Here is a 72,089-nt window from a genome sequence, read left to right on the forward strand (position 1 = left end):
AACGTAGACAAACGTGTAGCATAAAATCGAAAAACAGAGATGTAAGAACATGGAAGTTAAGGAATGAGTCCACCTTAGTGATGGTGGCACCTCCTCCTTGAAGGACCAATGGCGTCCTTGAGCTCCTCTATGTCTCTTCCTTGCCTCTGTTGCTTGATTCCTAGTGATTTTGATGCTCCTATCCTTAGTTGCTCCCAATAATTATGTGGAGGAAAATGTATCCCCTGAGGTATCTCATGGATTTCTTGATGAGGGAATTCCTCATGCTCTGGTTGAGGTCCATGAGTGGGCTCTCTTGATGTGCAGTTAAATCCTCTACTACTGAGCTATGGACCCTTGAGATGAATCTCTCCATCTCCCATGACTCGGAGGTGGAAGCTTTTGTCTTCCCTTTCCTCTTTCTAGAGGTTTCTCCCGCCTTAGGTGCCATAAATGGTTATGGAAAAACAAAAAAGCTATGCTTTTACCATACCAAACTTAGAATGTTGCTCGCCCTCGAGCAAAAGAAGAAAGAATAGAAGAAAAAGAAGAAGATATGGAGGAGAGGGAGAGATATGTGGGTTTCGGCCAAGGGGGAGAAGAGAATGTAGTGTTTGGGTGGGAAAGAGATTTTGAATTTGAAGGTAGGTGGGGTTTTTGGGGAAGAATGGATGGATGTGAGTGGTGAAGAGGTGATGGGGAAGAGAAATTGAGGTAGGTGGGGATCCTGTGGGGTCCACAGATCTTGAGGTGATCCTGTGGGGTCCACAGATTCTGAGGTGTCAAGGATTTATCATCCCTGCACCAATTAGGCGTGTAAAACGCCTTCTGCATGCAATCCTGGCATTTAACGCTAGACTGATGCTTGTTTCTGGTGTTAAAGGCTTAGATGTAGCATGTTTCTAGCGTTTAACGCCAGCCTGATGCTTGTTGCTGGCGTTAAACGCAAGCTTTCCTCAGGGTGCAATCCTGGCATTTAAACGCCAGATTGCTGCTTGTTTCTGGCATTCAATGCCAGATTCATGCTCTGTTCTGGCGTTGAACGCCAGTAAGTTCTTCCTCCAGGGTGTGCTATTTCTTCTGCTGTTTTTGATTCTATTTTTAATTTTAGCAATTTTTTTGTGACTCCACATGATCATGAACCTAATAAAACATAAAAGAACAATAAAAATATAGATAAATAAAAATTGGGTTGCCTCCCAATAAGTGCTTCTTTAATGTCAATAGCTTGACAGTGGGCTCTCATGGAGCCTCATAGATGTTCAGAGCATTGTTGGGACCTCCCAACACCAAACTTAGTGTTTGAATGTGGGGGTTCAACATCAAACTTAGAGTTTGGTTGTGGCCTCCCAACACCAAACTTATAGTTTGATTGTGGGGGCTTTGTTTGACTCTGTATTGAGAGAAGCTTATCGTGCCTCTTTTCCATGTTTACAGAAGGATACCTTTGGGCCTTAAACACAAGGTATTCCCCATTCAATTGAAGGACTAATTCTCCTTTGTTAATGATGAGCAGATATTTTATACGCTTTTTGGGGGTAATTTCATGTAGATTTTAGTATGTTTTAATTAGTTTTTAGTTAAGTATTATTAGTTTTTAGGCAAAAATCATATTTCTGGACTTTACTACGAGTTTGTGTGTTTTTCTGTGATTTCAGGTATTTTCTGGCTGAAATTGAGGGAGCTGAGCAAAAATCTGAGTTAGGCTGAAAAAGGACTGCTGATGCTGTTGGATTCTGACCTCCCTGCACTCGAAATGGATTTTCTAGAGCTACAGGAGTCCAATTGGCGTGCTCTCAACGGCGTTGGAAAGTAGACATCCAGGGCTTTCCAGCAATATATAATAGTCCATACTTTGCGCGAAGATAGATGACGTAAACTGGTGTTCAACGCCAGTATCATGCTGCTGTCTAGCGTCTAGCGCCAGAAATAGGTTACAAGCTGGAGTTCAACGCCAGAAACAGGTTACAACCTGGCGTTGAACGCCCAAAACAGCCCCAGGCACGTGAGAAGCTTAAGTCTCAATCCCAGCACACACCAAGTGGGCCCCAGAAGTGGATTTCTGCACTATCTATCATAGTTTACTAATTTTCTGTAAACCTAAGTTACTAGTTTACTATTTAAACAACTTTTAGAGATTTACTTTGCACCTCATGACATTTTAGATCTGAAATTTGTACCTTTTGGCAGCATGAGTCTCTAAACTCCATTGTTGGGGGTGAGGAGCTCTGCAGCGTCTCGATGAATTAATACAATTACCTTTATTTTCCATTTAAACACGCTTGTTCCCATCTAAGATGTTCATTCGCGCTTAAACATGAAGAAGGTGATGACCCGTGACACTCATCACCTTCCTCAGATCCATGAATGTGTGCCTGACAACCACCTCCGTTCTACATCAGACTGAATGAGCTTCTCTTAGATTCCTTAATCAGAATCTTCGTGGTATAAGATAGAATTGATGGCGGCCACTCTTGAGAATCCGGAAGGTCTAAACCTTGTCTGTGGTATTCCGAGTAGGATTCAAGGATTGAATGGCTGTGACGAGCTTCAAACTTGCGATTGCTGGGCGTGATGACAAACGCAAAAGGATCAGTGGATCCTATTCCAACATGATCGAGAACCAACAGCTGATTAGCCGTGCTGTGACAGAGCATCTGGACCATTTTCACTGAGAAGATGGGAGGTAGCCACTGACAATGGTGACACCCTACATACAGCTTGCCATGGAAGGAGCCTTGCGTGTGGGAAAGGATTTCAAGGAAGAGTTGAAGTTCAAAGGACAAAGCATCTCCAAAACCCCAACATGTTCTTCATTAATAAAGTAACAATTACTTATTCCAAACACTTTTACTTCTTACAATTAAATCTAAATAACCTTATTGACATCCTGACTAAGATAAAATAAAATAAACATAGATTGCTTCAAACCAATAATCTCCGTGGGATCGACCCTTACTCACGTAAGGTATTACTTGGACGACCCAGTGCACTTGCTGGTTAGTTGTACGGATTGCAAATTCGTGCACCAAGTTTTTGGCGCCGTTGCCGGAGATTATTCGAGTTTGAACAACTAAAGGTTTATTTTATTTCTTAGATTAGGAATAATTTATTTTTGTTGCTATAGAGTCATTAAATTCTGATAGGATAATTTCTTTTCAAAAAAATTTTTCAAAAAAAATATTATTTTTCTTTATTAATTTGTATACTTTTTTTTCGTGAGTTTAGTGTCTTGTTCAAAGTTTGGTGTTAATTGCATATTTTATATTTTTCTTTAAATTTTCGAATTTGTGTTCTTTGTTCTTCATTGATCTTCAAGTTGTTCTTATTTATTTTTCTTGTTTGATCTTGAGTTTTTCTTGTTTTGTGCCTTTTCTTGTTTTTCTTGTGCTTTTTCAAAACATTAACTTTCAAAAATTATACTTTTATCCATAAAAATAATACATGTTTAAAATACATTACATTTTTAGCTCAGTTGGTTATAGCGTTGGCTTATGTTCTTGGCAATTGGGCACCTTCTTTTTTAAATCCTTTTTCAAAAATAATTTTTCTTGATTTAATCTTGTGCCAAACTCTAAGTTTGGTGTTCTGTTGTTAATTTTAATATAATTTTCGAAAATTTATCTTGGTTTTCTAAAAATTTTAAGTTTGGTGTTCTTTCTTTTGTTCTTGGTGTTCTTGTGAATCTTCAAGGTGTTCTTGAGTTTTTCTTGTGTCTTGATCTTAAAATTTTTAAGTTTGGTGTTCCTTGGTGTTTTCCCTCCAAAATTTTTGAAAATAAGGAGCATTAGATCTAAAAATTTTAAGTCTTGTGTCTTTTATGTGTTTTTCTCTTTCATCATAGAATTCAAAATTCAAAAAAAATTATCTTTTCTAACTAATTTTAAACAATAATTTCGAAATTTTTATATAAAAATTTCAGATTTCAATTTCAAAATTTTTCAAAAATCTTCACAAAATATTTTCAATTTTTTTATTTTATTTATTTCATTTTTATTTATTCCATTTTTATTTTATTTTTATAAAATAAATAATATCAACATACATATCATCTCCCTTGTTCCATCATGGAATTAAGTGGAAATGAACAGTCCAGGAGGACTCTGGGGTCATATGCTAACCCCACTGCTGCTTCATATGGGAGTAGTATCTGTATACCCTCCATTGGAGTTAGTAGCTTTGAGTTGAATCCTCAGCTTATTATCATGGTGTAGCAAAGCTGCCAGTATTCTGGTCTTCCACACGAAGAACCTACAGAGTTTCTGGCACAATTTTTGCAAATTGCTGACACAGTACATGATAAGGAAGTAGATCAGGATGTCTACAGATTATTACTGTTTCCATTTGCTGTAAAAGATCAAGCTAAGAGGTGGTTAAATAACCAACCTAAGAACAGCATAAAGACATGGAAACAGCTGTCAGAAAAATTTCTGAATCACTATTTTCCTCCAAAACGGATGACACAGCTAAGGCTGAGCATCCAAGGCTTCAAACAAGGAGATAATGAACCCCTTTGTGATGCCTGGGAGAGATACAGAGAGATGCTGAGAAAATTCCCCTCTGAGATGTTTTCAGAGTGGGTGCAATTAGACATTTTCTACTATGGGCTTACAGAAAAAGCTCAGATTTCTTTAGATCACTCAGCTGATGGATCTATACATATGAGAAAAACAATTGAAGAAGCTCAAGAGCTTATTGATACAGTTGCCAGAAATCAGCATATGTACCTAAGTAGTGAATCTTCCATGAAAGAAGAAGCTAAAACAGTAACTGCTGAACTCAGTCTTGTGGATCAGGCTAATGAATTCAATCAGCACTTAGACTTTCTAACCCAGCAGCTAGCCAAATTCAAGGAAATACTACAGGAAACAAGAATGGCTAACAGGAATATGGAAGTACAGTTAAAGTAAACAGAAAAGCAACGGTCAAAACAAATAGCAGAAGAATGCCAAGCAGTTCAATTAAGAAGTGGGAAAACATTAAATACCTCACTTCAAAGCAGCAGGAAGCCAAGAAATGAACAAATGGCTACTCAAAATCCCTCTGAGGACAATCAGAGCCCAGAGAGGAATAATGCTGGCGCTGAACGCCCAGACCATGCTCATTCCTGGCGTTCAACGCCAGAAACAAGCATGAATCCGGTGTTGAACGCCCAAAGGGAGCACAGTTCTGGCGTTCAGACGCCAGTAACAGATAAGGAGTTGGCGTTTAACGCCACTCCAGCTTCCACCCCTGGCATTCAAATGCCAGTGGGGGATCAGTCACATACAAGTGCTGATAACAACCCTTCTAAAAAGGCTTCCCAACCCACTTCTGTAGGTAATAAACCTGCAGCAACTAAGGTTGAGGAATATAAAGCCAAAATGCCTTATCCTCAAAAACTCCGCCAAGCGGAACAAGATAAGCAATTTGCCTGCTTTGCAGACTATCTCAGGACTCTTGAAATAAAGATTCCGTTTGCAGAAGCACTTGAGCAAATACCCTCTTATGCTAAGTTCATGAAAGAGATATTAAGTCATAAGAAGGATTGGAGGGAAACTGAAAAAGTTTACCTCACTGAAGAATGCAGTGCAGTTATCCTGGAAAGCTTACCTGAGAAGCTTAAGGATCCCGGAAGCTTTATGATACCATGCACATTAGAGGGTACTTGTACCAAGCAGGCTCTATGTGATCTTGGGGCAAGTATCAACTTAATACCTGCATCTATTATCACAAAGCTTGGTTTGACTGAAGAAGTCAAACCAACCCGGATATGTCTTCAACTTGCTGATGGCTCCATTAAATACCCATCAGGCGTGATTGAAGACATGATTGTCAAGGTTGGGCCATTTGCTTTTCCTACTAACTTTGTGGTGCTGGAAATGGAGGAGCACAAGAGTGCAACTCTCATTCTAGGAAGACCTTTCCTAGCAACTGGCGGAACCCTCATTGATGTCCAAAAAGGGGAAGTAACCCTGAGAGTCAATGAGGAGGAGTTCAAGTTGAATGTTGTCAAAGCCATGCAACATCCAGACACCCCAAATGACTACATGAGTGTTGATATCATTGACTCTCTGGTAAGAGAGGTCAATATGGCTGAGAGTCTCGAATCAGAGTTAGAGGACATCTTTAAAGATGTTCAACCTGATTTGGAGGAATCAGAGAGAATAATAGAACCTCTGAAAATCCCTCAGGAAGAGGAGAAACCTCCCAAACCCGAGCTCAAACCATTACCACCATCTCTGAAATATGCATTTCTGGGAGAAGGTGATACCTTTCCTGTAATCATAAGCTCTACCCTAGAGCCACAGGAAGAGGAAGCACTAATTCAAGTGCTAAGGACACACAAGACAGCTCTTGGGTGGTCCGTCAGTGATCTTAAGGGCATTAGCCCAGCCAGATGCATGCACAAGATCCTATTGGAGGGTGACGCCAAGCCAGTGGTTCAACCACAAAGGCGGCTGAATCCAGCCATGAAGGAAGTGGTGCAGAAGGAGGTCACTAAATTACTAGAGGCTGGGATTATTTATCCTATTTATGACAGCCCCTGGGTGAGCCCTGTCCAAGTTGTCCCTAAGAAAGGTGGCATGACAGTGGTTCACAATGAAAAAATGAACTGGTTCCTACAAGAACAGTTACAGGGTGGCGTATGTGTATTGATTATAGAAGGCTCAATACAGCCACCAGAAAGGATCATTTTCCTTTACCATTCATAGACCAGATGCTAGAAAGACTACCAGGTCATGAATACTACTGCTTCTTGGATGGATATTCAGGTTATAATCAAATTGCAGTAGATCCCCAAGATCAAGAGAAAACGGCATTCACATGTCCATATGGAGTATTTGCATACAGAAGGATGCCATTTGGCCTGTGCAATGCACCTGCAACCTTTCAGAGGTGCATGCTCTCAATTTTCTCTGATATGGTGGAAAAATTTCTGGAAGTCTTCATGGATGACTTTTCAGTATTTGGAGACTCATTCAGCTCCTGTCTTGACCATCTAGCACTTGTTCTAAAGAGATGCCAAGAGACTAACCTGGTTTTAAACTGGGAAAAATGTCACTTTATGGTGACTGAAGGAATTGTCCTTGGGCACAAAATTTCGAACAAGGGAATAGAGATGGATCAAGCTAAGGTAGAGGTAATTGAAAAATTACCACCACCTGCGAATGTTAAGGCAATCAGAAGCTTTCTGGGGCATGCAGGATTCTATAGGAGATTTATAAAGGATTTTTCAAAAATCGCCAAACTTCTGAGCAACCTGCTAGCTGCTGACACGCCATTCGTCTTTGATAAGGAGTGTCTGCAGGCATTTGAGACTCTGAAAGCTAAATTGGTCACATCACCAATCATTTCTGCACCAAACTGGACATTGCCATTTGAACTAATGTGTGATGCCAGTGACCATGCCACTGGTGCAGTGTTGGGACAAAGGCATGACAAGCTTTTGCACGTCATTTACTATGCCAGCCGTGTTCTAAATGATGCACAGAAGAACTACACAACCACAGAAAAAGAGCTACTTGCAGTGGTTTATGCCATTGACAAATTCAGATCCTATTTAGTAGGATAAAAAGTGATTGTGTACACTGATCATGCTGCTCTTAAATATCTACTCACAAAGCAGGATTCAAAACCCAGACTTATCAGATGGGTGTTGCTTCTACAAGAGTTTGATATAGAAATAAGAGACAGAAAAGGGACAGAAAACCAAGTAGCAGATCATCTGTCCCGAATAGAACCAGTAGAAGGGGCGTCCCTCCCTTTCACTGAGATCTCTGAAACCTTTCTGGATGAGCAACTCTTTGCCATCCGGGAAGTGCCATGGTTTGCAGACATTGCAAACTACAAGGCAGTGAGATTCATACCCAAAGAGTACAGTAGGCAGCAATCAAAGAAGTTGATCACGGATGCAAAATACTATCTTTGGGATGAACCATATCTCTTAAAGAGATGTGCAGACGGAGTAATCCGTAGATGTGTGCCTAAAGAAGAAGCGCAAAAGATCCTATGGCATTGCCAAGGATCACAGTATGGAGGACATTTTGGAAGTGAGCGAACAGCCACAAGAGTCCTCCAATGTGGCTTCTACTGGCCAACTCTTTATAAAGATTCCCGAGTGTTTGTACTTAATTGTGACAGTTGCCAAAGATCTGGCAATCTGCCTCACAGTTATGCCATGCCTCAACAAGGGATCTTGGAGATTGAGTTGTTTGATGTATGGGGTATTGACTTCATGGGACCTTTCCCACCATCATACTCAAACACTTATATTCTGGTGGCAGTGGATTATGTATCCAAATGGGTGGAGGCTATTGCAACACCCACTAATGACACTAAAACAGTGTTAAAATTCCTCCAAAAACACTTCTTCAGCAGATTTGGTACCCCTAGAGTATTAATCAGTGATGGGGGCACTCATTTCTGCAATAAACAGCTTTACTCTGCTTTGGTTCGTTATGGAGTTAGCCACAGGGTAGCAACTCCATACCATCCACAGACTAATGGGCAAGCTGAAGTCTCAAATAGAGAACTCAAAAGAATCCTGGAACGGACTGTAATTAACCGTAGAAGGGATTGGGCAAGAAGCTTGGATGATGTTCTGTGGGCATACAGAACAGCATTCAAGACCCCTATAGGGACCTCTCCATACCAGCTTGTGTATGGAAAGGCATGTCACTTGCTTGTGGAACTGGAATATAAGGCCTACTGGGCAACCAGATTCCTGAACCTTGATGCCAAGTTAGCTGGAGAAAAACGATTGCTTCAGTTAAATGAGCTAGAGGAATTTAGACTCAATGCTTTCGAGAATGCAAAAATATACAAAGAGAAAGCAAAAAGATGGCATGATAAGAAATTGTCATCCAGAGTCTTTGAGCCAGGGTAGAAAGTTCTGCTATTCAATTCTAGGCTCAAGCTATTCCCCGGGAAATTGAAGTCCCGGTGGAGAGGTCCATATGTGATTACAAGTGTATCACCACATGGATACGTTGAGCTTCAGGATAATGACTCTAACAAAAAGTTCATTGTTAATGGATAGAGAGTTAAACATTATCTTGAGGGAAATTTTGAGCAAGAATGCTCAAAACTGAGACTTGATTAAAGCTCAGTAATAGTCCAGCTAACGACATTAAAGAAGCGCTTGCTGGGAGGCAACCCAGCCATTCACAAAATTTAATTTTATTTGTTTTCATTAATTAATCTCTTTTCACAGGTATATGTCAAAGTATCTTCAAGGTAAAATAGCAATTGCTTGAATTCACAGAGTTACAGGGGAATTTTGGAGCTCACTGGCGTGAAAAAGGCCAGTAAGAAACGTTTTGGGCGTTGAACGCCCAAAAGAAGCATTCACTGGGCGTTCAACGCCAGTAAGGATAGCCATTTGGGCGTTAAACGCCAGAAAGGAGCATCTTCTGGGCGTTGAACGCCAGAAAGAAGCTCCTTCTGGGCGTTTAACGCCAGAATTTCAACATACTAGGCGTTTAGAAAAACGCCCAGTAAAAAAGGACTTCCTGGCGTTCAACGCCAGAAAGAAGCAACAGCTGGGCGTTGAACGCCCAGGAGAAGCAGCAATTGGGCGTTAAACGCCCAAAACATGCAGCATTTGGGCGTTTAACGCCAGAATGGTGGGGAAGAGGTAAAATTCATTTTTCTTAAAAAGTTTTCTAATTTTTATGTTTCAATTCATGATTTCTTGCATAAACATGTTTCAAAATATCATCCTTCAATTCCAAAATTTTTAATCCTAATTTTTAAAAACCCTAATTTCTAAAACCCCTTTTTCAAAAATATCAAATGTAGCTTCATACATAAACATAAACTTTTTTTTTCAATCCAATCCAACTCTTTTTCCAATTTCTTTTCAAACTTAATTATCTTTTAAAATCTTTTTCAATTTATAAATTTCAAATTTATTTTTAAATATCATTCATATCTTTTTAAATTATATCCTTTTCTTGTCATATTTATCTTTTATAAATCATATCTTTTATCTTATATCTCTTTCTTATTTTCGAAAACCCACCCCCTCCCCTTATATCCACTTTCGGCGCCCCTCTCATCATCCACCATTCCACACTTGCTCTCCTCCTATCCCTCTTCTCTCTTTTTTTTTGCTTGAGGACAAGCAAATCTCTAAGTTTGGTGTGCTTATCCGTGATCACAAAAACATACTCACTTTAATCATGACCCCTAAAGGAAAACAACCCAACCCAAGAGGCAAGAAAGAGAATATTCTAAAGCCACTTTGGAATCAAGGGAAGTTCTTAACTAAAGAACATTCAGACCATTACTACAAAATAATGAGTCTAAGATCAGTGATCCCGGAAGTCAAGTTCGATCTGAAAGAAGATGAATATCCGGAGATCCAAGAACAAATTCGAAATTGGAACTGGGAAATCCTAGCTAATCCTGAGACGAAAGTGGGAAGGAACATGGTTCAGGAGTTCTATGCTAATCTATGGCAGACAGACAGGCAAAGAATAATTGTAGCTGCCCTCTATGACCATCGGACCTTAGTCAGAGGAAAGATTGTTCATACTCATCCTGACAAAATCAGGGAGATCTTTAAGCTTCCTCAACTGAAAGATGACCCAGACTCCTTTAATAGGAGAATGATGAGGGTAAATAAAGGCCTGGACAAGATTCCAGAGGATATATGCATCCTTGAAGCCAGGTGGACCACCAGCACAACTGGCATCCCAAATCAACTCAAAAGAGAAGATCTCAAACCAGCAGCCAGAGGCTGGTTGGATTTCATTGGGCGTTCTATATTGCCCACCAGCAACCGTTCTGAAGTTACTATTAAAAGAGCAGTGATGATTCACTGCATCATGTTGGGAAAAGAAGTAGAAGTCCATCAACTGATCTCGTGTGAACTATACAAAATAGCAAACAGGAATTCCAAGGATGCCAGATTGGCCTATCCAAGCTTAATTTCTATACTCTGCAGAGATGCTGGAGTGAAGATGGGAATAACAGAGTATATCTCAGTTGAGAGGCCAATCACTAGAATATCAATGGACAGACAACAGTTGCAGGATGATCCAATCAAGAGGAGAGCACATGAAGTCCTCCCATAACTTCCTCAATTCGAATATTGGGAACATCTTGAGGCATCTATTTCCAAATTGCAAGAAGCTATGAACCAAATAAAGGAAGAACAGAACAATCAAAGTAGCATGCTTTGCAAACTGCTTAAGGAACAAGAAGAGCAAGGACGTGATTTAAGGGAGCTGAAGTGCCAGAAATTAATCCTTGAAGGACCAAGCACCCCACAGATCAGAGGAACATCTACTTCTCAAAACACAGGTTGTTCAGTTCTAATTTTAGCTTTAACTCTGTGATAGTGTTATTATAGAAATTTACCTTAGGAGATATATAGAGTAGTAGTAGTAGTAGTTAGCATATCTATTCTGGTTTTACTCCCAATTAAAGTTATAATTTATTTTTCTCATCATCATCAGACATGAATAAAATAGTAGATTTTTAGAATAAAGAAGTAATTTATATTTTTCGAGTTCTTAATAATAAAAATTATAATTAATTATATGTGGTGGCAATACTTTTTATTCTCTGAATGAATGCTTGAATAGTGCATATTTTATCCTGAATTTTACGAATATTGGCTCCTGAAAGAATGAGGAACACAAAAAATATTATTGATGATCTGAAAAATCATGAATTTGATTCTTGAAGCAAGAAAAAGCAGTGAAAAAAAAACAACAAAAAAAAATTACAAGGAATCATTGGATTAAGAAAAGGATCCAAGGCTTTGAGTATCAGTGGATAGAAGGGCCCAAGGAAATAGTTCCAGGCCTAAGCGGCTAAACCAAGCTGTCCCTAACCATGTGCTTGTGGCATGCAGGTCCAAGTGAAAAACTTGAGACTGAGTGGTTAAAGTCGTGATCCAAAGCAAAAAGAGTGTGCTTAAGAGCTCTGGACACCTCTAACTGGGGACTCTAGCAAAGCTGAGTCACAATCTGAAAAGGTTCACCCAGTCATGTGTCTGTGGCATTTGTGTATCCGGTGGTAATACTGGAAAACAAAGTGCTTAGGGCCACGGCCAAGACTCATAAAAGTAGCTGTGTTCAAGAATCAACATACTTAACTAGGAAAATCAATAATACTATCTGAATTCTGAGTTCCTATGGATGCCAATCATTCTGAATTTCAAAGGATAAAGTGAGATGCCAAAACTGTTTGGAAGCAAAAAGCTACTAGCCCCGCTCATCTAATTAGAATCTGAGCTTCACTTAAAACTCTGAGATATTATTGCTTATTGATTTCTTTTTATCCTCTTTTATTCATCTAGTTGCTTGAGGACAAGCAACAGTTTAAGTTTGGTGTTGTGATGAGCGGATATTTTATACGCTTTTTGGGGGTAATTTCATGTAGATTTTAGTATGTTTTAATTAGTTTTTAGTTAAATATTATTAGTTTTTAGGCAAAAATCATATTTCTGGACTTTACTACGAGTTTGTGTGTTTTTCTATGATTTCAGGTATTTTCTGGCTGAAATTGAGGGAGCTGAGCAAAAATCTGAGTTAGGCTGAAAAAGGACTGCTGATGCTGTTGGATTCTGACCTCCCTGCATTCGAAATGGATTTTCTGGAGCTACAAGAGTCCAATTGGCGCGCTCTCAACGGCGTTGGAAAGTAGACATCCAGGGCTTTCCAGCAATATATAATAGTCCATACTTTGCACGAAGATAGATGACGTAAACTGGCGTTCAACGCCAGTATCATGCTGCTGTCTGGTGTCCAGCGCCAGAAACAGGTTACAAACTGGAGTTCAACGCCAGAAACAGGTTACAACCTGGCGTTGAACGCCCAAAACAGCCCCATGCACGTGAGAAGCTTAAGTCTCAGCCCCAGCACACACCAAGTGGGCCCCAGAAGTGAATTTCTGCACTATCTATCATAGTTTACTCATTTTCTGTAAACCTAGGTTACTAGTTTACTATTTAAACAACTTTTAGAGATTTACTTTGCACCTCATGATATTTTAGATCTGAAATTTGTACCTTTTGGCAGCATGAGTCTCTAAACTCCATTGTTGGGGGTGAGGAGCTCTGCAGCGTCTCGATGAATTAATACAATTACCTTTATTTTCCATTTAAACACGCTTGTTCCTATCTAAGATGTTCATTCGCGCTTAAACATGAAGAAGGTGATGACCCGTGACACTCATCACCTTCCTCAGATCCATGAATGTGTGCCTGACAACCACCTCCGTTCTACATCAGACTGAATGAGCTTCTCTTAGATTCCTTAATCAGAATCTTCGTGGTATAAGCTAGAATTGATGGCGGCCACTCTTGAGAATCCGGAAGGTCTAAACCTTGTCTGTGGTATTCCGAGTAGGATTCAAGGATTGAATGGCTGTGACGAGCTTCAAACTCGCGATTGCTGGGCGTGATGACAAACGCAAAAGGATCAATGGATCCTATTCCAACATGATCGAGAACCAACAGCTGATTAGCCGTGCTGTGACAGAGCATCTGGACCATTTTCACTGAGAGGATGGGAGGTAGCTACTGACAATGGTGACACCCTACATACAACTTGCCATGGAAGGAGCCTTGCGTGTGGGAAAGGATTTCAAGGAAGAGTTGAAGTTCAAAGGACAAAGCATCTCCAAAACCCCAACATGTTCTTCATTAATAAAGTAACAATCACTTATTCCAAACACTTTTACTTCTTACAATTAAATCCAAATAACTTAATTGACATCCTGACTAAGATAAAATAAAATAAACATAGATTGCTTCAAACCAATAATCTCCGTGGGGTCGACCCTTACTCACGTAAGGTATTACTTGGACGACCCAGTGCACTTGCTGGTTAGTTGTACGGATTGCAAATTCGTGCACCAGTTAACATCAATCACAGCTCCTGCTGTGGCTAGGAAGGGTCTTCCAAGGATGATACAATCATCCTTCTCCCACCTAGTGTCTAAGATTATAAAATCAGCAGGGATGTAAAGGCCTTTAACCTTTACTAACACGTCCTCTACCAATTCATAAGCTTGTCTTATTGACTTGTCTGCCATCTCTATTGAGAAAGTAGCAGCTTGTACCTCAAAGATTCCCAGTTTCTCCATTACAGAGAGTGGCATAAGATTTATACTTGATCCCAGGTCACACAGAGCCTTCTCAAAGGTCATGGTGCCCATGGTACAGGGTATTAAAAATTTACTAGGATCTTGTTTCTTCTGAGGTAAAGTTTGCTGAACCCATGTATCTAGTTCACTAATGAGCAAGGGAGGTGCATCTTCCCAAGTCTCATTACCAAACAACTTGGCATTTAGCTTCATGATAGCTCCTAAATATTGAGCAACTTGCTCTCCAGTTACATCTTCATCCTCTTCAGAGGAAGAATAGTTTTCAGAGTTCATGAATGACAGAAGGAGGTTGAATGGAATCTCTAGGGTCTCTGTATGAGCCTTAGATTCTTTTAGGTCCTCAATAGGGAACTCCTTCTTGTCTGGGAGACGTCCCATGAGGTCTTCCTCATTGGGATTCACGTCCTCCCCTTCATCTCTAGGTTCAGCCATTTTGATTATATTAATGGCCTTGTACTCTCTTTTTGGATTCTCTTCAGTATTGCTTGGGAGAGTACTAGAAGGAGTTTCAGTGATTTTTTTACTCAGCTGACCCACTTGTGCCTCCAAGTTTCTAATGGAGGATCTTGTTTCACTCATGAAACTTAAAGTGGCCTTAGACAGATCAGAGACTATGTTTGCTAAGCTAGAGGAGCTCTGCTCAGAATTCTATGTCTGTTGCTGAGAAGATGATAGAAAAGGCTTGCTATTGCTAAGCCTGCTTCTTCCACCATTATTAAAGCCTTGTTGGGGCTTTTGTTGATCTTTCCATGAGAAGTTGGGATGATTTCTCCATGAAGAATTATAGGTGTTCCCGTAGGGTTCACCCATGTAATTCACCTCTGCCATTGCAGGGTTCTCAAGATCATAAGCTTCTTCTTCAGAAGATGCCTCTTTAGTACTGTTGGATGCATTTTGCCATCCATTCAGACTTTGAGAAATCATGTTGACTTGCTGAGTTAATATTTTGTTCTGAGCCAATATGGCATTTAGAGCATCAATTTCAAGAACTCCCTTCCTCTGAGGCATCCCATTATTCACAGGATTCCTCTCAGAAGTGTACATGAATTGGTTATTTGCAACCATGTCAATGAGTTCTTGAGCTTCTGCAGGCATTTTCTTTAGGTGAATGGATCCACCTACAGAATGGTCCAATGACATCTTAGAAAACTCAGATAGACCATAATAGAATATATCCAACATGGTCCACTCTGAAAGTATGTCAGCAGGACACTTTTTGGTCAACTGTTTGTATTTTTCCCAAGCTTCATAGAGGGATTCACCATCTTTTTGTTTGAAGGTCTGAACATCCACTCTAAGCTTGCTCAGTTTTTGAGGAGGAAAGAACTTAGCCAAGAAGGTCGTGACCAGCTTATCCCAAGAGTCCAGGCTATCTTTAGGTTGTGAGTCCAACCATGTTCTAGCTTTGTCTCTTACAGCAAAGGGGAAAAGCATGAGCCTGTAGACTTCAGGATCTACTCTATTAGTCTTAACAGTCTCACAAATCTGCAAGAACTCAATTAAAAACTGGTAGGGATCTTCTGATGGAAGTTTATGAAACTTACAGTTCTGTTGCATTAGAGCAACTAGTTGAGGCTTTAGCTCAAAATTATTTGCTCCAATGGCAGGGATTGAGATGCTTTTTCCATCAAATTTGGAAGTAGGTGTAGTATAATCACCAAGCATCCTCCTTGCGCCTCCACCATTATTATTGGGTTCGGCCATGTCTCTCTCTTTTTCGAGATTCTTTGTAAGGTTTTCTCTGGATTGTTGTGCTTTAGCTTCTCTTAGCTTCTTCTTCAGAGTCCTTTCAAGTTCCGGATCTACTTCAACAAGAATGTTCTTGTCCCTGCTCTTGCTCATATGAAAAAGAAGAGAACAGAAAAGGAAGAGGAATCCTCTATGTCATAGTATAGAGATTCCTTTATGATAGTAGAAGAAGAAAAGAATAGAAGAAGGTAAGAATCCAAACACAGGGGGAGAAGAGTGGGTTCGAATTCTTGAGTAGAAGAGAAGTGTTAGTAAATAAATAAATAAGTAGAAAGAGATGAGAGAGAGAATTTCGAAAATTAATTTTGAAAAAGGGTTAGTGATTTTCGAAAATTAAGAAAAGAAATAAAATTAAAATTAAAATTTGAAACAATTAGTTAAATAAAAGAATTTTGAAAAAAAGGAGGGTGATTTTCGGAAATTAGAGAGAGGAAAGTAGTTAGGTGGTTTTGAAAAAGATAAGAAACAAACAAAAAGTCAATTAGTTAGTTGAAAAAGATTTGAAAATCAATTTTGAAAAGATAAGAAGTTAGAAAAGAATTTGAAATTAATTTTTTGAAAAAGATATGATTGAGATTTGTTTTGAAAAAGATCTAATTTTTTAAAATTAAAATTGATTACTTGACTAACAAGAAACTAAAAGATATGATTCTAAAATTTAAAGATTGAACCTTTCTTAACAAGAAAGTAATAAACTTCAAATTTTTGAATCAATCACATTAATTGTTAGCAAAGTTTTCGAAATTTTGAAAGAAAGATAAGAAAAGGATTTTGAAAATCAATTTTAAAGAAAATTTTCGAAAATATAAAAGAAAAATGAAAAAGATTTGATCACAACATGAAAATTTTGGATTAAAACAAATGATGCATGCAAGAACACTATGAATGTCAAGATGAACACCAAGAATACTTTGAAGATCAAGATGAACATCAAGACTTATTTTTGAAAAATTTTCAAGAAAAGAAAAATATGCAAGACACCAAACTTAGAAATTTTTCATATTTAGACACTATGAATGCAAAAATGCATATGAAAAACAACAAAAAACATAAAACAAGAAAATATGAAGATCAAACAAGAAGACTCACCAAGAACAACTTGAAGATCATGAAGAACACATGCATGAATTTTTAAAAACATGCAATTGACACCAAACTTAAAATTGACACTAGACTCAAACAAGAAACACAAAATATTTTTATTTTTATGATTTAAAATTTTTTTTTGGATTTTTTTTTTCGAAAATAAATTTTGGAAAAACGAAAAAGAAGAAAAATTTTTGAAAGAAATTTTTGAAAACTTTTTGAAAACAAAATAAAAGAAAATTACCTAATCTGAGCAACAAGATGAACCGTCAGTTGTCGAAACTCAAACAATTCCCGGCAACGGCGCCAAAAACTTGATATGCAAAATTGTGATTTACTCTTTTCATAACTCAAACGATTTTTAGTAATGGCTCCAAGAACTTGGTGCACACTACTATGGTTCACTCACATTCTTCACAACTTCGCACAACTAACCAGCAAGTGTACTGGGTCGTCCAAGTAATAAACCTTACGTGAGTAAGGGTCGATCCCACGGAGATTGTTGGTATGAAGCAAGCTATGGTCATCTTGTAAATCTCAGTCAGGCAGATTATAATGGTTATAAAGGTTTTTGAAATTAATAATAAATAAAGTATAAAATAAAGATAGAGATACTTATGTAAATCATTGGTGGGAATTTCAGATAAGTGTATGGAGATGCTTTGTCCCCTCTGAATCTCTGCTTTCCTATTGACTTCCTTCAATCCTTCTTACTCCTTTCCATGGCAAGCTGTATGTAGGGTGTCACCGTTGTCAATGGCTACTTCCCATTCTCTCAGTGAAAATGGTCCAAATGCTCTGTCACAGCACGGCTAATCATCTGTCGCTTCTCGATCATGTTGGAATAGAATCCAATGATTCTTTTGCGTCTGTCACCACACCCAACAATCGCGAGTTTGAAGCTCGTCACAGTCATTCAATCCTTGAATCCTACTCGGAATACCACAGACAATGTTTAGACTTTTCGGATTCTCAAGAGTGGCCGCCAAAGGGTTCTAGCTTATACCACGAAGATTCTGATCAAGGAATCCAAGAGATACGTGCTCAGTCTAAGGTAGAACGGAAGTGGTTGTCAAGCACGCGTTCATAAGGACGGATGATGATGAGTGTCACGGATCATCACATCCATCAGGTTGAAGGGCAACAAATATCTTAGAATAAGAATAAGCATGAATTGAATAGAAAATAGTAGTACTTTGCATTAAAACTCGAGGTACATCAGAGCTCCACACCTTAATCTATGGTGTGTAGAAACTCCACCATTGAAAATACATAAGTGATGGTCTAGGCATGGCCAAATGGCCAGCCCCCAAAATGTGATATGAATTCGAACAATAGGGAAAAGGACCCCTAGTACAATAGTAAAAAGTTCTATTTATACTAAACTAGTTACTAGGGTTTACAGTAATAAGTGATTGATGCAGAAATCCACTTCCGGGGCCCACTTGGTATGTGCCTGGGCTGAGCTTGAGCTTTACATGTACAGAGGCTTCTCTTGGAGTTAAACGCCAAGTTGTAACATGTTTATGGCGTTTAACTCTGGTTTGTGACGTGTTTCTGGCGTTTTACTCTAGAATGCAGCATGGAACTGGCGTTGAACGCCAGTTTGCCTTATCTAAACTCGAATAAAGTATGGACTATTATATATTGCTGGAAAGATCTGGATGTGTACTTTCCAACACCGTTGAGAGCGCGCCATTTTGAGGTCTGTAGCTCAAAAAAATCCATCTCATGTGCAGGGAGGTCAGAATCCAATAACATCAGCAGTCCTTTGTCAGCCTCCTATTAGATTTTTGCTCAGGTCCCTCAATTTCAGCCAGAAAATATCTGAAATCACAGAAAAACACACAAACTCATAGTAAAGTCTAGAAATGTGAATTTTGCATAAAAACTAATAAAAACATCCCTAAAAGTAGCTAGATCCTACTAAAAACTACCTAAAAACAATGCCAAAAAGTGTATAAATTATCCGCTCATCAAAAACTAAGAGAATTAAGTCAATTAAATAAGGAAAAGTAAATGAATTAAATCAAAATAAGTATCAAAACCTAAATCTAAGAAGGAATTTAAACTATGAAAGTTGTGGTAGGCTTAGAGAAGGGGGGTTGAATCTATGCCTTCCTTTTAAGTTGCTGTAATGACCCTTTAAAACAAACTTTGAATTCTGATTCTGTTTGCACTCGGTAGCAGAAATTTATGAGACAATTTATTTTTGTCTCATGAATATCAGAAAAATAGAACACAGTAGAGAAGAGAAAAGCTAACACCAACATGTATCCTGGTTCGGTTGCCTTGTGCAATGCAACCTACGTCCAGTCACCTCCACAACAATGGAGGAATTATAGTTAAAAGTATTACATACACCAATTCCACAGGATTGACACAATCCTTTCACACTCAAGTTCTAACCTAACATGACATTGGCTATACTAATACGTAACTCTTGACTCTTAGTGCTAACCCAACTAAGAAAGGGATACCTTATAGGTACAAGATACAAGACATAGACATACCTAAAGAAATCTAAAAATAACTCTAGGATTTTCTCTCAAGTGTATCACTCATTCTTTTTGCACTAATGGATTTCACTTGAGCTTTCTGAATATGCCTTTTCACACAAGAAATTACAGAAAGATAAAGATAGAAAAGTACATTACAATCTGTAAAAACATGAAGGAGATTGACTTCATCAACAGACTCTTTGCTATGTGATAAACCAGATTTGCAAACCTCAGATTCAGTTTTTCAGTATTGGCCGAATGCTTCTTTGAAAGAAAGCATTATCCAAGTAGAGAAACTTCTTTACAGAACACAACTCACCAAACTCTGGTTTTCTCTCCTTACTTTCTGAATGAACAGCAAGACTTCTTTTATCTCCTTGCATTTTGCTTGGTTGCTCTCCCTAGGTCAACTTCTTGAGCCTTGAGCTTCACCAACCCACTGTCTCACTTTTTCCCATTAATCCTCATAATGGAAACTTAGCTTCTGACTTCTCTATTTTGACCGAAAGCCACATTATCAGTAGAAAAGGATTTCTTCAATGGTAAACTCATATCTTGACCATTGAAACACAACTTGGTCCCCAAGACATATTCTCAAATGTTGATGCACAACAGTGAGGAACAGAAATTCTCTTTTCCATATAACCCGAAAAGGAGTGGCAGAGAGTTGAAGATGAAGAGAAGAAAGTGTGATGCAAGTAAAAGGAAATGGGTTACCTTTAACCTAAGCTGGATTTGGTTTGAACTTGTTAATTTGACCTCAGCCTTTCTTACCTAACCTTCTCTTTCTTTCCTCTTCTTTGAATAGCTTAGGAACTAAGCACTTTCTCTTGCTTCTGTGATTTGACATGGTCAGAGAAAAAAGAACGTTGAGTTGGTGAAAGCAAGCGAGAGGGCTTTAAAATCAAATTGGTTTTGGATCGGATATCCATTAAGCAACCCGTTTGGCCCATCTGTCTTCTTTCTTTGTTTTTTTTTGGGCTTTCATTGCTTTATAGCCCGCCAATGTTGTATCTTGATTCCCTTCAATTTGGGCTATTAATTTGAATTTTGGCATGTAACATTTAATAAATAATTAGTAATATGCAATCATCAATAATCAATACTAATTATTTATTTTACCCAAAAATAATGTTTGTCATCACTAATTAATTTAGTTAATTTTTTAACTCAAAAATCTCCCCCTTGATGACAAAAATATTTAAGCAATAACCAAAAGGAATTGAATTTTAGTAAAATTAGAAAACTTCCCTTTGATTTTTTTCATTTGCTTTTATGTTGCTCCCCCTTTCCTTTTCAAGAGTAGCTCCCCCTAGATTCATGCTATTCTCTTCTTTCCTATCTACATTATACTTATACAGAGCATAGTAAAGGGCTACTCAAAATTCTCTTTAACTAATGGAGATTAAGCAACTAAAAACACAATTTTAGTCCAGAGTTCAATGTGTCATGAAATAGGTTTCAATAAAACAATCACAGCAGTAGCAAGCAGTTGCAAATTCATGTCAACAACGATTATTAACTATATGCTCAAAACTATCAGCAGTAGTCAAACAAAATCCACAAAAATCACAATAGGTGCAGTAGTATCATTAAAACTCATCAGTCAAATTCAGTATTCCAACGCTATTACTCCCCTTTTTTGTCATCAAGGGCGGATAATAAGCTAGATCAACAAAAATAGCACCATAAATCCTACAAAAGAGTGTTAGAGCACCAAAGGAAGTATCAAAAGTGCAGCAGTAGTTAGAGTTATTACAGTCACCCAAGACAACAAAATTACTAGTTTAACAGTAGCAAACGAAACAAAATACATGAGACAAAAAGAGAGCAACAACCGTAAATTTCATGAGACAAATCTAGGCATCAGAACCATTCCCCTTCGAACCAGCTTCCTCTTCATCATCAGTGGCAGGGTCTTCATCCTTTTGAAGGTTATCAATGAAAGTCATGAATACAGCCACTCGATCCCTTGATTTCCAGAGAAAATTTTCATGCTTGCTTGCTAGCTTCCTTTGCTCCTTGCTCATTGCAATCATGTGATTGGATTGGGAGACAAACTCCTGAACAACATCCTTGATGACATTTAGCAAAGCAGATTTTTGGCCTGTAGAGACGGAGGTACCCTCGGTGGAGAGAAGAGGAGATTCCTCAAGAATGAACTATTCAACATCATCATCTAGAACCACTCTCTTAGATCGAGTAGGTCCCTTTTGCTGTTTCGCTGCACCACCTCCTTTTAGATATGAATGTCTATTTTGATACTCCTCATTGGTTAAGTCAACACCAAAATACTCAAATATGCAAGTTAGAAACATGCCATAAGGAAGTTCTTTATCTTTTTCACTCCTAACAGATTCAAACATGTATCTAACCATCAAATATGCAAATGAAATATCAGTTTTGGTGAGAAGGGCATATAAAACAAGAGTATCAGTGTAGGAAACTCTTTGATATGAACCACTTTGAGGAAGTATGATGTGGTTGACCATTCGGTGCAACTGAGCACGTTTATATCCTAGGGCTTTGTGAGTGGGTGTAATGCCATCAATCAAGGAGACATGTTCACAAATATTAGCCAAAGCATCATGGTAAGAAATACCAACTCCTTCATCACACTTAACAGATGCATAAGCACACGGCCCAACATCAGTATATTTCAATGAATCACTGATTGTTTCATTTTTTAAAACCATGTCTCGGCCCTTAACATATGAGTGAACAGTGCCTTCATGATATGTCATGTTAGCATAAAACTCTTTGACCAAAAGAGGGTAAATAGGCTTTTTGATGGAAAAGAGATGATGCCAGTCCAGAAATTCTAAATTTTCAACAAAAGAAAAGGTTTTTCTTTTCAAAGTTGGCAAATCAACAAGAAAAAAGGGACACAGGGTATGATACTTAATAACTCCATCATAAAAGTCATTATTCATGGCAGATTTGAATCTATACGGGTTATAGTTTGAATGAGAGGTCAAAAATGATATTTTTGATCAAAAGGCCCAATGTCAGGTTCACTAACTGATTAAAAAGAAACTCGAGCTTTACCTCATTGAGAACGCACAGGAACAGACTTTGGCTTAGGTTGTGTTGACTCAGGAATAGGTTCTTTAGTAGCAGGGCACTTGCCCTTGGATGAGCCAAGTTTCGAGGAGCTTAGTTTGGAAGGCGTTGCCTTTGGTGGTGGCGTTGGCTTGGCTGAGGTAGGATACCTTGGTGTGGTCTTGGTCCGTGCCATGGGATCAGTACGAGGAGGAGAGGTAGGAGGAGAAGGTGAGGGAGTGAATGTTTGATCTCTTGAACGAGTAGAGGGATTTGGTTTTGATGGAAGTTTGAGGATCTTTTCACGAGGAGGCCTTTGTGGAATGATTTTCTTCCTCATATGAGTGGTTTCTGAATTTTGAGGGAAGAGAAATAATAAAGGGAGTGGAGGAAACCGAAAGGTTTGAGGAGGAGTTATAGAGGGAAGAGATGGAGTATTGATAACCGTACCCAAAAGAAAATTTCTTAAACTATGCAACTGCATAACCTATTGATATGACTTGAAAAGACATGACCTCATAAGAGAAAGATTTTATTTGATTTTAAAGATAAAACAGGAAATTAAATTTAAATTTTGAAAACCTTTTTGAAAAAAAATAAATCAAACTGAAAATCTTTTTGGACCAGAAAACATTAAATGAAAACCCTTTCAAAAAAATGTAAACAGTCAAGCAAAAAAAAATTATCAACCAAACAAAAAATATAACATTCATATTTGGACCCAGAGATGGTTGGATTTAAGGAAACACATTGGACCACTCTAGATCTGATTTTTGAGGTAGGCCCAGATTAACTTTCACTTGAAACAATCCCAGAACACGGTGATTGAAGGGAACGTTCTTCTCCTGCCCAGGATTGTCTCATACCTATTTATGAGATAAAAACTCCAACAAGCACATCAGCAACTTCCAAACAAAGAATCATAACTTAAAATACCTAGACTAGTTCTAAACATGCAGAATCTGTCCTTAGGTAGTAGTTTAGTGAAAATATCTGCCAATTGCTCTTCTGATTTAACAAATTGAATGCTAATATCCCCTTTTTGAACATGTTCTCTTATTGAATGAAATTTCACTTCAATATGTTTAGTCCTAGAGTGCAAAACTAGATTTTTAGAAATATTAATGGCACTCATATTATCACACAATAAGGGAATATTTTCAGCATTTAACTTGAAGCAAGCTGTGTTTTTTACCATATAAGCTGAGAACAACATGAAGAAGCAGCTATATACTCAGCCTCAGTAGTGGATAACGCTACTGTTGGCTGTTTCTTACTTGACCAAACATTTAAGGACTTTCCAAAGAAGCAACATAAGCCTGAAGTGCTCCTTCTATCAACTCTATCACCGGCAAAATCTGCATCACAATAACTAACTACAGAAAAATCATCAATCATAGGATACCAAAGACCAAAATTGGATGTGCCATGAACATATCTAACGATCCTCTTAACTGCAGAAAGATGTGACTCTTTTGGTTTGGATTAGAACCTTGAACACAATCCAACACTTTGCACAATATCGGGTCTAGAGGAAGTTAAGTACATAAGAGAACCAATCATTCCTCTATACCTAGTCTCATCTACATCTTTCTCAGTTTCTCCCTTATCTAATTTAGAATTAGGGTGCATGGGAGTTCCCATGGGTTTGGCATTTTCCATACCAAATTTCTTAACTAATTCCTTAGCATACTTCTCTTGATGAATGAAAATACCATTTTCAGTTTGTTTAATTTGTAGCCCAAGGAAAAAATTAAGTTCACCCATCATACTCATGTCAAATTCACTTGTCATGAGTTTTCCAAATTCAAAACAAAGGGATTCATTAGTTGATCCAAAAATAATGTCATCAACATATATTTGGACTAGAATAAAAGAATTATTAGAATTCTTGATAAATAGAGTTGTGTCTGTGGTACCTCTTTGAAAACTATTTTTCAAGAGAAAAGAGCTAAGTCTCTTATACCAAGCTCTAAGAGCTTGTCTTAAGGCATAGAGAGCTTTTGATAATTTGAAAACATAGTTAGAATGCTCTTTATTTTCAAAACCGGGTGGCTGCTCCACATACACTTCTCTATCTATCACACCATTCAGAAATGCACATTTCACATCCATTTGTTATAATTTAAAACCACAAAACGCAGCATAAGATAAGAGAAGTCTTATGGCTTCCATTCGGGCAATAGGGGAAAAGGATTCATCAAAGTCTATTCCTTCTTCTTGGTCATATCCTTGTGCCATGAGCCTTGCCTTGTTTCTTGCAATGCTACCATCCTCTCCTAGCTTGTTTCGAAAAATCCACTTGGTGCCTATCACTTTCTTTCCACTTGGCCTAGGAACCAAAGTCCACACTTGGTTCTTCTCAAACTCAAGAAGCTCATCCTCCATTGCTTTAACCCAGGAGGGGTCACTAAGGGCTTCTTTGACATTCTGAGGCTCTATTTGAGAGAGAAGGACAATGTTTGTCTTTTCATTGGCCTTTCTAGTTGAGGACCGAGTTCTAACTCCACGAGAGACGTTCCCAATAACAAATTCCTCAGGGTAGTTCTTCAAGAATCTCCATTCACGTGGTCTGGTAGACTTGGAGGCAGATTCAGGTACCAATGGATTCTGGATGCTGCAGGCTTTAGGATTTCCTTCAGATTCATGAGACAAAACGGAATTGTCTCTTGAATTTTTAGTAGTTGCAGTTTCTGGTTCAGCTTGTCCAGAATTTTCATTTTCATGATTTTGTGCAGTTTCAATGTCCTTTTGAACTTGATTCCCTGTGTCACAATCTCCCAACATACTTTGCACCAAGTTAGTATCACAAAATGTAACATGTATGGACTCTTCAATAATTCTAGCATCTTGATGATAAACTCTATATGCTTTACTAGTTGTGGAATATCCTACAAACAAACACTCATATGCCTTTGGATCAAATTTACCCAAATTATCCTTGTTATTTAAAATAAAACATTTGCATCCAAAGATGTGCAAGTAGTCTAAGTTTGGTGGGTAAGCTTTCCCAAGTTCATAAGGGATTTTCTTCAAAAATTTCCTTATGATTGTTCTATTCATCTGAAATACCATCACTAGACTCACTCTCTTTGGGTTCTACTTTTGACTTGAGGGTTATTCCCTTTTTCTTTGAGTCCGGGTTTGTGTGTGTGGTTTCATAGGCAAGGAGTTTTCCTCTCAGCTCATCATAGGTTATGGGGCTTAGGTTGTTGCTCTCGGTTAGGACAGTGGCAGTGGTTTCCCATTCTTTTGTGAGGCTTTTAAGGAGTTTTCTCACTCAAGTTTGTTCTGCATAGTTTGTACCCATAGCATCAAGGTTGTTGATTATGATTGAGAATCTCTCAAATACTTCATCAATGCTTTCTCCATCCTTCATGTTAAACATCTCGTACTCTTTTTGCATCATATCAATCCTCGTTTCTTTGACTTGTTAATGCCTTCGTGTGTAACCTGGAAATTTTCCCAGATTTCTTTGGCTATCTTACATTTAGACACCTTTTGGTACTCTTCAAAGCTGATAGCACAGTGAAGAAGGTTGATTGCTTTAGCATTCAGCTCCATTTTCTTCTTATCATCTTCATTCCATTCAGCTTCTTCTTTTGGAGTCACCACTCCATCAGCACTTATTTTTGTTGGGATCTTGGGACCGCTCACAACAATCTTTCATATGTTGTAGTCAATGGATTGGATGAAGATCCTTATCCTTTCTTTCCAGTAGGTATAGTTCTTCCCGTTGAAGAAAGGTGGCCGGTTGTTTGACTGGCCTTCAGTGAGGGTGTAGGCAACTGTGATTGTGCCCATGTTGTTCGCCATTGGATCTTTGCTCCAAGCGGTTAAGCTTGATTCTTGAGACCTTAGCTCTGATACCAATTGAAGGTTGTGGTAGGCTTAGAGAAGGGGGTTGAATCTATGCCTTCCTTTTAAGTTGCTGTAATGACCCTTTAAAACAAATTTTCAATTCTGATTCTGTTTGCACTCATCAGCGGAAATTTATGAGACAATTTATTTTTGTCTCATAAATATCAAAAAAATAAAACACAGTAGAGAAGAGAAAAGCTAACATCAGCATGTATCCTAGTTCGGTTGCCTTGTGCAATGCAACCTACGTCCAGTCTCCTCCACAACAATTGAGAAATTTTCACTATAGTTAAAAGTATTACATACACCAATTGCACAGGATTGACACAATCCTTTCACACTCAAGTTCTGACCTAACTTGACATTGGCTATGCTAATACCTAACTTTTAACTCTTAGTGCTAACCCAACTAAGAAAGGGATACCTTACAGGTACAAGATACAAGACATAGACATACCTAAAGAAATCTGAAAATAACTCTAGGCTTTTCTATCAAGTGTATCACTCAACCTTTTTCCACTCATTTTACTTAAGCTTTCTGAATATGCCTTTTCACACAAGAAATTACAGAAAGATAAACATAGAAAAGTACATTACAATCTATAAAAACATGAAGGAGATTGACTTCATTAATAACCTCTTCGCTATGTGATAAACCAGATTTGCAAACCTCAGATTCAGTTCTTCAGTATTGGCCGAATGCTTCTTTGAAAGAAAGCATTATCCAAGTACAGGAACTTCTTTACAGAACACAACTCACCAAACTCTGGTTTTCTCTCCTTACTTTCTGAATGAACAGCAAGACTTCTTTTATCTCCTTGCATTTTGCTTGGTTGCTCTCCCTAAGTCAACTTCTTGAGCTTTGAGCTTCACCAACCCACTGTCTCACTTTTTCCCATTAATCCTCATAATGGAAACTAAGCTTCTGACTTCTCTATTTTGACCGAAAGCCACATTATCAGCAGAAAAGGATTTCTTCAATGGTAAACCCAGATCTTGACCATTGAAACACAACTTGGTCCCCAAGACATATTCTCAACTATTGATGCACAGTAGTGAGGAATAGAAATCCTCTTTTCTATATAACCCGAAAAAGAGTGGCAGAGAGTTGAAGATGAAGAGAAGAAAGTGTGATGCAAGTAAAAGGAAATGGGTTACCTTTAACCTAAGCTGGATTTGATTTGAACTTGTTGATTTGACCTCAGCCTTTCTTGCCTAACTTTCTCTTTCTTTCCTCTTCTTTGAATAGCTTAGGAACTAAGCACTTTCTCTTGCTTCTGTGATTTGACATGGTCAGAGAAAAAAGAACGTTGAGTTGGTGAAAGCAAGTGAGAGGGATTTAAAATCAACTTGGGTTTGGATCGGATATCCATTAAGCAACCCGTTTGGCCTATCTGTCTTCTTTCTTTGTTTTTCTTTTGGAATTTCATTGCTTTATAGCTTGCCAGCCTTGTATATTGATTCCATTCAGTTTGGGCTGTTAATTTGAATTTTGGCCTACAATATTTAATAAATAATTAGTAATATGTAATCATTAATAATCAATAATAATTATTTATTTTACCCAAAAATAATGTTTATCATCACTAATTAATTTAATTAATTTCTTAACTCAACAAACTAAATATACCCTAATTCTGGAGAGAAGAAAGAGTTTCTCTCTCAAGAAAATGACCTAAAACATGGTTCTATTCTACTCTTAATTGCTCTTTCCCCTTTATCCTTCTCTAATTTGGTTTAAAATTGTTTTAGAAATGAGTTGGATTGGGCTTGGAAAGCCCTGAAATGGTGACCCACATGTTTATTTTAGTAATTCACGTTCTATCATAACAGTCATGCATACGCATGAGGCATGCGTATAGGCAAATTGGCAAAATTCCAGGTCATGCGTATGCATGAGGCATTCGTATGCATGCGTGCGCAAATTTTCAAAACTTCATTTCTTCATGAATTCTCCACTTTTACATGCTTTTTATTCACTTATTCAAGCCATCCTTGCCTTCTATGCCTGAAATTACTCAACAAAAATATCAAGGAATTGAATGCGATTAAAGTGAATTAAAGCTAGCAATTTGAAAGCCTAAAAGGTATGTTTTCACTCTTAAGCACAATTTAGAAAGAATTTACAAAATCATGCTATTTTAGTGAATAAATGTAGAAAAGGTTGATGAAATCTACTTAATTCAATATAAGATAAACTATAAAATTGTGGTTCATCAACTGGCACCACAGAAAATGCCAGAATCAAAGTGTCCCATGAACCAGAGCATCATCACGATGATAAAGACAGAAGACACCGACGGGATTCTAAACGAACAAGGAGTGAGCACGTGATAATGGGAGTCACCCCATTCACCCAGAGGATCCTAAATGCCAAGCTACTAAAGGGTTTTGACAAACCAACTCTTTTGAAGTATGACGGCACCAAAGACCTCTTAAGAACACCTAATGGCCTTCAAGGTCAGGATGAATTTGGAAGGAGCTGTCGAAGCAAATTTGGTGTAGGTTTTTTCGGTGAACCTGGCCAGCCCAGTAATAAAGTGGTTTAACACTCTCTCGAATGGCTCAATCGCTAGTTTTGACAATATCTCAAGGAAGTTCATGGCACAATTCACTACCAGGATTGCAAAAGTAAAACACCCGATCAGCCTGCTCGGAGTCATGCAACGGCAAGATGAGCCCATGGGGAAGTACCTCGATAGGTTCAAAGATGAGTGCCTAACGGTCGACGGGCTCACAGATTATGTGACTAGCCTTTATCTAACCAATAGACTCATGAATGAAGACTTCCGTAAGTACCTCACAACCAAATCGGTCTGAACAATGCATGAAATCCAGAATGTTGCTAGGGAAAACATAAATGACGAGGAGGTAAACCAGGTCGTGGTAGCCAATAAACTGAAGCATGGGAGCGCGGCACCTCAAAGTAACTCCTCACCTAAAGATACTTCTAAAGAGCACTTCAAATCCACTGCCCCTAGCCGGCCACCCAGGGTGGGAAAGTTCACGAACTACACCCCCTACCGGCTCCAATCACAGAGATCTATCATCAGATAGTAGAGCAAGGCATCCTCCCGAAAGCATGACAATTAAAAGAATGGACAGGCAATAACAAATGCTTGTACCGCGACTATCAGAGAAGATATGAACACTAGACTCAAGATTGCTTCGATCTGAAAGACGTTCTCGTACAGGCCATCCGAGATGGCAAACTCCTCGAGTTTGCCAAAATTATCTGAGACCCTAGGAAAGCCGAAAGAGAAAGATTGCCGAAGCGGGAAGGAGGCAACCCCAGAATGGTGATAAACCCCATTTTTAGGGTTTATCTTGTGCCTAATTTAGAGGGTTTTATCAACTTTTCTCACATTTATTCAATGAAATAGCATGGTTTCATGACTTTCTCCTAATTTGTGCTTAAGTGTGACAATATGTTTTTTTAGGCCCTTAATTGGTTAATTTTAATTCACCTTTTATTCCACTAGATGCCTTGATATGTGTGTTAGTAATTTCAGGTTGAAAAGGCTAGAAATGGATCAAAGGAGTGAAGAGAAAAGCATGCAAAGTAGAGAATTCATGGAAAATCAAGGATTTGGAATGCACATATCGACGTGCGCGCGTCACGCGTGTGCGTGGAGATGAAGTCGCATGGCGACGCGTACGCATCTGTTACGCGTACGCGTGAGAAGAAAATGCCAAGCGACGCGTACGCGTGACCTATGCGTACGCGTCGTAGCTCGTAAGTGACCTCATTAAAGTTAAAATGTTGGGGGCAATTTTTGAGCTTCTCAAGCCCAAATCCAAAGGATTCCATAGACTATTTCATGCAAAATTCAAGATGGGTCAAAGGGAGAGGGAAGAGTGAGAGTTTTTTATCATGTTTTAAGTTAGAATTCTAGAGAGAAGCTATCTCTTCTCTCTAGAATTAGGTTAGATTTAGTTTAATTTCTCTTAGATCTAGGTTTTAATTGTTGACTTCATTTACTTTCCTTTTCAATTTCTTGTTGCTACATCCTTGGTTTCTTAGTTTTATTTGTTATTTCCTTTATTTTGTTATTTTTTCAGCACTCTTGTTTCCTTTCATTTCTTTTAATGCAATTTTTTGTTTTTTGTTTCTTATTGATTAACTGCCTTGTTATTGTTATTTCCTTGTATTTGGTAGTGTTAGATTTTATATTTCTTGTCATTTTATTATGCTTTCCTTTTATGCCTTCCAAGTGTTTGACAAAATGCTTGGCAAGATTTTAGTGTAGATTTTCCTCCTCTAGGCCTGAGTTGAGTAATTGGAGAATCTTGAGTTATCAAACTCTTTTGGTTGACTGATAATTGGAAGTTGCTAGTTGACTTGAATGCCACTAAAACTAGTCTTTCCTTAGGATTTGACTAGGACTTGTAGACTCAAGGTGATTATATCCACTTGACTTTCCTTCATAGTTAGAGGTTAACTAAGTGGGAGCAATGGATAATTTTTGTCACAATTGATGATGATAATGAGGATAGGACTTCTAGTTCTCATTCCTTGCCAAGGGCTTTCTTAGTTATTAGCTTATATCTTTCGCTATTTACATTTCTTGTTTCTTATTTCAAAAACCAAAAAAAAAAAACATTCCATCATAGTCAATAATAAAGCACTTCATTGTAATTCCTAGGGAGAACGACCCGGAATTGATACTCTCAGTTATTTTATTGGGGTTTGTACTTGTGACAAACAAATTAAATTTGATTTGAGGATTCATTGTTGGTTTAGAACTATACTTGCAACGAGAATTCTTTGAGAAATTCTATACCGACAATTTTTCTTACATCAAATTTTGGCACCGTTGTCGGAGAGTTGCAATGGTGCTATGTTATTGGCTATTGTGAATATGTTCATATTGTGAATGGTTTGATTGTTGCTTCATTTTCTAGTTGTAGAATTTTGTTTCTCTTGTTTCCTGTTAGTTTGTATTTTGTTCTATTTTCTTTTGCTATTATGAATTCTCATTACTTTGGCTATGATTGTGGTTACAATTATGTTGTAGGGAATGGAAGCTTCAATGAGGATGTGTGATGGTGTTTTTATGGAAAACGAATTTTCCAAACACATAGATCTAACCGGCAAGTGTACCGGGTCGCATCAAGTAGTAATAACTCACAAGAGTGAGGTCGATCCCACAGGGATTGATGGATCAAGCAACTTTAGTGGGTGATTAGTTTAGTCAAGCTAACATTGAAGTGAATTGTGTGAAGTTGATCAACAGAAAGTAAATTGCAGGAATGATAAAATTGCAAAATCTAAATGGGCAGAAAACTTAAAGAGCAAGAAAGTAAAATAGCTGAAACTTAAATTGCAAGAAAAGTAAATTGCATCAAATGTAAACGGGGCTGGGGTGCTGGAAATTAAATGAAAGCAGTAGATCCAAGCTTAGAACAATTGTAGGGAGATTAAAGTGCTTGAAAGTAAATTAGAAGCAATAGAAACAGAAAGGTAAAAATGCAGATGAAATAAAAGCAGCAGATGTAAACAGCAAGGCAAAATTTCTTGAAGGAGCAAACAGAAATTAAGTTCAGCTTAAGTGCAGAATAAAATTGAAAATCTCAGGAAATCATAGAGACTAGAAAACAAGTCTAGATCTCAAGCCCTTCCTTGATTCAACAGAGAATAATAGAGAAGCAAGCAGTAAAGAGATTTTTGATTCAAATCCTTAATTTCTTGAATTATGCAGAAAATTAACAAGAGAAGTTGCAGATGGAGAATGAAAACAGAATTCCTTCCAATCTCCACCCAAGATTCAAAACAGAAATGAAAACTAAGAGAGAGAGCTCTCAAATCCTAATGCTCCCTAGTGGAGCTTGCCTTCCGTTCCTGCCTCAATTGTACGCCAAATATGGATTGCTATATATCGTTGGAAAGCTCTGAATGTCAGCTTTCCAACGCAACTAAAAGCACATCAATTGGACATCTGTAGCTCAAGTTATAGCCCTTTGAAGGAGGCATGGTCATGCTGTGAGCGCCCAGATTTTACCTTAGCGAAAATTCTTGCTTCCAACCTCACTTTGCATCACGATTCTGCCCTGCCCTTGGCAAGAGCAGGGCAGTGTGTGCTGATTGCCTATTCTCCTTTAATTTGGTAAAGCGTGGCCTAAGGCTCCAATGTGTGCTCCAACTTCAAAGTGTGTCCCAAAGCTCTTTTTTTCTCCTTTTTTTGTGCTTCTTTGCTTCTTTTTCTTCTTATTTCCTACAAGATTTATAAAATTAAAAGATCAAGGAAATATACCAATTAAGTATAAAAGCATTCAATATTTAAGCACAAATCATCAATTTCTTGTATGAAAAAGCATAGAAAAATAGGTATATGATGACATGTCATCACAACACCAAACTTAAACCTTGCTTGTCCCCAAGCAAGAAAAGAATCATGTAATAAAGATTGACAATCCAAGGTAAGAAGAATAGCAACTCAATGTTCATGGTAAGCTACTTTTTTATGCATGCTTCAATCACAAAAGAAATGTAAATGATTGATGCTTCTATCTAGCTCAATTTACGAAATCTTTTTCTTATAATTCTTCCTTGAAACAAGCTTTTGATTTTTTTTTTAGCTTCTCCTTTTGGGTGCTTTGCCCCATGAGTTAATAACAAAGCTACGACTTCTAAATGCTTTGTTTTCAAGTATTACCACTTGATACATAAGCACCACAAGCATTTAATTAGAGGACTTCATTAAGCTCATTTTTCTTTTCTTTTCTTGACTCTCTAATCATTGATGCTCAGAGCCTTGAGCTTTGAGGGAGTGCTTTTGCACTTGAGCCTAGCCTTGACTTCTAAGTGTTTTGTTTTCAAGCATTTGGCTTGATACATAAACACCACAAGCACTTAGCAAATAAATTGCCATTGGTACTCAGAGCCTTCAGCTTTCTCATTCTTTCCCTCTTTCTTTTCTTGCTTTAATTGTATTTGCTTCATCAAGGTTTTCATGATTTCAAAAGATTTCACAAAATGTACTAGATGAAAAACTTCAATTAAATAAAATCCAATGCAATTGAGCAATAATCAATCATACTAGCTTTCCAATACTTGTATGCACATGCTAAATTCTTCTTTAATTCCTTGTTTGTTTATGATCATGATGCTTTTTTGCTTTTGAATTCACAAAACTCAAGTTGGTAGTCATAATGCCATAGCAACATGTTACAAATCAAGATTCAAGCTATGCTTTATTCATACACACATGTGAACAGAAAAGATGAAGACAATCATGCAATTTAAAGTGCTGGAAATAAAGGAGAGGAAAAGGAACTTTACAATCTTGTAGTTCATCTTCATTATTGTTGTCCTTTTTCCTCTATTCTTCCTCTTTCCCTTGCCAAACTTAGAATGCTTGCTCATCCTCAAGCAACAATTAGAACAATGGCTATGGGGCTAAGATGGATCATGAATGTCTTATACAATGAAATGTTAGTAGTACATGTGTTTTAAGCAAGCAAAATGAAAGATAATAATCAAGGCACCAGAGACAGGACATTTTGATTGCAAACATAAGAAGGTGAGCACAATACATTGCATAAAAGATAAGTGGCACACCAAACTTAGTGTGACACTTTCACTTGGAACTGATGCAAGTATCTAGTAGACATGGGAACCAAATTTTTGTTACATAGCAACACCAAACTTAGAATGCAATCATATGTCAATTTATTTGAATACTAAGCAAATGAAACTGTTATATGTTAAGTTCAATCACCAAGCCAAGAATCTGTCATGAATAAAGCTCTCTTGGTAATGTATTAACAAAAACAGTTGAAAAAAGAAAACTTAAAAATAAAGGGGTGACTAAAACAAAGAGAATGCAAACGAACTATCAAAACAAAAGAAAAAATAACAATGTAAAGGCAATATGATTATGCAGACAAGTGATGTTGCTGGATGAGTTGCATAGAAAAATAGGTGGCACACTGATGAGCGGATAATTTGTACGCTTTTTGGCATTGTTTTTAGTATGTTTCTAGTAGGATTTAGTTAGTTTTTAGTATATTTTTATTAGTTTTTAGTTAAAATTCACTTTTCTGGACTTTACTATGAGTTTGTGTGTTTTTCTGTGATTTCAGGTATTTTCTGGCTGAAATTGAGGGACCTGAGCAAAAATCTGATTCAGAGACTGAAAAGGACTGCAGATGCTGTTGGATTCTGACCTCCCTGCACTCGAAGTGGATTTTCTGGAGCTACAGAAGCCCAATTGGCGCACTCTCAACGGCGTTGGAAAGTAGACATCCTGGGCTTTCCAGAATTATATGATAGTCCATACTTTTCTCAAGATTTGATGGCCCAAACCGGCGTTCAAAGTCACCTTCAGAATTCCCAGCGTTAAACGCCGGAACTGGCACCAAAGTGGGAGTTAAACGCCCAAACTGGCACAAAAGCTGGCGTTTAACTCCGAGAAGAGTCTCTACACGAAAATGCTTCAATGCTCAGCCCAAGCACACACCAAGTGGGCCCGGAAGTGGATTTTTATGTCATTTACTCATCTTTGTAATTCTTAAGCTACTAGTTCCCTATAAATAGGACCTTTTGCTATTGTATTTTTTAATCTTTTGATCACTTTAGATCTCTAGATCATCATTGGACGTCTTGTTCTTAGATTATTGGGAGGCTGGCCTCACGCCCATGCCTAGACCTTGTTCTTATGTATTTTCAACGGTGGAGTTTCTACACACCATAGATTAAGGTGTGGAGCTCTGCTGTACCTCGAGTATTAATGCAATTACTATTGTTCTTCTATTCAATTCAGCTTGTTCTTATTCCAAGATATTCATTCGCACTCAAGAACTTGATGAATGTGATGATTATGTGACGCTCATCATCATTCTCACTTATGAACAAGTGACTGACAACCACTTCTGTTCTACAAGCAAACAAGGCTCTAATGTTTATCTCTTGGGTTCTTTAACCGGAATCTTCGTGGTATAAGCTAGAATTGATGGCGGCATTCAAGAGAATCCGGAAGGTCTAAACCTTGTCTGTGGTATTCTGAGTAGGATTCAATGATTGAATGACTGTGACAAGCTTCAAACTCGCGATTGTGGGGCGTTAGTGACAGACGCAAAAGAATCACTGGATTCTATTCCGACATGATCGAGAACCGACAGCTGGATAGCCGTGCCGTGACAGGGTGCGTTGAACATTTCGACTGAGAGGATGGGAGGTAGCCACTGACAACGGTGAAACCCTTGCATACAGCTTGCCATGGAAAGGAGTAAGAAGGATTGGATGAAGACAGTAGGAAAGCAGAGAGACGGAAGGGACAAAGCATCTCCATTTGCTTATCTGAAGTTCTCACCAATGAATTGCATTAGTATCTCTATCTTTATCTTTATGTTTTATTCATCATCTATACCCATTTGAGTCTGCCTGACTAAGATTTACAAGGTGACCATAGCTTGCTTCATACCAACAATCTCCGTGGGATCGACCCTTACTCGCGTAAGGTTTATTACTTGGACGACCCAGTGCACTTGCTGGTTAGTTGTGCGAAGTTGTGTTTATACCATAGTATTGAGCACCAAGTCTTTGGAGCCATTACTAGGGATTATTTGAGTTGTGAAAAGTAGTGATCACAATTTCATGCACCAAGTTTTTGGCGCCGTTGCCGGGGATTGTTTCGAGTATGGACAACTGACAGTTCATCTTGTTGCTTAGATTAGGTATTTTTCTGAGTTCTTAAGAATGAATTCTAGTGTTTCAAGGTGATGATCTTATCATCACCAAAGCTGATTGATTCTCATCAATTTAGCTCTTGAATGCAATGTCCTGCTGAAGCTTGGCTATCCATGTCTAATTCCTTTAGACTGAAGCTTTAGACTAACATTGCATGATTCCTGGAATTCTCATTAAGAATTTTGATACCTTTATTTTCTTTTCCACTTAATTTTCGAAAAAACCAAAAAAAAAAATTACAAAATCATAAAAACCAAAAATATTTTATGTTTCTTGTTTGAGTCCAGTGTCTCATTTTAAGTTTGGTGTCTTGCATGCATTGTTTATTTGATATTGGTTCTATTTTCAAGTCAATAATACAGAGAACTGAAGATTCAGTACATGCAGCAAAGGAATTTTACAGAAAAAGCTGGGCGTTCAAAACGCCCAGTGAAGAAGGAAAAACTGGCGTTTAAACGCCAGCCAGGATACCTGGCTGGGCGTTTAACTCCCAAGAAGGTAGCATTTTGGGCGTTAAACGCCAGAATGGATACCATTCTGGGCGTTTAACGCCAGGATGGCACAAGAGGGAAGATTTTGTTTTCAAATCAATTTTTTTCAAGTTTTCAAAGTTTTTCAAAAAATAAAATCTTTTTCAAATCATATCTTTTCAATCAAATCTTTTTCAAAATCAATTTCTTTCCTTTTTCAAAAATACTTGCTATCATATGTTGCCTTTTCTGTTGAGAGAGGTTTAATGTTTGAATCATATCTTTTCTTGTTAGGCAAGTCATTAATTTTTAAAATCAAATCTTTTTAAAAATTGTTTTCAAATCATATCTTATCATTCATATCTTTTTAAATTCTAATTTCAAAATCCTTTTCAAAAATTACTTGATTTCTTTCCCACTCTTGGTTTTCGAAAATCAATTAAAGTTTTTCAAAATGTTTTTAAAAATCTTTTTAATTTAATTTTCAAAATTTCTTCCCCTCTTCTCACATCCTTCTATTTATGGAGTACCACTCCTCCCCAATGCACAATTCGAGCTCTATCTCACTAAGTTCGAATTCTTCTACCTCTTCCTTCTATTTTTTCTTTTTCTCTGACACCTCAAGGAATCTCTATACTGTGACATAGAGGATTCCATATTTTCTTGTTCTCTTCTCTTTCATATGAGCAGGAGCAAAGACAAAAGCATTCTTGTTGAGGCTGACCCTGAACCTGAAAGGACCTTAAAGCGAAAGCTAAGAGAAGCTAAGGCACAACTCTCTGTAGAGGACCTAACAGAAATCTTCAAAGAAGAAGAACCCACGGCAGCCGAAAACAACAACAATGCCAACAATGCAAGGAAGGTGCTGGGTGACTTTACTGCACCTACTCCCGACTTCTATGGGAGAAGCATCTCTATCCCTGCCATTGGAGCAAACAACTTTGAGCTTAAGCCTCAACTAGTTTCTCTAATGCAACAGAATTGCAAGTTCCATGGACTTCCATTGGAAGATCCCCATCAGTTCTTAGTTGAGTTCTTGCAAATCTGTGACACTGTCAAGACTAATGGGGTTGACCCTGAGGTCTACAGATTTATGCTATTCCCTTTTGCTGTAAGAGACAGAGCTAGGACATGGTTGGACTCACAACCTAAAGAAAGCCTGAACTCTTGGGAAAAGCTAGTCAATGCCTTCTTGGCAAAGTTCTTTCCACCTCAAAAATTGAGTAAGCTTAGAGTGGAAGTCCAAACCTTCAGACAGAAGGAAGGAGAATCCCTCTATGAAGCTTGGGAAAGATACAAACAATTGATCAGAAAGTGTCCCTCTGATATGCTTTCTGAATGGAGCATCATAGGTATTTTCTATGATGGTCTCTCTGAACTGTCCAAGATGTCTTTGGATAGCTCTGCTGGAGGATCTCTTCATCTGAAGAAGACGCCTATAGAAGCTCAAGAGCTAATTGAAATGGTTGCAAATAACCAATTCATGTACACTTCTGAAAGGAATCCTGTGAACAATGGGACAAATCAGAAGAAAGGAGTTCTTGAGATTGATACTCTGAATGCCATACTAGCTCAGAATAAAATATTGACTCAACAAGTCAATTTGATTTCTCAAAGTCTGTCTGGAATACAAAATGCACCAAGCAGTACTAAGGATGCTTCATCTGAAGAAGAAGCTTATGATCCTGAGAACCCTTCAATGGAAGAGGTGAATTACATGGGAGAACCCTATGGAAACACCTATAATTCTTCATGGAGAAATCATCCAAATTTCTCATGGAAGGATCAAGAGAGACCTCAACAAGGTTTCAACAATAATAATGGTGGAAGAAACAGGTTTAGCAATGGCAAGCCTTTTCCATCATCTTCTCAGCAACAGACAGAGAATTCTAAGCAGAACCACTCTGACTTAGCAACCATGGTCTCTAATCTGATCAAAACCACTCAAAGTTTCATGACTGAAACAAGGTCCTCCATTAGAAACTTGGAGGCACAAGTGGGACAGCTGAGTAAGAAAGTTACTGAACTCCCTCCTAGTACTCTTCCGAGCAATACAGAAGAAAATCCAAAAGGAGAGTGCAAGGCCATCAATATGACCAAAATTGGAGAAGAGGAAGAGGAAGTGAACGCCACTGAGGAAGACCTCAGTGGACGTCCACTGGCCTCCAATGAGTTGCTCAATGAGGAACCATGGGAATCTGAGGCTCAAAATGAGACCATAGAGATTCCATTGGACTTACTTCTGCCATTCATGAGCTTTGATGAGTATTCTTCCTCTGAAGAGGATGAATATGTCACTGAAGAGCAAGTTGCTAAATACCTTGGAGTAATCATGAAGCTAAATGACAAGTTATTCAGAAATGAGACTTGGGAGGATGAATCCCCTTTGCTCACCAAAGAACTGGATGACTTGTCTAGGCAGAAATTACCTCAAAAGAGACAAGATCCTGGGAAGTTTTCAATACCTTGTACCATAGGCACCATGACCTTCAAGAAGGCTCTGTGTGACTTAGGGTCAAGTGTAAACCTCATGCCTCTTTTTGTAATGGAGAAGCTAGGGATCTTTGAGGTACAAGATGCAAGAATCTCACTAGAGATGACAGACAATTCAAAGAAACAAGCTTATGGACTTGTAGAGGATGTTCTGGTAAGGGTTGAAGACCATTACATTCCTGCTGATTTCATAGTCCTAGAGACTGGGAAGTGCATGGATGAATCCATCATCCTTGGCAGACCCTTCCTAGCCACAGCAAAGGCTGTGATTGATGTGGACAGAGGTGAGTTGATCATTCAAGTGAATGAAGGATCCTTTGTGTTTAAGGCTCAAGGATATCCCTCTGTCACCATGGAGAGGAAGCATGAAGAGCTTCTCTCAAAGCAGAGTCAAACAGAGCCCCCACAGTCAAACTCTAAGTTTGGTGTTGGGAGGCCACAACCAAACTCTAAGTTTGGTGTTGAACCCCCACATTCAAACTCTAAGTTTGGTGTTGGGAGGTTCCAACATTGCTCTGAGTATCTGTGAGGCTCCATGAGAGCCCTCTGTCAAGCTACTGACATTAAAGAAGCGCTTGTTGGGAGGCAACCCAATGTTATATTTTATCTATTTTCCTTTGTTATTTTATGTTTTTTGTAGGTTGATGATCATGAGAAGTCACAAAATCAATTGAAAAAGCAAAAACAGAATGAAAAACAGGAAGAAAAACAGCACACCCTGGAGGAAGAACCTACTGGCGTTTAAACGCCAGTAAGCCTAGCATATGGGCGTTTAACGCCCAGTCTGGCACCATTCTGGGTGTTTAACGCCAGAAAGGGGCACCAGACTGGCGTTAAATGCCAGAAAAGGGCAAGCACTTGGCATTAAACCCCAAAAATGGGCACCAGCCCGGCGTTTAACGCAAGAATTGGCTCAAAACGCATTTTTGCATGCCATTCGGTGCAGGGATGACTTTTCCTTGACACCTCAGGATCTGTGGACCCCATAGGATCCCCACCACCCTCTTTCTTCTTCACCCATTCACCAATCACCTCAATACCTCTTCCCCAAGAACCCTTCACCTATCAAATCCCATCTTTCTCTTCACCACTCACATCCATCCTTCATAAAACCCCACCTACCTCACCATTCAAATTCAAACCACTTTCCCTCCCAAACCCACCCATAATGGCCGAACCCTACCCCTCACCTCACCCCTATATAAACCCATCTTCACTCCTTCATTTTCACACACCCTAAACACTACTTCTTCCCCCTTTAGCCGAACCACATAGGCTCCTCCATCTCTTCCATTTTCTTCTTCTTCTACTCTATTCTTTCTTCTTTTGCTCGAGGACGAGCAAACCTTTTAAGTTTGGTGTGGTAAAAGCATTGCTTTTTGTTTTTCCATAACCATTTATGGCATCCAAGGCCGGAGAAACCTCTAGAAAGAGGAAAGGGAAGGCAAAAGCTTCCACCTCCGAGTCCTGGGAAATGGAGAGATTCATCTCAAGGGTGCATCAAGACCACTTCTATGAAGTTGTGGCCTTGAAGAAGGTGATCTCCGAGGTCCCTTTCAAACTCAAAAAGAGTGAATATCCGGAGATCCGACATGAGATCCGAAGAAGAGGTTGGGAAGTTCTCACCAACCCCATTCAACAAATCAGAATCTTAATGGTTCAAGAGTTCTATGCCAATGCATGGATAACCAAGAGCCATGATCAAAGTGTGAACCCGAACCCAAAGAATTGGCTTACAATGGTTCGGGGGAAATACTTAGAATTTAGTCCAAAAAATGTGAGGTTGGCATTCAACTTGCCCATGATGCAAGGAGATGAACATCCTTACACAAGAAGGGTCAACTTTAATCAAAGGTTGGACCAAGTCCTCACTGACATTTGTGAAGAGGGCGCCCAATGGAAGAGAGATTCAAGAGGGAAGCCGGTTCAACTGAGAAGGCATGACCTCAAGCCCGTGGCTAGGGGATGGTTGGAGTTTATCCAACGCTCAATCATTCCCACTAGCAACCGGTATGAAGTTACTCTAGACCGGGCCATCATGATCCATAGCATCATGATTGGAGAAGAAGTAGAAGTTCATGAGGTTATAGCCCAAGAACTCTATAAGGTGGCGGACAAGTCCTCTACCTTGGCAAGGTTAGCCTTTCCTCATCTCATTTGTCACCTCTGTTATTCAGTAGGAGTTGACATAGAAGGAGACATCCTTATTGATGAGGACAAGCCCATCACTAAGAAAAGGATGGAGCAAACAAGAGACCCATCTCATCATGAAATCCCTGAGATACCTCAAGGGATGCACTTTCCTCCACAAAACTATTGGGAGCAACTAAATACCTCCCTAGGAGAATTGAGTTCCAACATGGGACAACTAAGGGTGGAGCACCAAGAACATTCCATCCTCCTCCATGAAATTAGAGAAGATCAAAGAATCATGAGAGAGGAGCAACAAAGACAAGGAAGAGACATTGAGGAGCTCAAGCACTCCATAAGACCTTCAAGAGGAAGAACAAGCCGCCATCACTAAGGTGGACCCGTTCTTTATTCTCCTTGTTCTTTATTTTCTTGTTTTTCGAATTTCATGCTTATGTTTATCTATGTTTGTGTCTTATGATCATTAGTGTCTTAGTGTCTATGCCTTAAAGTTATAAATGTCCTATGAATCCATCACCTTTCTTAAGAAAAATGTTCTTAATTGAAAAAGAGAAGAATTGCATGAATTTCAGATTTTATAACAGATTAATTATTTTGATGTGGTGGCAATACTTTTGTCTTCTGAATGTATGCTTAAACAGTGCATATGTCTTTTGAATTTGTGGTTCATGAATGTTAAAATTGTTGGCTCTTGAAAGAATGATGAAAAAGGAGACATGTTACTGAGGATCTGAAAAATCATAAAAATGATTCTTGAAGCAAGAAAAAGTAGTGAATTCAAAAAAAAAAAAACGAAAAAAAAGAGAAATAGAAGAGAAAAAGAAAAAAAGTAAGAAAAAGCCAATAGCCCTTTAAACCAAAAGGCAAGGGTAATAAAAAGGATCCAAGGCTTTGAGCATCAGTGGATAGGAGGGCCTACAGGAATAACATCCTGGCCTAAGCGGCTAAACCAAGCTGTCCCTAACCATGTGCTTGTGGCGTGAAGGTGTCAAGTGAAAACTTGAGACTAAGCGGTTAAAGTCGTGATCCAAGGTAAAAAGAGTGTGCTTAAGAACCCTGGACACCTCTAATTGGGGACTCTAGCAAAGCTGAGTCACAATCTGAAAAGGTTCACCCAATTATGTGTCTGTGGCATGTATGTATCCGGTGGTAATACTGGAAGACAGAGTGCTTTGGGCCACGGCCAAGACTCATTAAGTAGCTGTGTTCAAGAATCATCATACTTAACTAGGAGAATCAATAACACTATCTGGATTCTGAGTTCCAAAAGAAGCCAATCATTCTGAATTTCAAAGGATAGAGTGAGATGCCAAAACTGTTCAGAGGCAAAAAGCTAAAAGCCCCGCTCATCTAATTAATACTGATCTTCATAGATGTTTTTGGAATTCATTGCATATTCTCTTCTTTTTATCTTATTTGATTTTCAGTTGCTTGGGGCAAGCAACAATTTAAGTTTGGTGTTGTGATGAGCGGATAATTTGTACGCTTTTTGGCATTGTTTTTAGTATGTTTCTAGTAGGATTTAGTTAGTTTTTAGTATATTTTTATTAGTTTTTAGTTAAAATTCACTTTTCTGGACTTTACTATGAGTTTGTGTGTTTTTCTGTGATTTCAGGTATTTTCTAGCTGAAATTGAGGGACCTGAGCAAAAATCTGATTCAGAGACTGAAAAGGACTGCAGATGCCGTTGGATTCTGACCTCCCTGTACTCGAAGTGAATTTTCAGGAGCTACAGAAGCCCAATTGGAGCGCTCTCAACGGCGTTGGAAAGTAGACATCCTGGGCTTTCCAGCAATATATGATAGTCCATACTTTGCTCAAGATTTGATGGCCCAAACTGGCGTTCAAAGTCACCTTCAGAATTCCCAGCGTTAAACGCCGGAACTGGCACCAAAGTGGGAGTTAAACGCCCAAACTGGCACAAAAGCTGGCGTTTAACTCCGAGAAGAGTCTCTACACGAAAATGCTTCAATGCTCAGCCCAAGCACACACCAAGTGGGCCCGGAAGTGGATTTTTATGTAATTTACTCATCTTTGTAATTCTTAAGCTACTAGTTCCCTATAAATAGGACCTTTTGCTATTGTATTTTTTAATCTTTTGATCACTTTAGATCTCTAGATCATCTTTGGACGTCTTGTTCTTAGATTATTGGGAGGCTGGCCTCACGCCCATGCCTAGACCTTGTTCTTATGTATTTTCAACGGTGGAGTTTCTACACACCATAGATTAAGGTGTGGAGCTCTGCTGTACCTCGAGTATTAATGCAATTACTATTGTTCTTCTATTCAATTCAGCTTGTTCTTATTCCAAGATATTCATTCGCACTCAAGAACTTGATGAATGTGATGATTATGTGACGCTCATCATCATTCTCACTTATGAACAAGTGACTGACAACCACTTCTGTTCTACAAGCAAACAAGGCTCTAATGTTTATCTCTTGGGTTCTTTAACCGGAATCTTCGTGGTATAAGCTAGAATTGATGGAGGCATTCAAGAGAATCCGGAAGGTTTAAACCTTGTCTGTGGTATTCTGAGTAGGATTCAATGATTGAATGACTGTGACGAGCTTCAAACTCGCGATTGTGGGGCGTTAGTGACAGACGCAAAAGAATCACTGGATTCTATTCCGACATGATCGAGAACCGACAGCTGGATAGCCGTGCCGTGACAGGGTGCGTTGAACATTTCCATTGAGAGGATGGGAGGTAGCCACTGACAATGGTGAAACCCTTGCATACAGCTTGCCATGGAAAGGAGTAAGAAGGATTGGATGAAGACAGTAGGAAAGCAGAGAGACGGAAGGGACAAAGCATCTCCATTCGCTTATCTGAAGTTCTCACCAATGAATTGCATTAGTATCTCTATCTTTATCTTTATGTTTTATTCATCATCTATACCCATTTGAGTCTGCCTGACTAAGATTTACAAGGTGACCATAGCTTGCTTCATACCAACAATCTCCGTGGGATCGACCCTTACTCGCGTAAGGTTTATTACTTGGACGACCCAGTGCACTTGCTGGTTAGTTGTGCGAAGTTGTGTTTATACCATAGTATTGAGCACCAAGTCTTTGGAGCCATTACTAGGGATTATTTGAGTTGTGAAAAGTAGTGATCACAATTTCGTGCACCACACACCAAACTTAGAATCTTGGTGTGTCACTTTCAATTTTTTGATTTGATGCAATCATCCAAAAAGATTGAAAACAATGTGTTGCATGGCAACACCAAACTTAGAATGTAACCATATGCCAATTTATTGAATTTAAACAAAGCAAAGAACGAAAACAAAGTAGAGAAGAGAAATTATACCTACGGTTGGGTTACCTCCCAACAAGTGCTCTTTTAGTGTCATTAGCTTGACATGTTGCTTTTCACTTTCTTCCTCTTCTTCCAGTTTGTTAAGAGGAATGACCTCAAGGGATGAGAAGTTTCAGCTATTGTCCCCTTTCTTGGTTTCCTCTCAGCAAGCTTTCTTTTGAAATTGGCTTGATTGAGCTTGCTTGCTGGTTCAGGGACAGGATTGGTGCTCTTGTTAGTTGCCTTCACTCTTTTGGATTTAATACTTGGTGGTTGTGTGATTGTTGGAGTGATTTCTTCATTAGGAGCCTCTTGCATTAGTGGTTTCATGAGCTCTTCCTCTATGTACTTTTCTGCTTCGGTTGAGTGTGACTTCTCTTGAGTGTCTTCCTTACTTTCTTGCTCCTCCACTCCTTCCCTTGTCACCTCAAGTGCAGTTTCATTTTCAACCACCTCATTCTTCATTGAAAGTTCACTTGATGCAGTGGCCTCTTTATCTTGCTCTTCCACTTTCTCCTTCACATCCATCAATTGGCCTTCATTTTCCTTGCTCAGTGGTTCTAAGCTCCTCCTTGTTTGCTCTAAGGTCCCATTCATCTTATTGAGGATGGTTTCTTTCCAGGATTGGGGTTGTGTGTATCTTTCCACGAGCTTTCTATGTATTTCAATGGCTTGAAGGTAATCCTCATCTGCTGGTTCAAAAGATGAAGGTTGAGAGAAATTTTGGTGACGTGGATGTGTTGTGGTGAAGTTGTGTTGAGGGGTGTGGAATGAGTTGTGTGATTGATGGGATGACTTGTATGGATTTTGGAGGAAACTTTGTGTTGAGGCATAATCAAGTGATGAAGAACTTTCAAATGAGAAACTGGGACGTGAGGGTGGATGCTCTTTCATTCCTTGGTGATACTCCCAGCCACCATTAGAGTAATGACTTGAATCATTTTGTGGTGGTGGGAAGTATCCCATATGATTCTCTTGCTCATCTTGTGTCTCTGAAGCAAATATCCATGAGTTGGAGTGCTCAGAATGTGTATTCTCTTGGTGATATTCCCAGCCATCATTAGATATTGGTGATGGTGGATGATATCCCATAAAATTTTGTTTGACCATAAGATGAGTTGAACTCCATTTGTATTTTGTAAACATCAATGAAATTTGAAATTCATGTCACAGAGAAAGAATTTCTTAGTGAGGCAATAACTCAAACACCTTGGTTTCACTTTAAAGCAGAGAACAAAAATAAAAAAAATGCTTAATCTAGACTTCTCACCCACTTAATCATTGTTGATCTAATCAATCCCCGGCAATGGCGCCAAAAACTTGATGGTGTTTTTATGGAAAACGAATTTTCCAAACACATAGATCTAACCGGCAAGTGTACCGGGTCGCATCAAGTAGTAATAACTCACAAGAGTGAGGTCGATCCCACAGGGATTGATGGATCAAGCAACTTTAGTGGGTGATTAGTTTAGTCAAGCTAACATTGAAGTGAATTGTGTGAAGTTGATCAACAGAAAGTAAATTGCAGGAATGATAAAATTGCAGAATCTAAATGGGCAGAAAACTTAAAGAGCAAGAAAGTAAAATAGCTGAAACTTAAATTGCAAGAAAAGTAAATTGCATCAAATGTAAAGGGGGCTGGGGTGCTGGAAATTAAATGAAAGCAGTAGATCCAAGCTTAGAACAATTGCAGGGAGATTAAAGTGCTTGAAAGTAAATTAGAAGCAATAGAAACAGAAAGGTAAAAATGCAGATGAAATAAAAGCAGCAGATGTAAACAGCAAGGCAAAATTTCTTGAAGGAGCAAACAGAAATTAAGTTCAGCTTAAGTGCAGAATAAAATTGAAAATCTCAGGAAATCATAGAGACTAGAAAACAAGTCTAGATCTCAAGCCCTTCCTTGATTCAACAGAGAATAATAGAGAAGCAAGCAGTAAAGAGATTTTTGATTCAAATCCTTAATTTCTTGAATTATGCAGAAAATTAACAAGAGAAGTTGCAGATGGAGAATGAAAACAGAATTCCTTCCAATCTCCACCCAAGATTCAAAACAGAAATGAAAATTAAGAGAGAGAGCTCTCAAATCCTAATGCTCCCTAGTGGAGCTTGCCTTCCGTTCCTGCCTCAATTGTACGCCAAATATGGATTGCTATATATCGTTGGAAAGCTCTGAATGTCAGCTTTCCAATGCAACTAAAAGCACATCAATTGAACGTCTGTAGCTCAAGTTATAGCCCTTTGAAGGAGGCATGGTCATGCTATGAGCGCCCAGATTTTACCTTAGCAAAAATTCTTGCTTCCAACCTCACTTTGCATCACGATGCTGCCCTGCCCTTGGCAAGAGCAGGGCAGTGTGTGCTGATTGCCTATTCTCCTTTAATTTGGTCATGGGCCACGCTTGTAAAAGCATGGCCTAAGGCTCCAATGTGTGCTCCAACTTCAAAGTGTGTCCCAAAGCTCTTTTTTTCTCCTTTTTTTGTGCTTCTTTGCTTCTTTTTCTTCTTATTTCCTACAAGATTTATAAAATTAAAAGATCAAGGAAATATACCAATTAAGTATAAAAGCATTCAATATTTAAGCACAAATCATCAATTTCTTGTATGAAAGAGCATAGAAAAATAGGTATATGATGACATGTCATCAATGTGCATCAAGGGTGGAACAATCAAAGATGGGAGGAGCCTCAAGGGATTGATCAACCTTCTTGGCAACAACCTCCTCTGATTTTTCATAGGTATAATCCAACTCCTAATGCATATCAACCCAATAGCTATGTGATGAGCGGATAATTTATACGCTTTTTGGCATTGTTTTTAGTATGTTTTTAGTATCTTTTAGTTAGTTTTTAGTATATTTTTATTAGTTTTTAATTAAAATTCACTTTTCTGGACTTTACTATGAGTTTGTGTGTTTTTCTGTGATTTCAGGTATTTTCTGACTGAAATTGAGGGTCCTGAGCAAAAATCTGATCCAGAGACTGAAAAGGACTGCAGATGCTGTTGGATTCTGACCTCCCTGCACTCGAAGTGGATTTTCTGGAGCTACAGAAGCCCAATTGGCGCGCTCTCAACGGCATTGGAAATTAGACATCCTGGGCTTTCCAGCAATATATAATAGTCCATACTTTGCCCAAGATTTGATGGCCCAAACCGGCGCTCAAAGTCACCTACAGAAATTCCAGCGTTAAACGCCGGAACTGGCATAAAATTTGGAGTTAAACGCCCAAACTGGCGTGAAAGCTGGCGTTTAACTCCAGAAAAGGTCTCTACACGAAATTACTTTATTGCTCAGCCCAAGCACACACCAAGTGGGCCCGGAAGTGGATTTTTCTGTCATTTACTCATTTCTGTAAACCTTAGGACACTAGTTTTACTATTAATAGGATCTTTTGACATTGTATCCGTACCTTATGACCTCATAACACTTCTTACACGTTTCTTTCCACAGTATGAGCCTCTAAACCCCATGGTTGGGGGTGAGGAGCTCTGCTGTGTCTTGATGGATTAATGCAATTACTACTGTTTCTTATTCAATCATGCTTGCTTCGATTCTAAGATAATACTTGTTCTTAATCCGGATGAATGTGATGATCTGTGACAATCATCATCATTCTCAACTATGAACATGTGCCTGACAACCACCTCTGTTCTATCTTAGATTGAGTAGTTATCTCTTGGGTTCTTTAATCGGAATCTTCGTGGTATAAGCTAGAACTGATGGCGGCATTCAAGAGAATCCGGAAGGTCTAAACCTTGTCTGTGGTATTCTGAGTAGGATTCAATGACTGGATGACTGTGACGTGCTTCAAACTCCTGAGGGCAGGGCGTTAGTGACAGACGCAAAAGAATCACTGGATTCTATTCCGGCCTGATTGAGAACCGACAGATGATTAGCCTATGCTGTGACAGAGCATCAGGGACGTATTTTCACTGAGAGGATGGGAGGTAGCCACTGACAATGGTGAAACCCTACATACAGCTTGCCATGGAAGGAGCCTTGCGTGTTTGATGAAGAAGACAGTAGGAAAGCAGAGATTCAGAAGATGGAGCATCTCCAAAACCCCAGCCTATTCTCCATTACTGCAAAACAAGTACCTTTTTCATGTTCTTTTGCTTTTTACAATCAATCCTGATAATTTCTGATATCCTGACTAAGATTTACAAGATAACCATAGCTTGCTTCAAGCCGACAATCTCCGTGGGATCGACCCTTGCTCACGCAAGGTATTACTTGGACGACCCAGTGCACTTGCTGGTTAGTTGTGCGGGATTGCAAAAGTGTTATTGCAATTTCGTGCACCAAGTTTTTGGCGCCGTTGCCGGGGATTGTTCGAGTTTGGACAACTGACGGTTTATTTTGTTGCTTAGATTAGGACTGTTTTATTTTTGTTGGTGTAGAGTCTTTTAGTTGAGTCTAGTTTCATATTTTAAGTTTGGTGTCAATTGCATGCTTTTTGTTTTTCTTCTTTTAATTTTCGAATTTGCATGTTCTTAGTCCCTTTTTGATTCATAAAAATTCTAAGTTTGGTGTCCTCTTTGTGTTTTTCCTTTAAAATTTTCGAAAAATTAGTGTTTGATTTTCTAAAGATTTTAAGTTTGGTGTCTCTTTGTGTTTTTCTCTTTCCTCTTTTCAAAAATCAAATCTTTTTCATAAAAGTTTTTCAATCATATCTCCTTAATTGCTGTTTTCAAAATCTTTTTTTTACTAATTGATTCAGTTCTCAATTTGCTTTGATTTCATTTCCCTTTTGATTTTCGATTTTTTTTTATTTTATCTCATTTTAATTTTTTCGGATATTTCAAAAAAAAAAAATAAAAATAAACAAAATTCATCTCTTTGCAATCATTATCATTTCCCTTTTGTCCATTATGGACTCAAGTGGAATTAATCAGTCCAAGAGGACTCTGGGGTCATATGCTAACCCCATTACAGCTGCATATGGGAGTAGCATCTGTACACCTCCCTTCAAAGCAAGCAGCTTTGAGCTAAACCCTCAACTCATTATCATCGTGCAGCAAAATTGCCAGTATTCCGGTCTTCCACAGGAAGAACCTACTGAGTTTCTGGCACAGTTCTTACAAATTGCTGACACAGTACATGATAAAGAGGTGGATCAGGATGTCTACAGACTATTACTGTTTCCATTTGCTGTAAAAGATCAAGCTAAAAGGTGGTTGAATAACCAACCTACAGCAAGCATAAAGACATGGAAACAGTTGTCAGACAAATTCCTGAATCATTTTTACCCTCCAAAGAGGATGACACAGCTAAGGCTGGACATTCAAGGCTTTAAACAAGAGGATAATGAATCCCTTTATAATGCCTGGGAGAGGTATAGAGGTATGCTAAGGAAATGCCCCTCTGAAATGTTTTCAGAGTGGGTACAGTTAGATATTTTCTACTATGGGCTTACAGAAAAAGCTCAGATGTCTTTAGACCACTCAGCTGGTGGATCTATACACATGAGGAAGACAATTGAAGAAGCTCAAGAGCTCATAGACACTGTTGCTAGAAACCAATACCTATATTCTAGCAATGAGTTCGTTCCAAAGGAGGAAGTCATGGCATTAGTCACTGACCCTAATCCTCAAGAACAGATGAATGAGCTTAATCAACAACTACTCCTGATGACAGAACAGTTAGCAGAATTTAAAGAGATGCTCTATGAAACTAAAGTTGCTAATAAGAGCATAGAACTACAGTTGAATCAAGCAAAACAACAAATATCTAAACAGATAACAGAGGAGTGTCAAGCAGTTCAATTGAGGAGTGGGAAGACCTTGAATAACACTGCTCAAAAGAGCAAAAAGCCAAACAAGGAACAAATGACAGAGGACAACCAAACCACTGTTCAAAATCCCTCTGAGGACAGTAAGAGCCCAGAGAGGAATATTGGCGTTCAAACGCCAGAAAGGGAAGGAAAGCTGGCGTTAAACGCCCATTCCTTGCCCAGTTCTGGCGTTCAAACGCCAGAAAAGGGGGAAAAGCTGGCGTTAAACGCCCAATTTCCACCCAATTTTGGCGTTCAAACGCAAAGGGAAGATCAGACACCTGAGAGTGCTGACAGCAATCCCTCTAAAAAGGCTTCTTCAACCACTTCTGTAAGGAATAAACCTGCAGCATCTAAGGTTGAAGAATATCAAGCCAAGATGCCTTATCCTCAGAAACTCCGCAAAGCGGAACAGGATAAGCAATTTGCCCGCTTTGCAGACTATTTAAGGACTCTTGAAATAAAGATTTCATTTGCAGAGGCACTTGAGCAAATACCTTCTTATGCTAAGTTCATGAAGGAAATCTTAAGTCATAAGAAGGATTGGAGAGAAACTGAAAAAGTGTTTCTCACTGAAGAATGCAGTGCAGTCATTCTAAAAAGCTTACCAGAAAAGCTTCAAGATCCTGGAAGCTTTCTGATACCATGCACATTAGAAGGCACTTGCACCAAGACAGCTTTATGTGATCTTGGAGCAAGCATCAATCTAATACCTGCATCCACTATCAGAAAGCTTGGGTTGATTGGAGAAGTCAAACCAACCAGGATATGCCTCCAACTTGCTGATGGCTCTATTAAACACCCATCAGGCATAATAGAGGACATGATTGTCAAAGTTGGGCCATTTGCCTTTCCAACTGACTTTGTGGTGCTGGAAATGGAGGAACACAAGAGTGCAACTCTCATTCTAGGAAGACCTTTCCTAGCAACTGGACGAACTCTCATTGATGTACAAAAGGGGGAAGTAACCTTGAGAGTCAATGAGGATGAGTTCAAGTTGAATGCTGTAAAAGCTATGCAGCATCCAGACACACCAGATGACTGCATGGGCGCTGACATTATTGACTCTCTGGTAGAAGAGATCAATATGGCTGAAAACCTAGAATCAGAGCTTGAGGACATCTTCAAAGATGCTCAACCTGATCAAGAAGAACCAGAGGAGGCAAAGGAATTTTCGAAAATTCCTCAGGAAGAGGATAAGCCTCCTAAGCCTGAACTCAAACCACTACCATCATCCCTGAAATATGCATTTCTGGGAGAGGGTGACACTTTTCCAGTGATTATAAGCTCTGCTTTAAATTCACAGGAAGAGGAAGCACTGATTCAAGTGCTGAGGACACACAAGACAGCTGTTGGGTGGTCCATCAGTGATCTCAAGGGTATTAGCCCAGCTAGATGCATGCACAAAATCCTGTTGGAGGATAATGCCAAACCAGTGGTTCAACCACAGAGGAGGCTAAATCCAGCCATGAAGGAGGTGGTGCAGAAAGAGGTCACTAAATTACTAGAGGCTGGGATTATTTATCCTATTTCTGATAGCCCTTGGGTGAGCCCTGTCCAAGTTGTTCCCAAAAAGGGAGGCATGACAGTGGTTCATAATGAAAAAAATGAAATGGTTCCTACAAGGACAGTCACAGGGTGGCGCATGTGTATTGATTACAGAAGGCTCAATACAGCCACCAGAAAGGATCATTTTCCTTTACCATTCATAGACCAAATGCTAGAAAGACTAGCTGGTCATGATTATTACTGCTTTTTGGATGGCTATTCAGGCTACAACCAAATTGCAGTAGATCCTCAAGACCAAGAGAAAACAGCATTTACTTGCCCTTCTGGCGTGTTTGCCTATAGGAGGATGCCTTTTGGTCTGTGCAATGCACCTGCAACCTTTCAGAGGTGCATGCTCTCTATCTTCTCAGATATGGTAGAGAAATTTTTGGAAGTCTTCATGGATGACTTTTCAGTATATGAAGACTCATTTAGCTCCTGTCTTAATCACCTAGCACTTGTCTTGAAAAGGTGCCAAGAGACTAACCTGGTTTTAAACTGGGAGAAATGTCATTTTATGGTAACTGAAGGAATTGTCCTTGGGCACAAAATTTCAAGCAGGGGAATAGAGGTGGATAAGGCAAAGGCAGAGGTAATTGAGAAATTACCACCACCCGCCAATGTTAAGGCAATCAGAAGCATTCTGGGGCATGCAGGATTTTATAGAAGGTTTATAAAGGATTTTTCGAAAATTGCAAAGCCTTTGAGTAACCTGCTAGCTGCTGACACGCCATTTGTGTTTGACACACAGTGTCTGCAGGCATTTGAGACCCTGAAAGCTAAGCTGGTCACAGCACCAGTTATCTCTGCACCAGATTGGGCATTACCATTTGAATTGATGTGTGATGCCAGTGATCATGCCATTGGTGCAGTGTTAGGACAGAGGCATAACAAACTTCTGCATGTCATTTATTATGCTAGCCGTGTTCTAAATGATGCACAGAAAAATTACACAACCACAGAAAAAGAATTACTTGCAGTGGTCTATGCCATTGACAAGTTTAGATCCTACCTAGTGGGATCAAAGGTGATTGTGTACACTGACCATGCTGCTCTTAAATACTTACTCACAAAGCAGGATTCAAAACCCAGGCTTATCAGATGGGTGTTGCTTCTGCAAGAGTTTGATATAGAAATAAGAGACAGAAAAGGGACAGAGAACCAAGTAGCTGATCATCTGTCCCGAATAGAACCAGTAGCTGGGGCGTCCCTCCCTTCTACTGAGATCTCTGAGACTTTCCCAGATGAGCAACTCTTTGCCATTCAGGAAGCTCCATGGTTTGCAGATATGGCAAATTATAAAGCTGTGAGGTTCATACCCAAGGAGTACAGCAATGTGCAAAGAAAGAAATTAATTTCAGATGCCAAGTACTACCTTTGGGATGAACCATATCTCTTTAAGAGATGTGCTGACGGAGTGATCCGCAGATGTGTACCCAGAGAAGAAGCACAAAGGATCCTATGGCACTGCCATGGATCACAGTATGGGGGACATTTTAGAAGTGAGCGAACAGCCACTAAAGTTCTCCAGTGCGGCTTCTACTGGCCTACTCTCTATAAAGATTCCCGAGAGTTTGTGCGTAACTGTGACAGTTGCCAAAGAGCTGGTAACCTGCCTCACGGATATGCCATGCCTCAACAAGGGATATTAGAGATAGAATTGTTTGATGTATGGGGAATTGATTTCATGGGACCATTCCCACCATCATACTCAAACACTTACATTCTGGTGGCAGTGGACTATGTATCTAAGTGGGTAGAAGCAATTGCTACACCCACTAATGATACCAAAACCGTACTGAAATTCCTCCAGAAAAACATTTTCAGCAGGTTTAGCGTCCCCAGAGTGCTAATCAGTGATGGGGGCACTCATTTCTACAACAAACAGCTATACTCTGCTATGGTTAGATATGGAATCAGCCATAAAGTGGCAACTCCGTATCATCCACAGACAAATGGGCAAGCTGAAGTCTCTAACAGAGAACTAAAAAGAATTCTGGAACGGACTGTGATAGCCCGGAGAAAGGATTGGGCAAAGAGCTTGGATGATGCTCTGTGGGCATATAGAACAGCATTCAAGACTCCTATAGGAACCTCCCCATACCAACTAGTATATGGGAAGGCCTGTCATTTGCCTGTAGAACTGGAACACAAAGCCTACTGGGCAACCAGATTCCTAAACATGGATGCACAGTTAGCTGGTGAGAAAAGACTGCTCCAGCTAAATGAGCTAGAGGAGTTCAGACTCAATGCCTTTGAAAATGCAAAAATTTATAAGGAATAGGCAAAGAAGTGGCATGACAAGAGATTGTCAACCAGAGTCTTTGAGCCAGGACAAAAAGTTCTGCTCTTCAACTCCAGGCTCAAATTGTTTCCAGGAAAACTCAAATCCCGGTGGAAGGATCCGTATGTGATTACAGGAGTCTCACCATATGGATATGTTGAGCTTCAGGATACTGATTCTGACAGAAAGTTCATTGTAAATGGACAGAGAATCAAGCACTATCTTGAAGGAAATTTTGAGCAGGAATGCTCAAAACTGAGGCTTGAGTGATTCTCAGTAAAAGTCCAGCTAAAGACAGTAAAGAAGCGCTTGCTGGGAGGCAACCCAGTCATTAGAAAGTTGTATGAATTGTTCTTACAGAGGCAAGTATCAAAAATAAAGGAATTCACAGAGTTACAGAAGGATTCAGCTCAAAAAGCAGAGAAAATGAGCTTACTGGCGAAAAAATGCCAGTAAGGGGCATTTTGGGCGTTAAACGCCAGAATGGGTACCATTCTGGGCGTTTAACGCCAGGAATGGTGCCATTCTGGGCGTTAAACGCCAGAATGGGCACCATTCTGGGCGTTTAACGCCAGGTGTGCAGCATCCTGGGCGTTTTGGAAAAACGCCCAGTGACAAAGGCTTTCTGGCGTTTAACGCAAGCCAGGGCACCTGGCTGGGCGTTAAACGCCCAAAAAGGGTAGCAAATGGGTGTTAAACACCAGAATGGGTGCCATTCTGGGCGTTTAACGCCAGAAAGGTGGGGGGACCACATTTTTGTTTTCAACTCAAATTTTTTCAAACTTTCCTCTTTTTAACCATACTCTTCTACATAAATGCACTTCAACCTTCCATCATTCACTTTCAAATCTTCACAAATCAAAACCATTCTTCAAATCTATTTCAAATTAATCACAAATCTTCTTCAAAAACTCACCCTTTTCTCAATTTCTTTTCATATCTTCTCAAATCTCCTTTCAAATTTTTATTTTTTCGAAATCTCTTCTCCCTCCCCTTATAAATTCACGTTTGGAACCCCCTTTACCCATACCATTCGAATTTCCTCTTTCTCTCTCTCTCTTCTTTCTTTTCTTTTGCTTGAGGACAAGCAAACCTCTAAGTTTGGTGTGCTTTTCCGTGATCACTAAGCCAAGATTCATCAATATCATGGCTCCCAAGGGAAAACAAACCAATTTAAGAGGCAAGAAAGAGAATAATCCAAAGAATCTTTGGAATCAAGAGAAGTTCTTAACCAAAGAACATGAAGACCATTATCACAAAATAATGGGTCTGAGGTCAGTGATCCCGGAAGTTAAATTTGATCTGAAAGAAGATGAATATCCGGGGATCCAAGAGCAAATTCGAAACAGAGGATGGGAAGTTCTAACCAATCCTGAGACAAAGGTTGGAAGGAACATGGTTCAGGAATTCTACTCAAACCTGTGGCTAACAGATAAGCAGAGAATGACTGGAACTGCTTACCATACCTATAGAACCATGGTCAGAGGGAAAGTTATGTACTTCCATCTGGACAAAATAAGAGAAATCTTCAAGTTGCCCCAACTACAAGATGATCCTGACTCCTTTAATAGGAGGATGGTGAGAGTAGACAAAGGGTTGGATCAAGTTCTAGAGGACATATGCCTCCCTGGGACTAAGTGGATAACCAATTCTAAGGGCGTTCCAAACCAACTCAAGAGGGGAGACCTCAAGCCAATTACAAGAGGTTGGCTAGACTTTATTGGGCATTCCATATTGCCCACTAGCAACCGTTCTGAGGTCACCATCAAGAGGGCAGTGATGATTCATTGCATTATGCTTGGAAAAGAAGTGGAGGTCCATCATATGATTGCCTGTGAGATCTACACAATTGCAAATAGGAATTCCACTGTAACCAAATTGGCTTACCCAAGCTTGATCTCCTTGCTCTGTAAAGAGGCTGGGGTGAAGATGGAAGCAGATGAATTCATACCCATTGAACATCCAATCACCAAGAAGTCAATGGAAGGAGCAAGAGAAGCAGGGGCGTGAAATCCAAGAGATGAAGCGCCAAAAGCTCTCCTCTCAAGCTGAGGGAGCATCCACTTCTCAAAATCAAGGTTGTTGAGTTCTAACTCTATGAAAACCTCTATCATTAGGAGCCTATTTTTTTCGTTTTTCTTGTTTTGTTTTCTATTTTTAGTCTCATCTTATATCTATATTTGAGTCTTGTTCTTAGTTCATAATTAATAAAGTCTATGCCTTAAAGTTATGAATGTCCTATGAATCCATCACCTCTCTTAAAAGAAAAATGCTTTAATCACAAAAGAACAAGAAGTACAGGATTTCGAAATTTATCTCTGAAACTGGTTGAATTAGTTTGATGTGGTGACAATACTTTTTGTTTTCTGAATGAATGCTTGAACAGTGCATATGTCTTTTGAATTTGTTGTTTTAAGAATGTTAAAATTGTTGGCTCTTGAAAGAATGAGGAGAAAGAGAACTGTTATTGAGGATCTGAAAAATCATCAAAATGATTCTTGAAGTAAGAAAAAGCAGTGAATACAAAAAAAAATTTTTTTTCGAAAAAAAAAAAGAGAAGAAAAAGAAAAAGAAAAAGAAAGAAATAAAGTTGTGAACCAAAGCAAAAAAGAGTGTGCTTAAGAACCCTGGACACCTCTAATTGGGGACTTTAGCAAAGCTGAGTCACAATCTAAAAAGGTTCACCCAATTATGTGTCTGTGGCATGTATGTATCCGGTGGTAATACTGGAAGGCAGAGTGCTTTGGGCCACAGCCAAGACTCATACACTGGCTATGTTCAAGAATCAATATACTTAACTAGGAGAATCAATAACACTATCTGAGTTCTGAGTTCTTATAGATGCCAATCATTCTGAACTTCAAAGGATAGAGTGAGATGCCAAAACTATTCGGAGGCAAAAAGCTACTAGTCCCGCTCATCTAATTGGAGCTATGTTTCTTTGATATTTTGGATTCTATAGTATATTCTCTTCTTTTTATCCTATTTTGATTTTCAGTTGCTTGGGGACAAGCAACAATTTAAGTTTGGTGTTGTGATGAGCGGATAATTTATACGCTTTTTGGCATTGTTTTTAGTATGTTTTTAGTATCTTTTAGTTAGTTTTTAGTATATTTTTATTAGTTTTTAATTAAAATTCACTTTTCTGGACTTTACTATGAGTTTGTGTGTTTTTCTGTGATTTCAGGTATTTTCTGACTGAAATTGAGGGTCCTGAGCAAAAATCTGATCCAGAGACTGAAAAGGACTGCAGATGCTGTTGGATTCTGACCTCCCTGCACTCGAAGTGGATTTTCTGGAGCTACAGAAGCCCAATTGGCGCGCTCTCAACGGCATTGGAAAGTAGACATCCTGGGCTTTCCAGCAATATATAATAGTCTATACTTTGCCCAAGATTTGATGGCCCAAACCGGCGCTCAAAGTCACCTACAGAAATTCCAGCGTTAAACGCCGGAACTGGCATAAAATTTGGAGTTAAACGCCCAAACTGGCATGAAAGCTGGCGTTTAACTCCAGAAAAGGTCTCTACACGAAATTACTTCATTGCTCAGCCCAAGCACACACCAAGTGGGCCCGGAAGTGGATTTTTCTGTCATTTACTCATTTCTGTAAACCTTAGGACACTAGTTTTACTATTAATAGGATCTTTTGACATTGTATCCGTACCTTATGACCTCATAACACTTCTTACACGTTTCTTTCCACAGTATGAGCCTCTAAACCCCATGGTTGGGGGTGAGGAGCTCTGCTGTGTCTTGATGGATTAATGCAATTACTACTGTTTCTTATTCAATCATGCTTGCTTCGATTCTAAGATAATACTTGTTCTTAATCCGGATGAATCACTACAAGAAAAACACCCATTCAAGTACACTTAAAAAGTGTAGCCAAAACCAAAAAAAAATGATGCCTTAGGAAAAGGCTACGCTTTTTAAGCTTCGGAGACACTTTTGTAGGCGATGCCTATACTAGTGTTGCCTATTCTCAAAGGCTACGCTTTTCTGTAGCAAAGGCTACGCTTCTCGCCTTTGAGAATAGGGTACGCTTTTTAAGTGATGCTGTTCAGAACCTAAGGCTACGCTTTTCAGCACTAACAGTTACCATAATTCTAAGGAATAGGCTACACTTTTCAGAGCTACTGCATCACTTTATAAATGTAGCAAATAGTATACCTATAGCTACTCTATATAAGTGTAGCCTTTTGTCCCTCATATTTTTTTTTAAATTTCTGTTTATATATATATATATAAACAGAAATTTCTAACAATTTTTTTATCTAAACTCTAATATTTGAGAATATAATATATATAATCCTGTATTGTTAATTAAATTAGTTAATTATTATAAAATAAAAATGTATACGCCCAAAATAATACCATACAATAATCTTTAAACAATAAAAATTATACTAAAACAAAATATAAGTATACAATGAACCAAAAATATTGGAATGATCATAATTTTGAGCATTCATACATCTCAAAGTAGAATAAATATACTCATATAATGCACTTAGAGTTTACTACTAATAAACTAGGAAAAATCAAAATATTATATCACATAAATGTATCTTAGCTTCTAATAAAAGACATCATCATCAACCATACATCTTTCAATTTCCACCTTTGTCAATAAATCATTATGATAAGCATCTCAATCTTCATTCACATCTTCAGAATTATCCTGCATAATTATATAGAAAAATAATTATAATTTGAAAAAGTACAAGAAGAAAAAAGTAATTAACAGATTAATAACACATACAATATCCGAGAGGCATAGGATAATTGAAACTACTCTACTTTTCATATCACCAAAGTCTTTTGCTTTAAAATAACAATCACATTCCGGGGAATACTATAAATCACCATGAAGGACAACTAAAAAACGGACTAACACAACTTCATACTAAATGGAAACTAAAATCAGAAAAATCAGAAAACCAAAACCAGAAAAATCAGAAAAAGCAGAAAAACCAGAAAAATTACAGCTTTCACCCTGATAACAATAATATTAAAATTACATAATGAAAAAACAAAACCAAAAAAACCAAATCACAGCTTCCATCTTCTTCAATTTAATTAAATCACCATAAAGGACAACTAAAAAACGGACTAACACAACTTCATACTAAATGGAAACTAAAATCAGAAAAATCAGAAAACCAAAACCAGAAAAATCAGAAAAAGCAGAAAAACCAGAAAAATTACAGCTTTCACCCTGATAACAATAATATTAAAATTACATAATGAAAAAACAAAACCAAAAAAACCAAATCACAGCTTCCATCTTCTTCAATTTCAATTTAAATTAAAAAGATATGGCATCCTCCTAAGTTCTAACAAATAAAAATTTTAAACTCAAAATCCTAATTAACAATTAACAATATATAAACAAATATTAGGGAATAAGAAAAAACTGGTCATACCATATTTATGTTTGGAATATGTGTTGATCCATGAGCGCTATTTGCATCAATTGGAGAGTGTTGGGCATCTTGTAACAAAGCTTCAATTTCTTCCGGCCTCATTCCAGGTTCAGATCGCTGAACTAGTAACTTAATCATGTTTCGCAATCCATGAAGGTCAGCCTCTTGGTGCTGCTGTCTGGCCTTCATGTCTCCAAGTTCAGCCTTCAAAGATGTGACTTCCTCCTGGTGTTGTTGCTTGAGTTCAGAAATTTCTGCATGCCTTTTTAAGTCACGTCGTGTAATAGATCTTCCGTAGCACCTAACCCGACCTGGTTGTTCTTTTCCAAATAAAGACTCAAAAGCTTCCTCATCTGTTTCACCAGCAGCTTGCCGGTTTTGGAATTCATCCTAATTAAAAGAAACATTTGACATAGAATTAGTTACCGTATCCTAAATTTGATTTATAATCATTAGTAATTCAATGAATTCTCATACAATTGCATCTTGTGTTTCCTGATCAACTTCCTTCCTTTTCCGACTTGTTCGAGTAGCAAGGAACATTTCAAACCTTTTTGGTTCCTCATTTGTTTCCTTTGTCGCGCGCTATAAAATAAAGCCTTAAATACGTAAGTCTATAACAACATAACTAAAATTAACTAAACAAATCCCAGCACAAATATGAAATACGTATACCAGAGCCACTCGTACTCTTCCGAAGTTGATTGGCCCCATGCGATGTGGAAACTTCTGTTGTTCTTTATGTTTCTTATTTTTTTCACTTATTGACTATAATTGAATAAAAGGTTAGCATATAGAAATAGAGAACAATATAATTAAATTATGCTTCGGCAAACAACATTACAGCAACCAGAATAGTAGCAGGTATAATTGCACAAAATAGAATTGCAGAAAACAAAATTGCACAAAAAAAAACTATAGAAAATAGAATTGCAGCAACTTAAAATTTCAGCAAACAAAGTCGCCAAAAATAGAATTGTAAATACAGAAATTCAGAAGTTCAGAATGGAACTGGCAGCCATATATCCTAAAAAAAATTCAATTCAGTTCAAGAACCTACATCAGAATGGATATGTGTTTGTACAGCATGAGAGAGGACAGATTCCAACATTATCAATTGAAATTTCATTATTTTGCTTATGTCTTAACAAACAATAATATATTTGCAATTAAAGTACCAACTATTTTACCTGGATTGTAGGATGACTCCAATAATAGATCAATTTTATGAATTGACTTTCTGGAACTTGTGTCGGTCGATTTTTCACCATATCTTCGATGGTATCAAAGGGAACAAAGTGCTTCTGCTTAATCTTTCCCTTGAACCGCTTCCAAGCATCCCGAATTGCTTGGATCACCCACTTTTCTCCACTGTCTGGGAGGATAAACTTGGTCTGCATGATATCAACAGTGTTATACGCACCTTCCTATATTTAAAATAATCGACATTTAATAATAATAGAAGAGTCTTACATTAACATAGTTCCACATGAATTTCTTAGCTTTAGGAGTTACAGCATGCCAGCTAGTGTACAAAAGACTCACAAATCTTTTATTTCTCCCAATTGTTCCTACGAAATTAGTTAAATTAGACACACTTTGATCGGTTGGTCCTACTGGCTGTCCAATATCAAAAATAACTTCTTCCCGCTGTTCCATAGTTCTTGCATAAATCTCTTTGCAAGTTGTTTTTCCCCGGGTTTTCTTCTTCTTTGGCTCTCCTAGTTTCATGCAGTAGGGGAAAAATTAGGGAGTAATTAGTGATGCCAATTGAAAAATTAAGCAGTATGATTTACAAAAAAATATAGAAAATGATAGAAATAAATTACCTTCGTCATCATCAATGTCCTCCATCACATGTGAATAATAATTTTCATCAAGTGGAAAGCTATCTCCCACATCATCACTTAGTTCAGAGCTTAGTCCATCAATTTCAACATCTATCCCATTTTCTTTTAAAAATTCATCAATAGTTGTAGCCCTTACCCTTGGCTTGCTCTTTTCCTTTCTTGATCCATCTTGCTCCAACATTAAATCTTCAGCTTGTAAGGTAGTGTTTGAACTCAGCAAAGTAGTGTCATGTTGCCTTTTTTGAGTTCTACCATCTGTGACTTGAATAATCTGCTGCTGCCTTTGGTTGATTGTGGGCTGAGTAGAATTTGCACAACTCCGATCTTGGCTTACAGTTGTTGGCATGCTATTATTCATATTACGAATTGCATCGAGCTTCCTTTTAAGTTCATCTGCACCCACCTTTGTAAGCTTAGAATTGTTCAAGCCTTGTGTTAACGGTTCATGTTGTACTTCATGCTTCTTTTTCTCAGCCATAGCCACAGTCAAGTGATTCTTTCTTTTTTTATTTTCTGGCTGTTGCGCAGGAATGCTTGGCTGTACTTCCAGGGTTTCATGCGTGAAATTCATCCTTTCGTTGATTGTGCTGAGTGTGCTTTGTAAATGAGTAAAATCCAGCTTCTTTGACGTACACTTCTTCACTCCTTTGGTTGCACTCAACTCTTTTTGACTTTCGACTACATCCAACCTTGGCATAGTTTCCTCCTTGTCATTACGTGCTGCACCTTGCATCACATATTGCTTGCGTTCATTTACAATCCTTTGTCTCTTGGCTTCAAATTGTCGAAGCAAATTCTTACTTGATGTTGCTTTAAGATCAATAAATTCTTTATTCCTACACAAATAAATTAGTTAACTCGAGTTAATATAAGCAATAAAATGACATATCCTATAAGAAACACTAACAAATGAGAAATTAAAACAAAAATATGACTTACAAATAAAAAGGTGAAGAAAACTTAGTTATACATATGTACATATTAAGCAATAAATTGCTTAGGCTGACCCATCAGAATCAGAATCTCCAACGAAATCTGCCTCATATTCTTGGGCAGAAGTCACTTGGGGAACCGTTTCAATAACTGTAGGTCGTAGATCATTCCTCTCCAGAATAAGTTCACCATCATCAGCTGGTATGGCAGGACTTGTTATATGCTCGTGTTGTTCATTATAGAAGGTTTGACTGGCCTCAGACTCAGATTCGTCATTTGTTTTAAATAAGTCTCTTGGGATAGTTTCCATAATATAATGTTTGTTATGTTCATATGGATCTTGCACATAAAAACACTGATGTGCTTGAGATGCTAGTATGAAAGGTTCATTCTGGTAGCATTTCTTATTGAACTGAACAAATATAAGACCATACTTGTCTCTCCCAGCATCATACCACTCACACCGAAACAATACAACCTTAAAACGCCCAAGATAATCTAACTCTACTATCTCAAATAACCTGCCATAATAAGCTACAGTGTCTTGAATTGGACTTTTATCTTTAGCACTTGCAAAGCTTGAAGTTAAAGCAGTTAATGTGACACCACTATTTTGTGTTTTTCTCCTTGCCTCACGCTCCACAGTGTGAAACCTATATCCATTAATTATATATCCAGAAAATCTTCTTGCAACAGAGCTTGGACCTCGAGATAATTCTTTTAGCCAAATAGGCACATCTGGATCCCTCGCCCGAGTTTCAAACCACTGCGAGAAGGTTCTACTGTGCACTTTTGCTTTTCTCCATTTTGTTCCCCGCTGATTGTTAACATCATCCTCATGCTCTCTGTAGTTATTAATAGTTATGTTTGATCGGAAAAAATCTAAATGCACTTGATTTAGTGAATAAACATAAGTTATATTAAGTTACCTAACATAATCTGTGACTTCTTCGCAATTGTATAATACATATACATGGGCTTGAGCACTTGATATGTCATCGAGATTAATTGGTTCTCCATTTCCCACGCCTAACGAACGACCTTTGTTAGAAAATAACTTTGAAGGAAAAACTTCATCGTCATTAGGATCATCATCATTCCGAGGCCGCTTATTAAGTCTTGTTCGCACACCTCCATGCAAGTATCTTGAGCAGAAAGTTAAGCACTCTTCAGCCAGATATGCCTCTGCAATAGAACCTTCGGGGCGACTTTTGTTGCGTACATACGACTTTAATGTACACATGTACCTTTCTGGAGGATACATCCAACGAAACTGCACCGGACCACCCAATCTCACCTCATTTGCTAAATGAATAGGAAGATGAACCATTATGTCAAAAAAACTAGGGGGAAAGATCCTCTCAAAGTGGCATAATGTTTCCACAATCTCTGACTCCAGTCGATCTATCTCTTCCAGTGTGATTAACTTTTTGCATATGCGACGAAAAAAGGAACTGAGTCGAATCAACGGAATGGCTACGTGATCAGGAAGGATGCTTTTAATCGGTATTGGTAGTAAGTAGTGTAGCAAAAAATGAGCATCGTGGGTCTTATACCCAGAAATTTTTCTTTCTGCTAGATGTACACACTGTGAGATATTCGAAGCACTACCATCAGGTAGCTTTGTTGTTTTCAAAACACCACAAAAAATTGACTTCTCTGCAGCAGTCATAGAAAAGCATGCCTTTGCCAACTTTGTTCTCTTGCCATTATTCACCTCCTTTGGTTGAAGATTTTTCCAAATCCCCAAATCTTTTAAGTCATATCGAGCATTCAGATGATCCTTTGTCTTGCCTGGGATATCCAAAAGAGTTCCAATTATACTGTCAAGTATGTTCTTCTCTATGTGCATGACATCTAAGTTGTGACGCAGCAGGTTCTTGTGCCAGTAAGGCAATTCAAAGAAAATTGATCTTTTTTTCCAATTCCATGGGAAACTATTAGATGTACTTTGCTTCTTCCCGAAAACATTCTCAACATTTTGTAGCATCTCAAAAATTTCCGTTCCTTCTATAACAGGTGGAGGGGGTCTTAATTCTTGCTTCCCATTAAAAGACCTTGTATTGGTTCTCCATGGATGATCCATGGGTAAAAAGACACGATGGTCCATATAAACTGTCTTCCGACTATGTTTTAGTTGTAGAGAAGAGGTATTTTTGTTGCAACAAGGGCAAGCCAATTTTCCCTTTGTACTCCACCCAGACAACATAGCATACGCAGGAAAATCATTAATTGTCCACAAAAGAGCTGCCCGCATTTGAAAGGTCTCATTCTTTGATGCATCATAAGTTTCCACCCCTATTTCCCACAACAACTTCAAGTCTTCCATCAATGGTTGTAGATACACGTCAATATCTTTGCCAGGTGATTGTGGCCCAGGGATAAGCAAAGAAAGCATACAATATTCAGGTTTCATGCACATCCACGGAGGCAAGTTGTATACCATCAACATTACGGGCCACGTGCTCCATGAAATATTCATGCTACGAAATGGGTTGAACCCATCACTTGACAAGCCTAGTCTAATATTGCGTGATTCTTTTGCAAAATCTTCATTCATTTCATCAAAGTTCTTCCATGCCAGTCCATCAGCAGGATGCTTTAACGTCCCATCTTTAATGCGCTCCTCATCATGCCACCTCAGACTAGCTGCCGTTTTTGAGCACATAAATAATCGCTGAAGTCTTGGAATTATAGGAAAGTATCTCAGAGTCTTTGCAGAAATAGGACGACCTTTCTTGTGAGGTTGGTTCTCGCTATTATCACTAGAATTTTCAGTATATCGAGATGTTCCACATACACGACATTGTGTTTCATCCTTTAGTTCTTTCCTATACAAGAGGCAATCATTAGGACAAGCATCAATTTTTTTATAATCCAGACCTAAATCTCTTATCATAGCCTTCGTCTTATGGAAAGATGGAGGTATGTTAATTTCAGGCATTGCCTCTTTCAATAGCTCTAGAAGGGAAGTGAAGGAGGCATTGCTCCAACCGTGCAAACACTTTAACAAGTACAGGCGGATGGTAAAAGATAATGTAGAAAATTTCTTGCAGCCCGGGTATAACTCTTGACTTGCCCCATCTATTAAATTATAAAACTTTTTAGCCTCTTCATTTGGACCTACAGTAACACCCTCAGCATGATCTCCAAATGCATCATTAAGCAGTCCTTCGATGTCATCGCGTGCACCTTCATCATCCGTGTCATCATCAACCACCATCGGGATTGTCCATTCCCCGTGATTAATCCATGTTCTATATCCCTTAACAAATCCGTCGGCTACTAAATGGTCAAACACCACATCTCTTCTATACCACTCAATGTTACAACACCTCTTACAAGGACATTGAATTTGTTGTCCGTCCGGTTCTCCCTCAGAGTATGCAAACTCTAAGAAACTAATAACACCATTGATATACTCTTCGCTATACCTCGGTAGATCCATCCAATCCTTCGGCAAATCACAAAACCTAATCGATAATTATTAAATTTTTTTGGAGAAAAATTTATAAGGGATCGCAAAGTGAAGATAACAGGAGTAGAGGAGGAAGGGTGTTATGAAATATAAGGGGCATGGGTTATGAAACGGACTTCATAGCCTTGTAGTTAGGTTAGGAAATGGCTTCTAATCTTTAGAAGTAATTCTCTAAACATTTTACTAGAAACTCGCTGAAGCAAAACAAATTAAGAAAAACAAAGAATTTATAGTACATAAATAATAAGTTAAATTGCAACTTCATAACTAATAAAGCAATCAAAGTGGAGCTACACATGAATTAATAGTATAATAATAAAGTGAAAAAAAAAGTATGCATTGTACCTTGCCATGACACGATCAATGTTTTGACAAAATCCACTTGGGAGCTTTAACCAAAAACTTCAATCTGTTTGTTACCAAGTAAAATTCTAAGAGATTAGACTATGATATTATTTACTCTTGATTTATTTTCATAAATTCTAAACTGATATAATTAAAATGTAAGGGGAAAAAAATTAAAAAAATCAATTCAGGTCGGTAACTTATTTGGAAAATAAAAGCAATCTGATAACAGCCCAAAATTCAAATCCAAAGCATGAGTAACTGAGTAACTAAAAATAAAAGGAAGCAATGTTGCTTCTCAAAACTCAATTCAGGTCAGTAGAAGTGAGACGATTTAATGGTAAGTCATGAGCTAATCAAAATATATCCTGGTAACTGGTAAGCCATGAACTTGGCAGCCATTCATGCAAACAACATGGGTCATCCATGCAGCAGCAGACAATGAAATACATTTAGAGAATAGTGAAAAGAATCTGGAAAAGAATAGTGAAAAAAATCTGGAAAAGAATCTGGTAATTCAGGTCCTTAATTTATTTATACCTTTCCGATTATCCCTTTTCAAGCAGCAAAATAATAATGAAAATGTATTTCACTATTGTCTTAAGCCCCTTTTTATTTTAAAAACAAAGTATTTTTGGCCAGTCCTACATATAATGGAGTATTACTGTTTTATATGTGGAGTATGCAGAATTGAACCATTTAACCACGAATTTAGCACAATCATCATTTAGCAAGAATTAAATTGATATAATAAAACAGATTTGGGACCCAGCAACAGCAGCAGCAATTAAATCATTTAACAGATAACGGCAATCTAATTAAGTAAAAATACAAAATATTATTGTGTAAAACTATTTTATAAACAGCACGAGGGTGGACTTTGTTGAGGACATTGCAAAGAATGTGTCCATACCTGCATCACGTGATTTACTTTCTGAAGCAATTACTGCCTTTGCACAATTGTGCCCTCCATTCCAATTTACGAGAATATCAGAAGAAAACATTTATATAAATAACCTTCTACATGTTGTTTTTATTCACAAACAGTTAGGGAGAAAGGTCTTTTTAACCAATGATAAATTAATAATGCATAATAGTTCTCTTAATGTAACCAATATCACGGATTATATCTGTGGTGCAAGTTGAGCATCCAAACAAAATGAGTGTCTCAAGTAAAAAAAGAAAAAGAGGTTGCTGAGTTTCACGGACTAGTTTAAGCTTAGAGGAGGTCCTGATTCAAAAAGAAAACTAGTATATAGATTCCTTGATTTGTTCTGTGTTACTCTCTGACAATAGCACCTACACCTTAATAATAGGGTATCTCTTCTTCCCACTTACCAAACACCCATCACATTCACGGGCTACAACAAAATAACACTTTATTACTTATTACTTCTTACCACTCCAATTATTTAATTAAATAATATTCTTCTGCTCTATGATCCACTCTAGCATGTTATATCAATATTATATATATACATAGTTCATGATATTCATAACTAGTGTACCTTTGTTTGGTTATTCCATAATGGGAATGGCTCTTTCGGAAAACAGAGCACCCAAGGTCTCTGTTTTGCTCTGTTTCGTGGCTCTGTTCTTCAGCTCCAGTGGAGTTGGGGCACAGAATTCTCCGGTGTTCGCCTGCGATGTGGCCAAGAACCCTGCATTGGATTTAGAGTATGTCTATTTAATTTGTTTTAGATGTCATCAATAAGTCTAATCAATAACTTATTAATCGATCTATCTAGATCCTTTGTTAAAAGTTCTCTTGTTTCATCTTTACAACGATGCTCTTGAAAAATGTGAAAGTATCCTTGGAAGCAATGCAACTATATATCCAGTTGTCAAAGAGTGTTCTTTAATAATGAAAAGAGTTGTAATAATAGTAATTTTTAGGGAAACAGTTCTAATTAACTTTATGCAAGCTGATTTTTTCACACAAATTTGAAGGAATCAAGAAATTTTAAGCGGAGAGAGTTTTAATGTTTCCTTTTTTCAGTCAAATACTTCAGATTTAATTCATTTTCAATTTCATTGGGTTTTGACTTTTTTTATTACTATAGTTAAAGAGACCAAAGAAATAAAGGCAACCTCTCTTTAATCTAATCCTGTTTAATTACATGCAGTTTCTTGAATCTCAATCAACAAAGATTAAAGTTAAAGTAGACAAACAATAATCATTTGTTAGCACAATAATAAAGTGGCATGCATCTTAATTAGATAGTACATGGCGCAAAACTATACTCATCACTGTACAGAGCCAATCTTTAGGAGATTATTTTTCAAAGGAAAAAAATTCATGTCAATTTGCTAAAAAAGGTGGAAAACCATCAACTACAAAATCAGACAAGTATAAAGAGTGAAAATTGAAGGATCTTGCTTTGATGACATGAGTAAGTTGGCAATGATACATATTGATGTCTAAGAGAACTAAAAATTTATATCAATTTCAAAAAAGAGAGACTACAATGACATAAATAATTCAGATTCAATTCATTTTCAATTTCATTGGGTTTTGACTTTTTTTGTTACTATAATTAAAGAGATCAAAGAAATAAATGCAACCTCTCTTTAATCTAATCCTGTTTAATTACATGCAGTTTCTTGAATCTCAATCAACAAAGATTAAAGTTAAAGTAGACAAACAATAATCATTTGTTATCACAATAATAAAGTGGCATGCATCTTAATTAGATAGTACATGGCGCAAAACTATACTCATCACTGTACAGAGCCAATCTTTAGGAGATTATTTTTCAAAGGAAAAAAATTCATCTCAATTTGCTAAAAAAGGTGGAAAACCATCAACTACAAAATCAGACAAGTATAAAGAGTGAAAATTGAAGGATCTTGCTTTGATGACATGAGTAAGTTGGCAATGATACATATTGATGTCTAAGAGAACTAAAAATTTATATCAATTTCAAAAAAGAGAGACTACAATGACATTTAAGATCAGTGCAGGACTAACTTGAGTGTTATGTATATATCTTTGGATGACATGAGTACTTTTCTCCATTATAGAATCTTTTTTGGGGGGAGAAATTTAAAAAGCTTTTACAATACCTCAGCCTTCTTGATAGGATCAGCTTGGTTGCGGTACTGATCTAATAGTGTCTGCACGGCTTTCCCTTCTGGAGAGTTCCTCACATTCCTAGTGTGGACGCGAGCTTGAACTCGAACAAGAGCCTGCATGCACCTTGGAGTAACAGCAGCTTGCTTCCTCGCTAGCCTTCCGCGAAATATAGCCTGCAGCCTCACCACTGCCCTCAAAGCTCGTCTTGCCTGCAACATTCATCACATAATTAAGGTCAAAAACTCAAAATAAACAAGTAAGAGAAATACAAATACAATCACATGGAACACAAGTTTAACATACTGATAAAACTCTCTGAACACAAGGATCAAGCTTGCAACTATGAACTACCTCTCTGGTCAAATCAAAAGCCACCAATATTGTGCTCAAGCATTCCTTAGGAAACTTCAAAAAATTGTGGCTTGATGTCTTACAATGGACTAAGCTTCAATAGGTCAAAGTCTTACCATGGTTGAACTCATTCAAAATTAGGATCTAGTTAGTAATTCTTCTGCAAAAGATCATGCTGTGATCTTAGGAATCCTGATCCTTACCTGACCCAGAATTTTAGTAATTTAACATCAACTAACTATTGCATGTTAAAGATACTAGAATTAGAAGTTGAGAGTTTTGATTAAAGGAAAAAAATTTAAATGATATTTCTGGCAAGGATTCAGTATCAATGAATAAGCTAATGAAAAAACCAACCATGAACAAAAGGAGAAATGATACATATTGATATTCTTAGATGTTGTAGTATAAAAAAACCTAAAAACAATCGAATTTCAATAAACTAAGTAGGATTTTGTCTCAGATAAGCAGAGATCTAATAACTAATTAACTATGTTGCATTTCGTATCAAACTTCTTTGATCTTTCTTTCAACTGTTTAATGTAGTTTGAATGCTTTTAAACATGATAACACTATTCAGCAGGCGTATATATAAGGAAGCAGGTCATGAAGATGAAAAAATTATAATTTGTAATTTTCCACTAATGATAATAAGTATGACTTAGTGCTAATGCTAATAGCATCACTATCATAGAGGTTTAGTGAACATTAAAATAGAGCATATGGGAATAGAAAGATCTGGCAACAGTTCAAGAAAAATTGATAGACCAACTACAATAATTTAATTCCTAACTTATATCATATTAGTCAGAAAATTCTCTATCACACTAATTTATTCATTGATTCTAAGAAAGGAAAACTATATTCATGAAACACAACAGAATAGTTATAAATTGCTACCTACGATATCCTCAATTAGTTCTTCAACAGAATTCAAAGAAGAGCACCATTAAGGACAGCTTTTCCAAGATCTACTCAATTCAGATTTCAGTAAACAACAACTGAATCACTTGAACTAAACCAAACTTCAGATTTCACTGATAACAGGAAATTAGTGTACCAAACCCCCAAATTAAAAACCCTAAATCGGAACCCTAAACCTCCAAATTCAGAACCAAATGAAAATCTATACACACCTTCTCGACGATGGTGAGCAGAGAGAACGATGATGATAGGCGCGCGGCGACGGTCGGCACAGAGACAACAAGGGTGACATGCAACGGTGAGAGCAGAGACAACTTGGTTGAGTGGCGACAATGAGCGCAGATACGACGATGGTGACCAGTGATGGTGAGAGCAGGGACTACGAAGGTAGATGAACGGTCTGGGCGGCGCGCTACGATCTGTGCAAGAGGTCGACTTAGCTTCGAGCGTTCAGTCAGTGGTTAGTGTTGAGTGGTGTGTGGCGGTGAGTGGTGAGTGGGGGTCAGTGGTGAGCTCCGATTCGCGAGGCAGGAGGGTTTTCTGCGGGTGATCGATGACGAGCGAGCTGAGGGTGATGACGATGAGGGTTTTCTTTTAGTGAAATGGTTTTCTTTGTGAGCTGAGTGTGAGCATAGCTGAGGGTTTTTCTTTAATTTCTTGGTTTTTCTTTGTGAGCATAGATGGGGGTTTTCTTCTCTTGGAGGGAAAATTTTCACTAAGTGTAAGCTGGATAAAAAGTTAAGAGGGAAAAAATTTACAAGTGTTAAGAGGAAAAAAATTTACAAGTGTTAAGTTTTTAGTTCTAGATACATTAGGCATCACTTTTAAAATGCACTCAAAACTTAATAAATAGGCTACCCTCTAAAAGCGTTCCCTTTGATACGAAAAGTGAATCTATAGGTATCAATCTACGGCTACGCTTTATAAGTGATTTCGATAATACCTAAGGCTACACTTTTTAAATGATGTTGCAATTGTGTATCCTTTTCTCTTATAAAAAGGCAACACGGAGAAAAGCGTAGCCTATTCATAGAATAGGCTACGCTTTTCAAATGTAGCTTAAAAAAAGTGTGGCTGAATGGGTATTTTTCTTGTAGTGAATGTGATGATCTGTGACAATCATCATCATTCTCAACTATGAACATGTGCCTGACAACCACCTCTGTTCTATCTTAGATTGAGTAGTTATCTCTTGGGTTCTTTAATCGGAATCTTCGTGGTATAAGCTAGAACTGATGGCGGCATTCAAGAGAATCCGGAAGGTCTAAACCTTGTTGGTCGGGCGAAATTGTGAACTATACTTTTTCACAACTCTCATAATCCCTGGTACTGGCTCCAAGAACTTGGTGCGCTTAATACCATGGCATTACACAACTTCGCACAACTAACCAGCAAGTGCACTGGGTCGTCCAAGTAATCAACCTTACGTGAGTAAGGGTCGATCCCACGGAGATTGTTAGTATTGAAGCAAGCTATGGTCATCTTGTAAATCTTAGTCAGGCAAACTCAGATATATGTGGTGATGAACGAAAATAACATAGAAGATAAAGATAGTGATACTTATGTAATTCATTGGTAGGAACTTCAGATAAGCGCATGAAGATGCCTTCCCTTCCGTCTCTCTGCTTTCCTACTGTCTTCATCCAACCCTTCTTACTCCTTTCCATGGC

General features: G+C 38.2%; 1 protein-coding gene and 1 non-coding gene across 2 annotated transcripts; both read right to left on the reverse strand.

Moving 5' to 3' along the window:
- Positions 1-22,470: 22,470 nt before the first annotated feature.
- LOC130962843 (uncharacterized) lies at positions 22,471-25,250 on the reverse strand. The gene is made up of 2 exons (XM_057889004.1): positions 24,734-25,250; positions 22,471-22,814 (listed from the first exon to the last, which is right to left on the reverse strand). The coding sequence occupies exons 1-2, from the start codon at positions 25,248-25,250 to the stop codon at positions 22,471-22,473; spliced, it is 861 nt and encodes a 286-aa protein (XP_057744987.1).
- A 12,460-nt stretch (positions 25,251-37,710) lies between these two features.
- On the reverse strand, positions 37,711-37,818 carry LOC130964366 (small nucleolar RNA R71). Its single transcript, XR_009080463.1, has one exon. It is a non-coding gene; the product is annotated as a small nucleolar RNA R71 (small nucleolar RNA).
- Between the last annotated feature and the right edge of the window lie 34,271 nt (positions 37,819-72,089).

The sequence above is a fragment of the Arachis stenosperma genome, chromosome 2 (genome assembly GCF_014773155.1).
Source record: "Arachis stenosperma cultivar V10309 chromosome 2, arast.V10309.gnm1.PFL2, whole genome shotgun sequence".
Classification (NCBI taxonomy): Eukaryota; Viridiplantae; Streptophyta; class Magnoliopsida; order Fabales; family Fabaceae; genus Arachis; species Arachis stenosperma.

What these genes read in the sequence shown, in the direction of transcription:
- LOC130962843 (XM_057889004.1), bottom strand. Translation starts at nt 25,250, where the DNA reads ATGTTGGGAGATTGTGACACAGGGAATCAAGTTCAAAAGGACATTGAA. An exon ending in AAACAAGCTAGGAGAGGATG is followed by an intron (nt 22,815 to 24,733) that starts GTAGCATTGCAA and finishes CTCAAAATTCAG; the next exon opens with AAACCACTCATATGAGGAAG.